The sequence below is a fragment of the Gorilla gorilla genome, chromosome 19, assembly GCF_029281585.2.
Source record: "Gorilla gorilla gorilla isolate KB3781 chromosome 19, NHGRI_mGorGor1-v2.1_pri, whole genome shotgun sequence".
Lineage (NCBI taxonomy): Eukaryota > Metazoa > Chordata > Mammalia > Primates > Hominidae > Gorilla > Gorilla gorilla.
This window is the reverse complement of record NC_073243.2, coordinates 23,196,985-23,266,145: the sequence shown is the minus strand read 5'-3', so window position 1 is coordinate 23,266,145 and position 69,161 is coordinate 23,196,985. Positions and strand designations below refer to the sequence as shown.

At 51.6% G+C, this 69,161-nt stretch overlaps 3 protein-coding genes and 1 long non-coding RNA gene across 4 annotated transcripts in view; 3 read left to right on the top strand and 1 right to left on the bottom strand.

Annotated features, from left to right (window-relative positions):
* The window catches only part of ALOXE3 (arachidonate epidermal lipoxygenase 3), a 21,948-nt gene extending 2,167 nt beyond the window's left edge, over window positions 1–19,781 (top strand). Inside the window, exons 3-15 of the mRNA XM_055367431.2 lie at window positions 458–539; window positions 1,089–1,208; window positions 1,537–1,662; window positions 3,961–4,064; window positions 4,624–4,796; window positions 5,627–5,770; window positions 5,860–6,063; window positions 6,153–6,239; window positions 6,812–6,981; window positions 7,566–7,687; window positions 11,552–11,652; window positions 12,239–12,409; window positions 18,874–19,781. Coding sequence (XP_055223406.2) covers window positions 458–539; window positions 1,089–1,208; window positions 1,537–1,662; window positions 3,961–4,064; window positions 4,624–4,796; window positions 5,627–5,770; window positions 5,860–6,063; window positions 6,153–6,239; window positions 6,812–6,981; window positions 7,566–7,687; window positions 11,552–11,652; window positions 12,239–12,409; window positions 18,874–19,053 — 1,784 coding nt within the window. The 3' untranslated portion in view covers window positions 19,054–19,781. The remainder of the gene's footprint in view (window positions 1–457; window positions 540–1,088; window positions 1,209–1,536; window positions 1,663–3,960; window positions 4,065–4,623; window positions 4,797–5,626; window positions 5,771–5,859; window positions 6,064–6,152; window positions 6,240–6,811; window positions 6,982–7,565; window positions 7,688–11,551; window positions 11,653–12,238; window positions 12,410–18,873) is intronic.
* An 8,163-nt stretch (window positions 19,782–27,944) lies between these two features.
* On the top strand, window positions 27,945–44,059 carry ALOX12B (arachidonate 12-lipoxygenase, 12R type). The gene is made up of 15 exons (XM_004058536.5): window positions 27,945–28,415; window positions 29,502–29,706; window positions 34,539–34,620; window positions 34,750–34,842; window positions 34,946–35,068; window positions 35,390–35,493; window positions 35,787–35,959; window positions 36,189–36,332; window positions 38,514–38,717; window positions 38,964–39,050; window positions 39,363–39,532; window positions 39,991–40,112; window positions 41,953–42,053; window positions 42,392–42,562; window positions 42,760–44,059. Exons 1-15 carry the CDS (start codon window positions 28,269–28,271, stop codon window positions 42,937–42,939), a joined length of 2,106 nt encoding a protein of 701 aa, XP_004058584.1. The 5' UTR covers window positions 27,945–28,268; the 3' UTR covers window positions 42,940–44,059.
* A 4,248-nt stretch (window positions 44,060–48,307) lies between these two features.
* On the top strand, window positions 48,308–59,410 carry LOC134757533 (uncharacterized). Its single transcript, XR_010131660.1, has 4 exons — window positions 48,308–48,520; window positions 50,656–50,757; window positions 58,098–58,148; window positions 59,029–59,410. It is a non-coding gene; the product is annotated as an uncharacterized lncRNA (long non-coding RNA).
* A 6,948-nt stretch (window positions 59,411–66,358) lies between these two features.
* ALOX15B (arachidonate 15-lipoxygenase type B) overlaps window positions 66,359–69,161 on the bottom strand; it is a 10,110-nt gene continuing 7,307 nt past the window's right edge. Inside the window, exons 9-14 of the mRNA XM_004058532.5 lie at window positions 68,755–68,841; window positions 68,419–68,588; window positions 68,116–68,237; window positions 67,843–67,943; window positions 67,592–67,762; window positions 66,359–67,121 (exon numbers count right to left, since the gene is read on the bottom strand). Of these exons, the coding sequence (XP_004058580.1) occupies window positions 66,942–67,121; window positions 67,592–67,762; window positions 67,843–67,943; window positions 68,116–68,237; window positions 68,419–68,588; window positions 68,755–68,841 (831 nt within the window). The 3' untranslated portion in view covers window positions 66,359–66,941. The remainder of the gene's footprint in view (window positions 67,122–67,591; window positions 67,763–67,842; window positions 67,944–68,115; window positions 68,238–68,418; window positions 68,589–68,754; window positions 68,842–69,161) is intronic.

Here is a 69,161-nt window from a genome sequence, read left to right as displayed (position 1 = left end):
ACCCCATGGTCCGTAATAAGTTTTCCATAGACCTCACTATAAACTCTCATCCATCTCCACAGCACATCCATCCATAGCTTCACAAAATATATTTGTTCATCAGTCATTTAAAGTGCATCTTATACACGTGGTGCCAGGCACCATGCTAGAAGCCGGGAATACAGAAGAAAAAAAAAAAAAGAAAAAGGAATACAAGATGACTTCTGCCCTCAGGGAGTTTATAGTCTGGAGGGGAGATAAACATGCCAACAATTGGGAAGATTGCTGTAATTTGGGGGTGAAGCTGTCTTGAATCCCTTCTACTGATGAATACACAAAGAACGTGGGGGCACTGCCACGTGTTCCACAGGGACGTGGCTGTCGGATTGGGTTCAAGGGTCAGGGGGTTCAGGCAAGGTTTGCAGAAGATGTTGTTGGAAAAGAGACTTATACCAAGAGTAATTTTCATTCCCCACAGCAAGAACTATTTGTCAGGACTCTCTTCCCCTCCTCCTGGATCACAGGACACGGGAGCTCCGGGCCCGACAAGAATGCTACCGGTGAGGGTGGCCTAATTTGACTTCTTTCCCCGTCTTTATCCTGACCTCAGCCTTAATCAGATTGTTCCTAACTCTAACCTCATTCTCAACCTTGGGTGCCTAGCTTGGATCAGGACTCTTATTTGGACCTAACCCCACTTTAATAGTGACCCTGAATCTGAACTGAGAACACCAATAGTAACAGTTGTCCCAACACCACCAATGAATCCACACTCAGCCCTCAACTGTCCCTGATGTAACCCAGATCCCAATATCAGAAGTGACCTGAAGTATCCACCAATCTCAGTCCTTTCTCAGCCTCCCCCACTAAACCGGCCATGATTTTAATCTCAACGCAAACCCATCTCTAACCCAGTGTGGGCATTAATGCCATCCTCAAATGCTACCCTATGTGAAGCCAGTGCTTTCATGGAGAAATGTCCAATTCCTTGTCACTCATCCAGAAAGTAGGTGGTTTTTGAAGTTTTAATCTGAAGCCATGTCTTTAAAGCTAAGACTTGTGTTTATCCCGAGCATGACCTGCCACCTCTGACCTCTTTCCCTCGGAAGCTGGAAGATCTATGCCCCTGGCTTCCCCTGCATGGTAGACGTCAACAGCTTTCAGGAGATGGAGTCAGACAAGAAATTTGCCTTGACAAAGACGACAACTTGTGTAGACCAGGGTGACAGGTGAAGATTAAAGCTTGGGAAGGAGGGGAAAGGAAGTCAAGCGGAAGGTCTGTCGGGAGGATGGGGTCCTGATAGCCAGGAAGGAGGGGTAGGGGTCTATGACAATGCAGTTTCATTCAAGCATCAGGGTGGGAGATGGCCCCAAAGGGTCTGGCACAGGGGACAAGAGTGAGGAGGTTATTTTAGCTCAGGAGCAGAAAGGGCAGGGGAGGAGCCGGGAGTAAGAGAGACCCGGGGACTTGGAAGGCAGGAAAGAGGGAAGGAGTTGAGCGGCTGGGCTTCAGGGCCCACTGACTGGTTTCTGTCTTTCTACTCCCCCGACCCCCAGCAGTGGGAATCGGTACCTGCCCGGCTTCCCCATGAAAATCGACATCCCATCCCTGATGTACATGGAGCCCAATATTCGATACTCAGCCACCAAGACGATCTCGCTGCTCTTCAATGCCATCCCTGCGTAAGGCCATTGCCCCTCTAATGAACATCTTACATCTCTGCCCATCCATCCCCCTCCCCGTGCTCCCAGACTGCCCCTTCTCCCTATTCCCAGTATCCCCTCTCCCTGCCCCAGTCCCTCCTCTCTGGACTCATTCCCTCTCCCTGCCCCACAGTCTTCCCTCTCTACATGCCCCCTGCCCCCTTCCTGCCCTTGTCTTCCCCTTGTGTTCCCCAGTTCCCCTCTCCCTGCCCCCAGACTCCTCAGCCTCTGCTTTCATGAACTCCTCATGGTTTTCCCACCCACTGGGTGTTAATTGGGCAGGCCCCCAGCAAGTGTGTGTGCAGTGAGTGAGCGAGTGCTTAGGAGCCCAGGTGACATCGTTCCTGGGCCTGTCCGATCATTCATCCCCCCTTGCCACCCTCCCTTCCCCAGGTGCCCACACTTTTCAGGGCACATCACTTTTTTTTTTTTTTTTTTTGAGACGGAGTTTCACTCCTGTCGCCCAGGCTGGAGTGCAGCGCCACGATCTCGGCTCACCGCAACCTCTGCCTCCCGGGTTCAAGCGATTCTCCTGCCTCAGCCTCCTGAGTAGCTGGGACTACAGGCAGGTGCCACCATGCCGGCTAATTTTGTATTTTTAGTAGAGATGGGGTTTCTTCATGTTGGTTAGCCTGGTCTCAAACTCCCGACCTCAGGTGATCCATCTGCCTTCGCCTCCCAAAGTGCTGGGATTACAGGCATGAGCCACCGTGCCCAGCCCACACATCTTTATGCATCCTATGTTATTGACCTATTGCCACATGCCTACTTGTTCCATGTTCCATTCCTTTTGTTGTTGTTGTTGTTGTTGTTGTTGTTTTGAGACGGAGTCTCACTCTGTTGCTCAGGCTGGAGTGCAGTGGCTCGATCTTGGCTCACTGCAGTCTCCACTTCCTGGGTTCAAGCAATTCTCCCACCTCAGCCTCCCGAGTAGCTGGGATTACAGAGATGCACCACCACGCCTGGCTAATTTTTGCATTTTTAGTAGAGACGGGGTTTCACCATTGTTGGCCAGGCTGGTATCGAACTCCTGACCTCAGGTGATCGGCCCACCTTGGCCTCCCAAAGTGCTGGGATTATAGGCGTGAGCCACCGCATCTGGCCTCCATTCCCTTTCCTTCGATTCAGCTTATTTAGTGAGTGCATATTATGAACTGGATATGGTGGGGCAGACATAGCCAAGTCCTTGCCCTGAGGAGCTCATAGTATAATGGGGATGATATATGTCCACTGGGCTTACAATACAATGTGGGAAATGATGAGTGTGAAAGATCCAAGGCATGTGTTCATGGAGGAGTTCATGTGTGCAAGGAGGAGTTCAGGCAATGCTCCATAAAGGACTTTGCTTCTGAGCCGTGCCTAGAAGAGATAGATTTTTATCATAGAGATGGAGTAGATGGCTTTCTACCAGAGGTGCAGCTTAAATGAAGACCTGGAAGTGGGGGAAAGCCGTTTTAATTTCAAGCATGCTTCTCCATATTATAAAATAATGTTGCAGGGCATGGTGGGGCACACCTGCTACTTGGGAGACACTACATGGTAGTGCCTGCTACTTGGGAGGTTGAGTCAGGAGGATTGCTTGAGCCCAGGAGTTTGAAGCTGCAGTGAGCTATGATTGTGTCTCTAAACAGCCACTGCACTCCAGCCTCGGTAACACAGGGAGATCCCATCTTAAAAAGAAGGAAAAAAAAAATAGTGCTCACTGTAAAAATTCAAACAGTACAGACATCCACAAAGTGAAGAGTATGCATCTCTCCATGTGCCAGCCCCTCTTCTACCGTCCAGTGTACAAAGCATGTCTCTGATCATGTTTGGAGAGCGGGTCTTGGTTGGCCCTGTCTAATGCCTAGGGTGGGAGAAAATACTGGAAAGGTTGGTAGAAGCTGGCTGGTGGGGATCTCCATGGGCTAGTCAGGCTTGGCAGCTGGGGCTCTGTCCTGTAGGCAGAGGGGAGCCAGTGGAGGTCTGTGACAAGAGGGCAGCTTGGAGAATACAGGCCAAAACACCAGTGAGGGTGGCTTGTCTGCACCATAGGGCCGTGTGTGCCAACTTTGTGTGCAAGTGCAATGACCTGTCTTAGGGATGGCTGCATATGAACCAGGGTCTTCCGAGGCCACAGAGCCTCCACCGGGCACTAGACTTTTTATCCCATGCGGATTGTTAGGCATCTCTACTCTGGGACGGACCCTGTCAGTTCCTCCAGGCAGAGGGGGACACAGTGATTCCCAGCAGACTCTAGCCCCCAGACCTCACCCTCATCTTTTCCTCTCCCATCAGGTCCTTGGGAATGAAGCTTCGAGGGCTGTTGGATCGCAAGGGCTCCTGGAAGAAGCTGGATGACATGCAGAACATCTTCTGGTGCCATAAGACCTTCACGACAAGTGAGCAGAGCCAGGCAGGAGATGTCTACCCCTCACCTTATCTCATGCTCAGACCCCTTCCTCTCCTTCCTGGGAAAGGGCCCTCTCCCAGCCCTCCCAGGGAGACTGCTGGATTTGAGTGGGAGGGGCTCCTGGCTTCACTGGTGGCATCTCCCAGATTCCTCTGGAGAACAAAGCACCTTCTCTGAGGAGGGGACAAAAACAGGGGATTCAGGAGAGAGAGACACTCTGCTTGCCTGGGAGAGGGTCACAGTCATTTAGGGAATCTTGATCCTCATCAGGGACACACGACTCTCTTCCCCTACTCCAACCACCAAGTGCTCTGGGCTTTGGTTCCAGAAAGGCTTAGGTTCAAATCCCTGCTCTGCCACTCAGCTGTGCAAGTCACTCCATCTCTCTGACCCTTAGTGTCTAGTATTAAATTGAAGATATAATGATTCCTACCTCATAGAGTTTTTGGGAAGAAAACCTAAACCACAATGATAAACAAAGGACTTGGCAGGACTAGGATCTAGGGAAGTAGTTTCTAGACCAACTGGTCCCTTCTCTTGTATCCCAGAGTATGTCACAGAGCACTGGTGTGAAGATCACTTCTTTGGGTACCAGTACCTGAATGGTGTCAATCCCGTCATGCTCCACTGCATCTCTAGCTTGCCCAGCAAGCTGCCTGTCACCAATGACATGGTGGCCCCCTTGCTGGGACAGGACACATGCCTGCAGACAGAGCTAGAGGTGGGTAAGGATCTGGGCAGTGGGCCTGATAGGTGGGAGGTGGGTGTGTCACCATTATGGACAAGGGATGTGTGTGGAGGGTATGGAAATGGCCTGGGCTATATTTCACCTGTGGGCCTCATCCTCTGGGCAGCCATGGTCCTGCACACTTTAAGTAGAGCAGATACGGATGAGGGTCAGACTGGGGTTGGGAGGCTTTGAGGCCTGAAATGGGGCCTGGTGAAATGGTGTGAACGCGCAGGGTGGCTGCAGGGACATCTTTGAGGAAGGCTTGCCCTTGTTTTGAGGCCTCCTGAAGAGGTGCTGAGGCCTAGAGGAAAGCTGTTTTAGGACAGGCCAATGGTAGGGCCACCAGATGCATCAGGGAAAATCACGGAGAACTAGGAGCTCTGAGGTTGTCGGAGACGAGGCTAACCCAGTCTTTTTGGGGCAGTCAAGCCCTCAGGCATTCTCCTCCAGAAAGCTAGAGACATGGTTGGTCAGTTCTCATGTGTTCATTTAGCTGTTGCTGGATACATAGTGCTCAGATGTCAGAAGGGGATTCCATCTGAGTTGAGAGTGGGAAGGACTAGGTATGAGGTGAGGAGGAGAGGACGCTGGCTTGTCCCAGCAGGCGAGCTGTTGCACAAGGAGGGACTCAGCTGGACCTCATTCCGGACATTTTGGGAAGGGCGGGGAACCCCACTTTGGCCATTAATTCAGGCACCAAGAATTTCTGAGACCTCAGCTGGGGGCCTCAGCTCCTCTCTGGGGCGGAAGTGGGCAGGGAAATGGGAGGGAAGTGGAGCGCGAGTAGGGAGGGACACTCAGCCTCTGTGTGCCTTCTGCAGAGGGGGAACATCTTCCTAGCGGACTACTGGATCCTGGCGGAGGCCCCCACCCACTGCCTAAACGGCCGCCAGCAGTACGTGGCCGCCCCACTGTGCCTGCTGTGGCTCAGCCCCCAGGGGGCGCTGGTGCCCTTGGCCATCCAGGTGAGCCCGGCGCCGCCGCCCCGGGATGGGGGCTCAGGTGCTAACCGCCAGCCCGGAGCCCCATCATCCCTCGTTCCTTTCGGACGCAGCTCAGCCAGACCCCCGGGCCTGACAGCCCCATCTTCCTGCCCACTGACTCCGAATGGGACTGGCTGCTGGCCAAGACGTGGGTGCGCAACTCTGAGTTCCTGGTGCACGAAAACAACACGCACTTTCTGTGCACGCATTTGCTGTGCGAGGCCTTCGCCATGGCCACGCTGCGCCAGCTGCCGCTCTGCCACCCCATCTACAAGGTCCGCGACCCCGGGTGGGGGCCCAGCGGGGCAGGGGCCGGGCGGCCTTGTCCCCGGCCTTCAGCTCACGTGATCCGCTCCGCTCGCAGCTCCTACTCCCCCACACTCGATACACGCTGCAGGTGAACACCATCGCGAGGGCCACGCTGCTCAACCCCGAGGGCCTCGTGGACCAGGTGCGGCCTCCCTGCCGGGTCACTGATCTCCGCCCCCGAAGACGCTTTGCCCCGCTACCCGCCCCCAAGCCCTGTTCTGCGCCCAAGCCCCTTGTGAGGACACCTGGGGTGTGAGAACACCTGTACAATCACTGCCTCTTCCACCAGCCCCGCCCACTCCGCCGGTCTCCGGTCTCCTACCGGCCCCCTTCACAGACCCTGTCTCCCCCGCCCCCGCAGCCCCACCGCCCCCGCCCACAGCCCCCAGCCCCGCCGGGCCACGGGTCCACAGGCAGGGCAGCCTCATCCTGAGCCCCAGCACTACCCTCAGCTGACCCTGAGCCCAGCCAGGCTCCCCGGCTTTCAGTTCATTCTTTTAGTTACCAAATACCTAAGGATCTCCTCCCACGCACGTAATGGGGCGTCAAGCTGCGCAGCCTGCGTCAGGCAGGCCCTCGTGGGTATTTGATCCGTGGATTGCTTGGTGAACCGAAGAAGGCCCTCCTTGGGCCGAGTCCCCAGCCTCATCTCGTGCCCAGACACTAGGGTGGGGATTGGGCCGGCCCAGGAGCCGAGCTGTGCTGTGTCCTCAGGTCACGTCCATCGGGAGGCAAGGCCTCATCTACCTCATGAGCACGGGCCTGGCCCACTTCACCTACACCAATTTCTGCCTTCCGGACAGCCTGCGGGCCCGCGGCGTCCTGGCTATCCCCAACTACCACTACCGAGACGACGGCCTGAAGATCTGGGCGGCCATTGAGAGGTGCGAGGTGCGGGGCGAGACCAGCAGTCCCACCAGGGTCTCCTGGCCTGGGACACTGTGGTCTCTGCGCTCATGGCGCCTGGGGATTTCAGGTGTTTTCACACCCTAGCATAGGGAATTCTTGAGGGTATGAATTGAGTTTGGGGTCCCTTCTGAAATGGCAGGTAGCTGCGGTCCAGAGAGGGGCTTGGGGGTGTGTGGATGCAGGGGAAGGAGGGGGTGTCCAGTGGAGTCAGAGTATCAGGGCTGGTGCATCATTTGAGCATGGGCTGGGGCCTGTGGCAGGCAGGTCTTCCTTCCTCCTGGGTGGGGAGTGGGGTGGCAGCATGAATCAGACTCTTCGTGCACTCCCCTGCCCACCCCCCAGGCCCCTGTGCAGGAAGGAAGTGTGGAGCACCCATGGCTCAGGAGTGAGTGGGACTTAAGGGAAGCCCGGCCACTCAGATTCCAGCCGCACCTGGGGGTCCCCACCGAACCCCCATGGCTATCTGTCTCTCTGCCGCCTGAGCAGCAGTGGGCCTCGGTTTCCTGGCCAGGACTGAGCCCGTGGTTACTCCAGTGGTACCAGCATCTCTTTCCTGCAGCTTTGTCTCAGAAATCGTGGGCTACTATTATCCCAGTGACGCATCTGTGCAGCAGGATTCGGAGCTGCAGGCCTGGATTGGCGAGATTTTTGCTCAGGCGTTCCTGGGCCGGGAAAACTCAGGTATCCCGTCTCTATCCCACTTTCCGTGTAGCTCTGATGAGCTAGCACTTGCTTGGCCACACCCTACTCCCATCAGTTATTTATTGACCAGCCTTTGAAGTAGATACTATTAATATCCCCAATTAGCAGATTTGGAAAGAGGCACAAAGAAGGCTGCGCAAGGCGGGTTCCGAGCCAGCTCCGACTGTCTCCAAAGCCATTGCTGCATCCACTGCTCTGTGCCCCTCTGGTCCCTTGACCTTTCCACAAGCCCACCCATTCATTTCAGCTTCCTGAGCTCTGTCAATATTCTGCAACGTGCAGTGGGAGCCATCTCTGACTTCAGAGGATTCTGGGAACTTTCTCTCAAACCCCCCTTCCTGTCCTGCCACGTGGCCCCTCCAGCCACCAGCCTCTCTTCATTTCTTTCTTTCTTTGTTTCTTTCTTTTTTTTTTTTTTTTTTTTTTGAGAGGGAGTCTCCCTCTGTCGCCCAGGCTGGAGTGCAGTGGCGCGATCTCTGCTCACTGCAAGCTCCGCCTCCCGGGTTCACGCCATTCTCCTGCCTCAACCTCTGGAGTAGCTGGGACTACAGGCACGCGCCACCACGCCCAGCTAATTTTTTGTGTTTTTAGTAGAGACAGGATTTCACCATGTTAGCCAGGATGGTCTCGATCTCCTGACTTCATGATCCGCCCGCCTCAGCCTCCCAAAGTGCTGGGATTACAGACGTGAGCCACCGCGCCTGGTGCGAGACAAGAGTCTTACTTTGTTGCCCAGGCTGCAGTGTGGAGGCACGATCTCGGCTTACTGCAACCTCCACCTCCTGGGTTCAAGAGATTCTGCTGCCTCAGTCTCCCGAGTAGCTGGGATTACAGGCGTCTGCCACCACATCTGGCTAATTTTTGTATTTTTAGTAGAGATGCAGTTTCACCATGTTGGACAGGCTGGTCTTGAACTCCTGACCTCAGGTGATCTGCCCACCTCGGCCTCCCGAAGTACTGGGATTACAGGTGTGAGCCACCGCACCTGGCCTTGGAGTTTTTAAAGGGTGACCCTTCCCTGTGTTTTGCAAACCTGCTATTAATCATGATCAGTGCTGATCCTGACAGCCCCTCCCTCCTTGGGCAGTTGTTTCATATTTGGGGTGTCTGTTTCCTACTTAAGACCTAAAGGGGGAATCTAATTACTGTTAATTCAACTCTCCTATCTTACTTTATTTCATTTTTCTCTGATTTAATGCATCAGAACACTCTTCAGATTGACAACAGCTCTTCCAACAAGTATAAACCTATTATAGATTCATATACAGTATTTAAAAAGGGAAAACACACTAGTTAACCTCCACCTCCCGGTTCAAGCGATTCTCCTGTCTCAGCCTCCCGAGTAGCTGGGACTACAGTCGCACACTACCACGCCCAGATAATTTTTGTATTTTTAGTAGAGATGGGGTTTCTTTCACCATTTCGGTCAGGTTCCATATTCCAATGGGGGAAAAATAGGCAATATGAACTACAGAAAAGTTCCTATAGATGGTCTGTCCCCTTCTTTGTTTTTATTTTTTGTTTTTGCTCATGTTTTGTTTTTTTGAGGCAGGGTCTTGCTCTGTTGCTTAGGCTGGTCTCAAACTCCTGGGCTCTATTGATTCTCCTTTCTCAGCCTTCCAAGTAGCTGACACTACAGGTGTGTCTGCCTGCTTTACTTTTTTGTTCTCAGCCTCTGAGTTTAGAGACTCAACCAGGAACAGAACCTTCAGAAAACTCCCACACACTCCCAGGCGGATGTCTGGTCTTGCCTCCCAACCTCTCTGTTCTGTTGCATCAGCCTCCGTCCAGTCAGCCTGACTCCAAACCTTAGTTCTCTTTGACTCATGTTTCCCTCTCTGTCTTCCTAAATCCAGTTAGGTGGCTGATCCCTACTGTCACCACCCTAGTTGTAGTCTTCCTCATAGTGCTCTGGAATTGTGGCAGCTGCTTCTCAACCAGTCCCACCTCTCTCCCAGCCTCTCGCTGCTTGCCCGCCAAGCCTGCAGGGCCACCACCCTGCTAATCCTCTGAAATACTGCCCAGAAACCACATGGCCCTGCATGCCGCTGCAGCCTCACCTCCAATTAGGTCCCCTCCCTGTTCCCTCACCCTGTTAATACCCCATGACTTCCCACTCTGGCTTTTTTTTTTTTTTTTTTTGAGGCAGGGTCTCACTTTGATGTTCAGACTGGAGTGCAGTGGCGTGATCACAGCTCACTACAGCCTTGACCTCCCAGGCTCAAGTGATCCTCATGCCTCAGCCTCCCTGGTAGCTGGGACTACAGGCATGCACCACCACATCACTGCATCCAGTTACCTTTTTAAAAAATGTTTTTTAGAGGCAAGGTCTTGCTATGTTGCCCAGGCTGGTCTCAAACTCCTGGGCTTGAGCAATCCTCCCACCTCTGCCTCCCATGCTCTGGCTTCTTACCCTCTCATGCATTCCTTCATTCAACCAATAATTACCGGGCTCTTGCTATTTATTAAGTATTGTTCTAGGTGCTGAGGTTTAGTAGTGAAAAAGACAAAAATTCTGGCCTTAGTGGAGCTTAACATTCTTTTGGAGAGAGAAAGAGAGAATCAACAAACATATGTCAGGTGGTTATGAATGCTAAGAGGAAAACTGAAACAGCATCGGGGATACAGTGTGTCAAGGTAAAGAGATCATTTCAGGGAGGTGGCCAGGGCAGGCCTCTCAGGAGCTGATGCATTAGTAGAGGCCTGAAGGAAGTACAGGTGCTAGTTCTGAAGATAATTGGGGCAAGAGTAGCAGGCAGAGGTATGGTAAGTGTGCAGGCCCTGAATTCTGAATGTGCTGGTGTGTTTGAGAACTATCAGGAAGGCCTGCACAGCTGGAGTCGAATAAGTGAACAGCCAGGAAGGAAATGAAGTGGGAGAAGGGGCTGGGGCCCGATCAAGTCGGGCCATGACAAGGTGAGTGAGACGGGAAGCCCTCCGAGGGTTTTAGCGAAGGGTGACGTAATCTGACGGGCATTTGTCCTTGCCAGTGTGCAGTGTGAGGTGGTGTAGATGCTTAGGTGGGGACGTCAGGTAAGCTGCCTGCAGGGTAATGCCCACGGCTGAGTCTGGAGCTCAGAAGCCAGGCACAGCCAGAGATGGGAATTTGGGAGTTGTTGGCAAGTGGGAGGTGGTTAGAGCCATGGACTTGGATGAGATGAGTGAGGCACAGCATGAATGGACCAAGGGCTGAGCCTTGGAGCTCTCCCCTCTCCAATCCTGAAATGCTTTTCTCTGTTGTCTTTTTTCCATTCGAGGCTCATCCATCTTTCAACTCACAAGGCGCCTCTTGTCCTCCAGGAGGCCTCCACTAACCACTCTGCTCCTGGTGCCCCTTTCTGCCCTGCTTGCCCTCTCCTCAAAGAGCCAAGCTCTGGTCTTAGAAGCTTCCTTCTGCTTCTGTTACTGTGAGCTTTTGAGTAACACGCCCTCTGCGTGGGTCTCTGCTGCTAAGCCCAGCAGAGGATGGTTGGATACTGGGTGTTGAACAAATCTTGGTGAACTGGGTAGGATTAAATCATTACATCCTAATAGGGGCTGCAGATCGAAGTGCCTTGGAAGTCAGGGAGAGGCAGCTGGGCACTTGGGCTTGAAGCTGCCTCTGTCATTGGCCCTGCCTGCCGGGGATTTTCTGGCCAGATCCCAGCCCCCATCTCCTATTCTGACCCACTTCAGAGACCACAAATCTTGGTGATGGCCATCCCTAACCAGCCCGACAAGACAGTCGTGGCTCGGTGTTCCCTACTTCCTCACTTTCCCCCTGTGGTGAGCCCCAGTCCTGAGCTGGCCCTAGGAATCCAGTACCTTCCATCCACACCCTCTACCCTTCCTCCCCACACCCAGGTTTCCCAAGCCGGCTGTGCACCCCAGGAGAGATGGTGAAGTTCCTCACTGCAATCATCTTCAATTGCTCTGCCCAGCACGCTGCTGTCAACAGTGGGCAGGTGAGGCTACAAAGGGCAGGCCTGGGGACATCAGGTCTCAGCAATGGACTTGAGGCCTGAATTCGGGTTGAGAGCTTGGGTGGGTCAGCATTGGGGTGGGTTTATGATTAGACTTGGGGTTGGAGTGGCAGCTGAGTGGGGTGAAGGGTTGGCATTGGGTGATGACTGGGTGGAGCTGGGTCCAAGGTTATAATGGTGACTCAAGTTGATGTTAATTTGGGAGAAGAACTTAGGGGCTCCTCTCATGGTTAGAACCCAGCCAGGTGGAGTAGCAGCGTGCTCTGTGTGGCATGGCAACCCAAGGCCCTTTTCTAGGATTACCTCCACTCTGGGGCCACCTCCTTCCCTAGTGACTCACCCCACCGAGTCCTGGAACACTGGGCGGGGAGTGACAAGGAGTAAGCTGGCTTCCTGCCCCACTTCTGGGACTTTCCACTCCCTACCCTTTCCTCTCTTGCCTTTCCGTGATCCCCTCATTTCCCAACTATTACCTCTAGGACGGTAGAGGTGGAATCAGGGATGGTGAAGAGGGAGGTGACACTCCCCTTCTGGCCAACTGACCCAACTGGGATGGGGGTCTCCACAGCATGACTTTGGGGCCTGGATGCCCAATGCTCCATCATCCATGAGGCAGCCCCCACCCCAGACCAAGGGGACCACCACCCTGAAGACTTACCTAGACACCCTCCCTGAAGTGAACATCAGCTGTAACAACCTCCTCCTCTTCTGGTTGGTTAGCCAAGAACCCAAGGACCAGGTGTGTATACGGGATGTTGAGGGGAGTAGGGTTCTTTAGGGCCACCAGTAGGGGTGGTGGTGGCTTCGTCTGGGGGCTTGAGGACTGATCGACGGGATTTATGTTCACTGCAGAACTGCCTTGGGTTCTTCAATTTCTTCAGAAAATGATAATCCCAAAAGACATAGACTGAAGCAAATACCAGTTTAGTTACCAATCTGTCCGTCCATCCATTTATCCGACTGTTCATTCATCAACTACTCATGTGTTAATGTAAACATGCAATAAACATTTGTTGGATACTTCCTATGTGTCCACACAGCACTGGGCACCAGGCCTATAACGTTGGATGAGACCTTCCTGCCTTCAAGAAGCCTGTGGTCTAGTTGAGGAGACATACAGGTCAATGAAAAAGGGCACCACCGTGTTGTAGGAGTTACTTATATGTTAATTTCTCCATTCAACACACACTTCCTGAGTACCAGTGGTGACCCAGACACTGTTATGGGCAGCTATGAAACTTGTCCATGTGAGCTTACAGTCCAGTGATAGGGGTAAGGACAGGGCCCTGAGGAACCTAAATGGGTCTGGGGGAACCCAGGAAGGCTTCTTGGAGAAAGTGACATCTAAGCTGAAATCTGCAGGACAAGTAGGAGTTGGACAGAGAGGAAGAGCAGGGCTCTTTTTTAGGGAGGGGGAAGAACAGGACCAAGGAGCGAAGGCGAGAAATCACTGGTGTGTTTGTAGGATCACAAATGGAAATAGCAGAGCGGAGAGGAAGGTAGGGCTTTGTCTGCACAGTGTTCGTTTAGAAGACAAAGGGGAGCCAATCAAGGCTTCCCCCACCCCCCCACATGGAGTCTTGCTCTGTCACCCAGGCTGGAGTGCAATGGTGCGATATCAGCTGACTGCAACCTCCGCCTCCCAGGTTTAAGCGATTCTCCTGCCTCAGCCTCCCGAGTAGCTGGGATTACAGGCACCCACCACTGTGCCCAGCTAATTTTTGTATTTTTAGTAGAGATGGGGTTTCACCATGTTGGCCAGGCTGGTCTCAAATTCCTGACCTTGTGATCCACCCATCTTGGCCTCCCAAAGTGCTGGAATTACAGCTGTGAGCCACTGCGCACGGCTGCCAATCAAGACTTTTAAGCCTGAGGCCCAATGGTTAAATCTGCTTTAGCTAGGGTGCTCCTGTGGCTGCGTGAATGGATGCAAAGGGCAACTTTGGAGGCAGGAGGCTAGAGAGGGGCCAATATCTGAGTTTAGGCCAGGCAAGTAGCCCTTTATCACTGGTTCCCATCATCTTTGTTTCCACCCAGCCGTCTTGCACACAAGCTCTCTAACAGGTGAATATTCTTATTTCTCATGCTCGACTCCCTTTGGTGCTAGAAAGATTCCAGATGTTGCTGGGCACAGTGGCTCGTGCCTGCAATCCCAGCACTTTGGGAGGCTGAGGCCGGTGGATTGCTTGAGCCTAGGAATTCAAGAGCAGCCTAGGAAACATGGTGAAACCCTGTCTCTACCCAAAACACAAAAATTAGTCGGGCGTATTAGTGTGTGCCTGTGGTCCCAGCTGCTTGGAGGGGGGCTAAAGTGGGAGGATCACTTGAGCCCAGGAAGTAAAAAATGCAGTGAGCCATGTTCACGCCACTGCGCGCCAGCCTGGGTGACACAAAAACAAAAAACAAAAAAAAAACAAAAAAAGAAAGATCCCACATATTTGATCTTCCTGGCACGTTTTAACTTGCTACCTTATATCCTGGGAATGGCAGGACTCTGGGTCCTGTCCCTATCTGGTCCCAGAGGGATGACGGATAAGTAGACAACAGCATGAGGGTGGAGGGCTCTCTCCTATAAACTATAGAAAGTTTAACTTGGAAATTTATAACAACAATAATAATGGCAGCTGTCACTGAGGAGCCATCATGTCTCAGTTATTAAATCAGATCCTTTGTGTACATGATTTTAAAATGTGAAACAAATACATAGCTCTATTTAAAATGCTTGGCAGCCGGGCGTGGTGGCTCACGCCTGTAATCCCAGCACATTGGGAGGCCGAGGTGGGTGGATCACCTGAGGTCAGGAGTTCGAGATCAGCCTGGCCAACATGGTGAAACCCCCATCTCTACTAAAAATACAAAAAATTAGGTGGGCATGATGATGCATGCCTGTAACCCCAGCTACTCAGAAAGCTGAGGTAAGAGAATCACTTAAACCCGGGAGGCAGAGGTTGCAGTGAGCTGAGATGGTACCACTGAACTCCAGCCTGGGCAACAAGAGTGAAGTTCCATCTCAAAAAAAAAAAAAAAAAAAAAAAAGCAGCTTGGCACTGTGCTGGCATATAAATGTTCAATAAATGGTAGTTCCACTTCACAGGGGAGAAAACTGAGGTTCAGGGAGATTCAGCAATTTGTTCAACAGCACAGAGCTAGTAAGTAGGCTTTGAATCCAGTGTCATATTTCTGTCTTCTGTGTTTTCTTTTTCTTTCTCTGGTGTGTGTGTGTGTTCTGTTTTTTTGATGGCTATACTACAGTTTTAGAAATCAAGTATTAAGCCAGGTGCAATGGCACAGGCCTGTAGTCCCAGCTACTCAGGAGGCCGCAGAGAGAGGATTTCTAGAGGCTAGGAGTTCAAGGCTGCAGTGTGCCATGACCATGCCTGTGAATAGCCACTGCACTTCAGCCTGGGCCACAAAACAAGGCCCCATCTTTAAGAAAGAAAAGACAAAAAGAAATTAGATGTCAATCTGATTTTAAAAACATAAAACTTGTTATTTCAAAAAAAAAAATACAATAAAGAAACTATAGACATATTTCTTTTTTCTTAAGATTCTCTGGATCAGAAATTTGGGCAGGGCTAGGCTGGGCAGTCCAGAGAGTATTGGCTAGGGTGAAACACTTGCATGCAATCAGCTGGTGACTGGGCTGTGCTGGAAGCTCCCAGAAGGCTTTGCTCACATGTCTGGGGCCTCAGTGCACCTGTGTGGTTTTTCTCTCTCTCCATATGCTGTCTTATCCCCCAGGACTCTCCAAGGGGTCTCTCTCCAGCAGGATAGCTGGACTTCCTCATAGCACGGTGGCTGGCTTCCAAGACTGAAAACAAGCTTTCAGATTTCTTCAAGTCTAGGCCCAGAAGTGGCAGACTGTCACTTACAGCACTGTTTTTTTTGCTTCCCTCCCTCCCTCCCCTCTCTCCCTCCCTCCCTCCCCTCTCTCCCTCCCTCCCTTTCTTTCTCTCTCTTTCTCTCTTTTGACAGGGTCAGGTTGTCTGAAAAAAAGCCTGGTCAACTCCAGACAGGGTCACCCAGGCTGGAGTGCAGTGACATGATCATGGCTCACTGCATCCTCAAACTCCTGGGCTCAAGAAATTCTCTCACCCCAGCCTCTCCTGTAGCTGAGGCCACAGGCACCACCACGCCTGGCTAATTTTTTGATTTTTGGTAGAGACAGGGTCTTGTTATATTGCCCAGGCTGGTCTTGAACTCCTGGGCTAAAGTGATCCTCCTGCCTTAGCCTCGCAATGTGCTGGGATTATAGGTGTGAGCCACTGCATCTGGCCTAGACAATTCTAATCAAGGAGGAAAATAAAAAAGAGAAAGAAAGGGAACATAAATACACAGCATTAGGAATGGGAAAGGCATATAACCACAAATGCAGAGAAGATTTTTTACTTTTTTTTTTTTTTTGAGACAGAGTCTCACTCCGTCACCCAGGCTAGAGTGCAGTGGCGCGGTCTCGGCTCAGTGCAACCTCTGCCTCCCGGGTTCAAGCAATTCTCCTGCCTCAGACTCCTGAGTAGCTGGGATTACAGGCATGCACCATCACACCTGGCTAATTTTGTACTTTTAGTAGAGATGGGGTTTCTCCATGTTAGTCAGGCTGGTCTCGAACTCCTGACCTCAGGTGATCCACCCGTCTCGGGCTTCCAAAGTGCTGGGATTACAGGCGTGAGCCTCCGCGCCCGGCTGGTAGTACTCTTAAGAAGGGCAGTGGGTCTCATTGGAAGGCTCTAGTCCCAGATCCACACCTACCACCCATATGACTTTAGTTATGTAATGGCCTCTCTAAGCCTCATTTCCTTATCTTTAAAGTGAGAATAATAAGAATACCTGTCTTCAGGGTTGATGTATGGTTGCGATGGTTCACGTAAAGTGCTTACGTGTTAGCTGTTATTACGAAAATGAAATTATAAGGCCGGGTGCAGTGGCTCATGCCTGTAATCCCAGCACTTTGGGAAGCAGAGGCAAGAGGACCGCTTGGGCCCAGGATTTAAGACCAGCCTGAGTAATATAGTGAGACCTTGTCTCTCCAAAAAAAAAAAAAAAAAGAAAACTAGCCGGGCATATGGCGTATGGCTGTGATCCCAGCTACTCGGGAGGCTGAGGTGGGAAGATTGCTTAAATTTGGGAGTTCAAGGCTGTGGTAAGCTGTGATCCCATCGCTACACTTCTGCCTGGGTGACAGAGTGAGACCCTGTTTAAAAAAAAAAAAGAAAAAATATATATATATACTTATTCCACTTAGCTACAACAATCTTAAAAATATATCAGCCAATGAAGGCCAATAGTGAATAATAAAACAATAATACACCATGATAAAGTCTAATTTATTCTAGGAATGAAAGGAATGAAAGGTTGGTTCAACCTTATGAAATCTAGCAATATAATTCATTACGTCAATAAAGATGCATAACATATAATTATCTCAATATGTGCTGAAAAAGCATTTGATAAATGTGAGCAGCCATTACTAATAAAAACTCAGTGTAAAATGAAACCCCCTTAAGGAGTTTTGATTAGAAGTATATTTCAGGCTGGGTGTAGTGGCTCACGCCTGTAATCTCAGCACTTTGGGAGGCTGAGGCAGGTAGATCACCTGAGTTTGGGAGTTCAAGACCAGCCTGGCCAACATGGTAAAACCTCATCTCTCCTAAAAATAAGAAAATTAGCCAGGCATGGTGGTGGCTACCTGTAATCCCAGCTACTCTGGAGGCTGAGGCAGGAGAATCACTTGATCCCGGGAGACGGAGGTTGCAGCGAGCCAAGATCGTGCCACTGCACTCCAGCCTGGGTGACAGAGCGAGACTCCGTCTCAAAAAAACAAAAACAAAAACAAAAAGTATATTTCAGAAAACACTGTATTTATGGTGAGACCATAGATGTCTATTCATTAAAGTCAGAGATAAGAAAATAATGCCCAATGCCTACTATTACTGCTGCTATTTAACATTGATCTGGAGGGCTTCGCCAATGCAACAAAACGAGAAAAAGAATTTGTTAAAGATCAGTAGTATTGGCTGGGCGCGGTGGCTCACATCTGTAATCCCAGCACTTTGGGAGGCCGAGGCGGGCAGATCACGAGGTCAGGAGATCGAGACCATCCTGGCTAATACAGTGAAACCCCATCTCTACTAAAAATACAAAAAATTAGCCAGGCATGGTGTCAGGCACCTGTAGTCCCAGCTACTCAGGAGGCTGAGGCAGGAGAATAGCGTGAACCCGGGAGGTAGAGCTTGCAGTGAGCCGAGATCGCGCCACTGCACTCCAACCTGGGCGACAGTGCGAGACTCTGTCTCAAAAAAAAAAAAAAGATCAGCAGTATTGGCAACAATTATATGAAGGTTCTAGTAAATGGGAAGTGTGTGCTGGTTAGGAGGCTGGACCTCTGCATTGTCGTGATGAGCTGGTTGTGTGATATGATCATGAGGGAGGGACAGTCCTGTACACAGGATGGCAGTGACTGGAGCTCATTGTGATATTTCTCGATAGTGGTTGGCTGTGCTGTAAAGTGTGGCAGTGGAGGATGATGGTGACTGTGTTGGCAAAAGTTCCATCATGATGGCTGATTGTGAAGGCACCTTAGAACCAGGATGCTGGTTGTTTTTAGGAGTTGAATTTTGTGAAATTATGAAGTAATAGTTATATTCTTGGGTATATTTCCTGGGCAGTGCTTATGTTGATCTTGGTTGTATGAAAGGTGTGGTTCGTTCTTTTAGTTCACAGAGCAGTTGGATCAGGTATGAAAGGGACCTTTGAAGGTCTAGGCCAGGCACGGTGGCTCACACCTGTAATTCTAGTGCTTTGGGAGGCCAAGGTGGGAGGATCACTTGAGCCCAGGAGTTTGAGGCTGCAGTGGGCTATGATCACACCACTGTACTCCAGCCTGGGCAACAGAGTGAGACCTTGCCTCAAAAATTTTTTTTTCTACTTCAACCCATCCATTTTCAGATGCAGGAATTGAGTCTCAAAGAGTCAAAGTAACAGGCAGAGGCTTGTCAGCAGAGGCAGTACTGAATTTGGGTTGGCTGGCTCCTACATCACATTCTGTCCCCTACTCTGTTTGGGGTTTGGGTGCTGGGGGGCCTCGTGTCAGGATCATGTGCTACTAGAAGCCATCTTGACTGGATTTGCTGTTACATGTAGTCCTTCGTTATTCCCCATCCCATCCTGAATGTCATCCTGACCTCTTACCTGATGTCCTCCCAGAGGCCCCTGGGCACCTACCCAGATGAGCACTTCACAGAGGAGGCCCCGAGGCGGAGCATTGCTGCCTTCCAGAGCCGCCTGGCCCAGATCTCAAGGGACATCCAGGAGCGGAACCAGGGTCTGGCACTGCCCTACACCTACCTGGACCCTCCCCTCATTGAGAACAGCGTCTCCATCTAACCACCCCCAAATACCACCCAAGAAGAAAGAAAGTTCCAAGCATGAGGAGGACCAGTTCCTCAGGGTCCTCCAGACCCTTCCATCCTCCCTGTTCTCAGTTCACCTGAACCTTCTCTTCTGCACATGGAGACCCTTGCAGCCAAGATGGCTCTGACATCATACAAACTGGGCCCTGAGCTGTGAGAGACCAGCACAGCAGCGTCCAGGTTAAAAGCCGCTGACCAAAGTCCAATGCACAATAGCCCCTCCGAAAGGAAGGAACCGCTTCACTTCTCGCCCTACTTGGGGCAGCCTCTTGTTCCAGCCTCTTGGAATGCCCAGCTTGGGTTTCTGAGCTTTTCTCCCTCATCCTCCCCCATCCCCAAACTCCTTCTCCTACCATGCCTTTCTACGTTCTCTTTCTTCCAAGCCTAGAGCCACCAGCCCAGCTTCCTTCTCTGGAAAAGCCTGGAAACTGGGCACAGAAGGACTGTGTGCCTGGGTCTAACATGTGGTCCCCTTTGTCCCTAGCACCTTTAAGGGGAGGGGAAGAATTGGAGGGCAGCTTGCCTGGACCCCTAACTGCTGTTCTCAGGAACAGGTTCCCAGGCCTGGGGTGTTTGTGGAGATCTGTCTTTCTCCAAAGCTTTCATCCAACCCCCCTTTCATCCCACTCCCTTTCATCCCATTTTTTTCTTTTTGTCCTTGAGCCCAGTGAGTTCAATAAAAACCAAAATATTTGGCTCTCATTTTGTTTTGCTGCTTTGATGTGTGTGTGTGTAGGGGTGGGTGAGGGTGGGGGTGCCAGGGGATTGCAGTGAGGGGCAGCAGTGGATCCGTGGATCATCTATTCTGGAGACAGAAGTGTCCCGGCTCAACCCACTATCCAGCCAAGCCATATATTCCTGCCCTCACCTCCCAGAGTGCATCATCAGGAGGTGAGGGAATGTCTGGATTCAGGGGACTGAGAAGTGGAATAGTGAGTATTTTGTGAAGCCTCAGAGTCTGGGTAATTGTTAACGTTGCCACCGAAATCCAGTTCTCCTCCTGGACACACGGAAGGCTCAGCCTCTGGCCGTCTTGTGGATGGGTACAGTCACAGGATGAGTTTTGGTTGAGTTGGGAGCAGAAGGGATAAGGATCATCTCCAGGCCACACGGAGACCCCCGATTTCCTTCTCTCTGCCTCTCCCTTCCGGAAGCACATGTTGAGATGGCACTTGCTTGTGTGTCCAAGGGACTGTAGAATAGGCCCCCGCTGACTGAGCCAGACATGGACTGAGTGAGAAATAAACTTGTCAGGTGAAGCCACTGGAATTTGGGGGTTGTTACTGTGGTATAGTCTAGTTGATCCTGGCCACATGGCTGGTAATATGGGGAGTCTGATTTTCTCCCTTCCAGCCCCACAGCCCTTAAACATAGAGATCTGTGCAGCCTCAAGTCAGTCTCCCCGGTCTTCTCAATCCACAGCCGCCCAACACCCTGGTTTTCTGCTTCCCCAGACCTCAGATCCACCCCACCTTCCTTCCTTCCTCTGCCACCTGAGTCAAATTCTGTGCCTGACCCAACCCTGGTCATGGCCTCTCTCTGGCGAGATCACAGTGTCTTTGGACAATGACAGGGTAACTGCTCCCCCATCCCTGTGGTGCCCGTGGTAGGGGGATCAGATGGTTTTAGTGTCAACGTAACCAGCGACCCACCCAGAGCTTCACGTGGCTGGGGGCTTTGTGGGCTGCAGTGTGTCTCAGCCCCAGTGCAGACCATGGTCAGTGTTCGTTCCTGGAGTTAGTAGGGATCCACAGGCTGCCTTGGCTGGGGCTGCCATCATCTAAGAAAACAAAGAAATCATCTAAGAATCTAAGAAATATCTTAAATCATCTAAGAAATATACAGCCAGGCGCGGTGGCACACGCCTGTAATCCCAGCACTTTGGGAGGCTGAGGCGGGTGGATCATGAGGTCAAGAGAGCGAGACCATCCTGGCCAACATGGTGAAACCCTGTCTCTACTAGAAATACAAAAATTAGCTGGGTGTGGTGGTATGCGCCTGTAGTTCCAGCTACTCCGGACGCTGAGGCAGGAGAATTGCCTGAACCTGGGAAGCGAAGGTTGCAGTGAGCCGAGATCGTGCCACTGCACTCCAGCCTGGTGACAGAGTGAGACTCCATCTCAAAAAAAAAAAAAAAAAGAAAAGAAAAGAAAAGAAAACAACATGTGTTTTCAGTACAACCGCAGCTCCACGAAGAGCTCCACACCTAACCACATTTCCTCCCTAACTAAATTGCTATCCCAAAGCCCTGGCATATTGAAATTCTGGGGCGGCCAACTGTCCCATTACATCCCAGCCCAAGAATCTTCTCTGTTGTCAACCAAACCCCTTCTCCCTTTGCTCGTGTGTGTGTGTGTGTGTGTGTGTGTGTGTGTCTGTGTGTGTGGTGGGGAAGGCTGTCTTTGGCTGTTGAATTTTCACTTTCTGCATCTGTGATCCTTGGAGAAGAGGATCCTCATACCACTGTGCATAAAGAGGTGTGTTTGCAGATATCTCACATGCAGATTGCAACCTAAGGACTTATCCCAAATCACCAGTTTTGTTCACTGTAGAACAATCGAAGGACTAAGAAATACTCAGGGGCGCCCCCTTGTGGCCACCAGGGGTGAGGGTGAGGCTGAGGCTAGGTGCGCAGTGCAGGCCCCTTTAGCCTTGCGCCCGGCTGCCAAGCATTTTAAATAGAGCTATGTATTTGTTTTATTTATTTATTTATTTATTTATTTATTTATTTATTTATTTATTTATTTATTTATTTGAGACGGATTTTCGCTCTTGTTGCCCAGACTGGAGTACAATGGCACGATCTCGACTCACCGCAACCTCCGCCTTCCGGGTTCAAGTGATTCTCCTGCCTCAGCCTCCCGAGTAGCTGGGATTACAGGTATGCACCACCACACCACCCCGGCTAATTTTGTATTTTTAGTAGAGACGGGGTTTCTCCATGTTGGTCAGGCTGGTCTCAAACTCCCGACCTCAGGCGATCCACCCACCTCGGCCTCCCAAAGTGCTGGGATTATAGGCGTGAGCCACCGCGCCTGGCCTGTTTCATATTTTAAAATGGTGTATGCAAAGGATCTGATTCAATGACAGAGACGTGATAGCTCCTCAGTAAGTGACAGCTGCCAGTATTATTGTTGGGTGCGCAGTGCAGGCCCCTTTGACCCTGGGGTTGGAAGCAGCAGCGAAAAGGGCATGGGCATGCTCAGGCACCCTGTCCCCCAAGAGGATGAACACTCCTTGGGCCTCCACAAAGGCAGCATTAGTAGGCATGCCTATCCTGAAAAATGCCCCTGAGCCGGAGAGGGAGGGACCAGGGCGGGTCACTGGAATCTGGTTTTCCAGAAAGGCAGCTTGGAAAGAGATTTATTGGGCAGACACACCTGGTACGCTTAGGATGTCCTGCCCTGACTCTGGGGACAGGACATGGGGAGGAGGCTCACATCAAGTTTCTGGAGCCCTGTGAGGTCAGGAGCTCCCCTCAGCTTACACTCTGCCCTCCACTGTTTTTTGGTCAGTCTAAAAGGTCAACTGGTATAATGGGAAGCACACCAGCCTCCTTCCCCAGCTGATCTTGAGCAAGTCCCTCTGCCTCAGTGGTCCCAACCTGTCAGATACATGAGTGGGATGAGAAGACCTGAAAAGCCCTTTCCAGCATTGACATCCTAGCATCGCTTTGCTTCGTGCCTCTCGTCTGCCTAGACGCTGTTCTAGATTTTGGGGGAGCAGCTGTGAGCTCCCCAGGCACAACCCCTTCTTTCACAGTTTATGGGTGCTGGAGAGGCAGACAATAAACGCATCAATAAACAGATAAAGATCCTTTTGGGCGGTGGCAAGTGCAGTTGGAGATACAACCAGGTGGCAGGGTAGCATGATGGAGGGCGGAGGGCGGGGAAACATGAGGGACGGTGGTCAGGGAGGGACTCTGAGGAGGTGACACTGGAGTTGAGACCTGGATGACATGAACAACACACGCTTAGGGTCGGGTGCGGTGGCTCACTCCTGTAATCCCAGCACTTTGGGAGGCTGAGACAGGCGAATCGCTTGAGCTCAGGAGTTTGAGACCAGTCCCGGCCACGTGGCAAAATCCCATCTCTACCAAAAGATACAAAAAATTAGCCAGGTGGACTACGCCTGTGGTCCCAGCTACTCGGGAGACCAAGGTGGGAGGATCGCTTGAGCCTGAGAGGTGGAGGTTGCAGTGAGCTGAGATTGCGCCACTGCACTCCAGCCTAGGTGACAGAGTGAGACACCGTCTCAAAACAAACAAACAAACAAACAAACAAACAAACAAACAAAACCACTCTTGAAACAGCTTGAACAGCTTGGTTGAAACAGCTTGAACAGCTTGGGGGAAGGGTATTACAAACCCAGGAATGGCAAATGCAAGGGTCCTGAAGGACACATGTTCTGGGTACAGCAAGAAGGCCAGAGTGGCTGGAAAAAGGTGTCCGGAAGGCATGGTCTTGTAGACTTGATAAGTCCTTGGATTCGTTTCTTTTCTTTCTTTCTTTTTTTTTTTTTTTTTTTTTTGAGATGGAGTCTCTCTCTATTGCCCAGGCTGGAGTGCAGTGGTGCTATCTCAGCTTACTGCAATCTCCACCTCCCCTGTTCAAGCGATTCTCCCGTCTCAGCCTCCTGAGTAGCTGGGATTACAGGCACGTGCCACAACGCCCAGCTAATTTTTGTATTTTTAGTAGAGACGGAGTTTTACCATGTTGGTCAGGCTGGTCTTGAACTCCCGACCTCATGATCTGCCTGCGTTGGCCTCCCAAAGTGCTGGGATTATGGGCGTGAGCCACCGCGCCTGGCCCTTGGATTCATTTCTACGGACAACCCCATTTTAAGCTCTGGTGAACTTTAAGCAGGGGAGTGGCATGATTTGATTTTTCTTTCTCTGTGTCTTAGGAGAGTGGGTCCCCAGGAGTTAGTTGCTCCTTGCCTTGCAGGGCTTGGGGTGGGGTCAGGCACGGGGGATACCCCAGCAGTGAGAACTCAGCTTCCTGTGTGGATGGCCCCTAGTTAGCAACCCCAGTGAGTGTGAATCCTTCCCAGGAACCTCTCCTCCTCACCGGCTCCCGCCCCTGGTCCAGGAGAACCAGTTCTTCAGCCCAATGAGCACCTATCAAGAGTCACGCGTCTACGTTTTGGTCATAGCTGGGGAGTGCCCCATCTACATCCTCATGCCTGATCCCGTCCCTGTCCCTGCCCCAGCCACATTCACATCCTCAGCATCCCTGCCTCCATCTCTGTCTCCCTCAGGAACCTAATTCCCACTCCAGACTGGAGCCCTGAGCAAACCCAGGGCCACCCTGGGATTTGGGTTGGAGGAGACCTATTGGTAGCAGGCTATGACTCAGTTTGCCCAGTCCACTGCCCTGCTTCTCACCAAGCCTCAGCAGCCCCCTGGGGACACAGGGCAAAGGGGAGAGATTAGAAAGAGGAAGCTGGGAGAATTTGCATGGAATTTGCATCTTAAGATTTGCATCTTCAGGCTCCCAGCATCCTCCAAGAGTCATCGAGGTGGTTGAGGAGGGAGATCCCAGGAGGGAGATCCAGCTGGACGGCTTCTGTCTGCAGCCCAGGACAGCCAGCCCTGCCACCCAGAGCTGGGCACAACCCTCATCCTCAGCCTTCTCCCCTCTCCTCCCTCCCTCCCCACCCAACCCCTTTCCCTCCCCTACACCACGCCTTGCCCCTTCTCTCACCCTGAGCCCAAGTCAGCTCTCTTCAGATCTTCACCATAACTCTAAAGCCATCATCGATTCAATCCCCAGCCCTGACCTTGTCCTTGTCATTAACCCATTCAGTTATGTTTTTGGTGTCTCCCAGGTACCAAGTATGACACCAGGAGATGGGGACAAAACCAAAAAAAATTATGGACTAATTTATTAGAGAAAACAGACATCAATCAAAGATGTTAGCTATAGTGCTGTGAGAGCCATGTATAGTGAAATTTGGCCTTCCTGGAAAAAGCAATTATTGAGCTAAGATCAGGAGGAAGAGGAAACGTGACCTCAGTTCGAGAGGTAGAGAGGGAACAGCATGTGCCAAGGCCCTGGGATGGCGACGAGCTGACTTCACTTCCTTCAGGTCTTTACTCAAAAGTCTTCTTCCCAAGGAGCCCTCCTTGGCCACTCTGTATCTAAAATATCCTCCTTTTCTTTTTTCTGAGATGGATTTTAGCTTTTGTTGCCCAGGCTTGATAGCAATGGCATGACCTTGGCTCACTGCAACCTCTGCTTCCTGGGTTCAAGCTATTCTCCTGCCTCAGCCTCCCGAGTAGCTGGGATTACAGGCATGCGCCACCATACCTGGCTAATTTTGTATTTTTAGTAGAAACGGGGTTTCTCCATGTTGGTCAGGCTGGTCCCGAACTCCTGACCTCAGGTGATCCACCCGCCTCAGCCTCCCAAAGTGCTGGGATTACAGGCATGAGCCACCACGCCCGGCACTCCTCTATCTTTTATATTATCCTTCCCTGTTCTCTCTTTTCTCTTCAGCACTTATCACTATTTAACATACTATTTAATGTATTTGGTTACTGGGTAATATTGTCTGCTTCCCTCACTCGAAGGCAAGCTCCATGGGTGCAGGGGTTTGCTTTGATCGCATTGTATTTTCAGGACCTGACACAGCGCTGAACACACAGTAGGGGTTCGGCCAGTGTCTGTTGATGAATGAATGAAAGGCACATGGTCCCAGACAGAAGAGAGCAAAGGGGAATGTGAGGGGTGAAGCCAATCAGGCAGGCCGTGGGGGCCACGGGAGGGGATGGTGTCACTGTCCCAAAGGTAAAGAGGAGCCACTGCCAGGCTTGATCAGGGTTGGGAGGAGGGAACATAGAGAGTGATGTGAACAGATTTGGGTCTGGAAAAGATCATTTCAATCCTCAACTCCAGCCACATCTGTGTCCCTAACCTAAACCTGAATTGCAGTTTCGACCCCATTCCACATCCAATCTGGAACCTACTGGAACCTTCTCTTCATCTCACAATCTCTGACCCTCTGACCCTAACTTGGCCTGGGCACTGAATGACCTTCCTTCGATGGTGATGGAAGCGTGCCATCAGGGAGGAAAGCAGGGCTGTGCTTCCTGGTTGACAGGAGCTGCTCCTGGGAGGCGAAAGGAAAGAAGACAGGTCCAGAAAAAGGGAATAGGAACGTGCCTGCCTCCTCACTCTCCCTGGGTCCCAAATCCTATCTTTGGAGAGTCTATCTCTGACTCTCTCATAATGCTCTTCACCTTACTCCTAACACCTTCTCCCTATCCTGCGGCTCTGACTTCTGTGATTCTATCGGCAACTAGTTCCCAATCCCAACCTCCCACGCTTATTTTCTTCAGAGCACTTAGTATCCAAAATTATAGTGAACAAATTCTTGTTTACTGTTTCTTTCACTTCTTTCCCAGCTATTCCGTAAGCTCCATGTATGTTTCATTTCTTCTCTGCCTCTGCAGTGCCCAGAACGCCGTGCACCGTGCTCACTACATATCTGAGGGAGGGAGGGAGGAACGACCTGGTTCCCAACAAACACAGTTCCACTGGAGCTCAGCCCTGCCTCCAGCCCTCTTCCTAGCTTCATTCTTTTTTGGGAGGGAAGTGAGGGTATGTACTTTATGAAATTAAAGGATAACACATATTGAAATAAATGAAGTACCCTAGACGCCCCTCAGATCAAGATAAGAACACCTCCAGCAGCCCATATGGCCTCCCTCTACCAGGGATACTCACCAGTAGGGGTTGTCAGAATTGCTCAGTTTTGCTGGTTCTGGAAGTTCCTATCAATGGATAACAGAACGTATCCACTTTAATGTCTGGCTCTTTTTGCTCAATATCATCTTTGTGAGACTCATCCGCATTGCAGTTCATTCTTTCTTTTTATTCCTGGGTAGAATTCTATTTTATGATTATACCACAAAATATTGATCATATTAATCCATTATTTAACTTAATTCTTTTGTCTTTTTTTTTTGGAGATGGAGTCTTGCTCTGTTGCCCAGGCTGGAGTGCGGTGGCATGATCTCAACTCACTGCAACTTCCGCCTCCTGAGTTCAAGCGATTCTCCTGCCTCAGCCTCCCAAGTAGCAGGGACTACAGGCGCATGCCACCACGCCTGGCTAATTTTTGTATTTTTAGTAGAGACAAGGTTTCACCATGTTGGCCAGGCTGGTCTCGAACTCCTGAGCTCAGGAGACCCACCTGCCTTGGCTTTCTAAAGTGCTGGGATTACAGGCGTGAGCCACCCCGCCCAGCTATTTAACTTAATTCTTATGCCCCAGATTTCACTCTGTCTTCTAATTTAGTTTTTTTTTTTTTTTTGGTCTTCTGATTTTATATCCAACTCCAATCCCTCACCAGTGGATCCTGGCCCCACAGGAAGCAACAGATCCCTTTCTCTTACCCTGATCGTTCCTCCCCGCAGCATCTTCAGGCCTTTCTGCACCCATGTGGTCCCCGAGCCCTAGCTTCAACACCTCCCACCCTTCCAGTCACAGACTCCGGGCCCTGGGGCAGAAGGACAGGCCAGCTTTCTCACTGTGGCCACTACCTGTCCCATTTCCCAGAGAGGAATGGCCTGGAGGCTGGCCAGCTGCACTGCAACTTAGTGCCCCTCCCCCTCCCCTCCCCCGCCCACCAGTGGCCTCAGAACCAATGCAAGTCACTCACTGCCCATGGCCCTGCTTAGTAGTGGTGCCTGGCACTGTAGCCAATGGGGACTGGCAGGAGGAAGGAGCTTATTAGTCTGATAAAGATCTGGGGACCCCACCCTGCCCCCTCCCTCAACTTCCCTAGGGCCCTGGCTCAGGCTGGACTGGCTCCCCCACCCTGAAGGCGCCTTCATCCACGGCATCTTCCATCCGCCCTTTCAGAGGCAGGCCCAGTGCCCTGCCTGCTCTTCCTCCCCGCCAGCTCCCAGAAGGCTTGGAGCCCAGACACCTGCTCACCCGCCACCACCTGGGCTCCGCCTGGGCCTGCCCGGCACGCACCCCGGCCACCAAGGGCAGCAGCTTTTCCAGAATTTGGCTGGCAGGCCCAGTCACCCCACCTCGCCACCTCACCACTGCACCTCAGAGGCCAGCCCTGTCCACTCCACTCTGTGCCTGGCTTCTCTTGCCTGCCTTGGGCCTTCGTGTGGCCCCTCCACGGTGTCTGGGACTGAGTGCCCCTCTTGCCTCCTGAAGAGCAGCCATGGCCACCTACAAAGTCAGGGTGGCCACAGGCACCGACCTCTTGTCGGGAACACGGGACTCCATCTCACTGACCATTGTGGGGACGCAAGGAGAGAGCCATAAGCAGCTGCTGAACCACTTTGGGAGAGACTTTGCAACTGGGGCGGTAAGAGTGTGTGTGTGTGTGTGTGTGTGTGTGTGTCTGTCTGTCTGTCTGTCTGTGTGTCTGTGTGTGTCTATGTGTGTCTGTGTGTGTCTGTGTGTCTTTGTGGCCCCGGGAGGGGTGAAGGTGCGCAGGGGGAGCCAGGTGAGCCGAGCTTGGCGAGGAGAGGCTGGAGAGCCAAGGCACAGCTCTGAAGGCAGTGGGCTCCCCGGTGGCTCTACACGCCTTGTCCAGAGCTGGCTTCCAGCCCTCGCCCATGTCCCAGATCTCTGGGCCATCCTTCTCCATCCTGCTCCTTCATCTCTAACCCTTTCAGGCGTTCCTCATCTCCCTCCCCATCCTTTTCTTCTCTCTCCCTCTTCCTCAGCCCTCTCTCCCTGTCTCTGCCTATCCTGCATCTCTCTTTTCTCAATCCTTTCCACCTGCTTTCCTTCCCCTTTGCTCTCCTCCCCTTTCTGTCTTACCCCCTCTCCCGCATCCCTCTCTCTTCCATTCTCAGTCACTCTTCCTAATTCAGCTGCCTCCTAACTGTCTCACATTTGCACTGGATTCTCTGTGACTTAAAATGGCATCAGACCAGCCTGTCCAGTGGAAGGCACGCTTTGCGGGCCCTCAGACCTGATTTTGAGTCAGACCCAGCCACCTGCTGCTAGGCGACCTTAATAGGTCACTCTGTCTATGTGGCCATTCTGAATATCTGCATCTTCATTGATGAATGGGAGAAGGGGCTGGCTGGGCCTCTCCCCACTCGAAAACTGTAGAGTGCTACCCAAGTCCCCAGGGGTCTGAAGGTTTCCTGCAACCTCAGGTGCCTGGAGAGGGGAGTGGGAGAAGACAGGAGCTGGGGATGGAGAGAAGGAGGGGCTGGAGTCCTACACAGCCCTGGGTAGAGGAATCCAGTAGGAGACCCCCAAGCTGGAGAAGTCAGAAGGAAGCTCAATGATCAGGTCAATATCCTGTCCCTCCGTCAGTCCAGGGAGGTGAGCAATGCGCAGCATGAGCAGGGCCTGGGTGAGGGGCCAGAGGGGTGGGCGGCCTGGGAGCCAGGGTGAAGTCCTGCCCGCTCAGCCAGGCTTGCATCCTGCCTAGGTGGACCAGTACACCGTGCAGTGTCCTCAGGACCTGGGTGAGCTCATCATCATCCGCCTGCACAAAGAGCGGTACTCCTTCTTCCCCAAGGACCCTTGGTACTGCAACTATGTGCAGATCTGTGCCCCCAACGGCCGTATCTACCACTTCCCCGCCTACCAGTGGATGGATGGCTACGAGACCCTGGCACTCCGGGAGGCCACAGGTAAGCCCTCATCACCCTGCTCCATCCTATGGCCGTGAGGCCTCTAGCTCCAGCCTGCTACCCTGGCATGGCACCCAGGCTCCCATCAAGCCAGAGCGGGGCCCAGCCCCACCAGGGACTCCTGGGCTCTCCTGCCACTGTCAAACATTTCCCTCAGTCAGTGCTGCTGCCCTGAGCTCAGCATGGGGCTGCACACTGGAGGAAGAGAGGTGCCTGAGGCCTAGCGGCTACCCTCAGCATCCCCATCTGGCAGCAGACAGCATTCCCAGAGTGCGCTCCCCGCTACATCTCCAGTCCTCCCTGACTCCTAAAAGATGCCCGGCCACGTTAAAAAGACCCCTTGTGATGCTAAGTACAGGCTCAGGACTCTCACAGGAGGCCTATTTATGATGCCAATCATATGCGCTCCAGAAAGACGCCCTGTTACTCCAGCAGGATTCTGTTACTATAACAGGATGCCCCATTATTCCAACCAGCACCTTGCTATCCCATTTAGAAGCCCTTTGAGTTCAACAGGTCTCCATGGTGCTGTAGTCTTATAATTATGACGCCCTGGCTTTCTTTTTTTGAGACGGAGTTTCCCTCTTGTTGCCCAGGCTGGAGTGCAATGGCACGATCTCGGCTCACTGCAACCTCCACCTCCCAGATTCAAGCGATTCTCCTGCCTCAGCCTCCTGATGCTAATTTTTGCATTTTTAGTAGAGATGGGGTTTCACCTTGTTGGCCAGGCTGGTCTCAAACTCCTGAACTCCGGTGATCTGCCTGCCTCAGCCTCCCAAAATGCTGGCATTACAGGCAGGAGCCCCAGTTTTCTAATTGAGCATTTTTTAGACTGATGGGATGTTCTATTGCTCCAAAGGACTCCCTATTTTCCCAACAGGACACCATATTTCTCTAACAGGATGCACTGTTACTCCAAAAGGCCCCCCTTAATCCACTAAGGATCTGTCTAGTAGAGGCCCTGTTATTCAGATAGACTGTCAGGGTTTCTCCAAGGTTAAGGCTGGCTAAGGTTGCCCAGTGGCTTTTCCAGTTGCTTGGTTACTCCCATGGGAGAGACATAGGACCTGAGTGGCTGAGCTCCTTGCACCCACCCCTGCCAGAGCCCCTTGTGTGGTGGGCTGGGGTCAGCTTCCTAATTTGTGGTGCTACATGAGGACTGGGGGCCTGTCCTCTCTTATCCCCCAGTTCCACCACCTGAGTGTCTGTTGGCTTCCCTTGAGGCGAATGGGAGGGAAAGGCTGAGCTGAGGACACCCAGGGCCCGAAGCCCCATCCTCCCTTCAGCTGACTACCTCTCTTCCGTTTCTCATTGCCCTGTGCTGGAATCTTCCCCCAGGATTGGGGAACAGGGCCTGAGCCGGGGAAAGGAGAGGCGAGGAAAGCCTGGGAGATGGTGAGCATGCCAAGGGGAGGGTCTCACTGGGGACACAGAGCATCTTCCTGCAGTGACAGGTCTGGGTGACATGGAAGCAGGGGACAGGCAGGGTGACGCTGGTGGCCAGGCAGGAATGGGGTTGGGTGGGGCCGCTGCCACGCAACAGGACAGGGAGACTTGAGTCACCCATAGGGCCCTCAAAGGAGTGAGGCTTCCGCCTTGGGGATGAAAACGAGCTGGGTCTCTGGGTTGCACAACTCCAGGGAGCACTGTTCATCCAGAATACAACATGAGCTGAGGCAGGTGGAGGAGGGAGAGGGTGGTGAGGTAAGGGACTTGAGGGGAAATGATGGGCTGCAGCGGTAGGCACAGGCCAGCCTGGGGACCACCAGCCAGGGTGCTGTAGAAAGACGGACCTGGACTTAGGTCTCAGTTCTTCCGCTGACTAGCTGGACATTTGGGCATATTTCCAAATTCTTTTTTTTTGAGATGGAGTCTCGCTCTGTCGCCCTGGAGTGCAGTGGTGCAATCTTGGCTCACTGCAACCTCCACCTTCCAGGTTCAAGTGATTCTCCTGCCTCAGCCTCCTGAGTAGCTGGGACTACAGGCGTGTGCCACCACGCCCGGCTAATTTTTTGTATTTTTAGTACAGACGGGGTTTCACCGTGTTATCCAGGATGGTTTCGATCTCCTGACCTTGTGATCTGCCTGCCTTGGCCTCCCAAAGTGCTGGGATTACAGGTGTGAGCCACCGCACCCGGCCACATTTCCAAATTCTTCTAAGCCTTGGTGCCCTCATCTGTAAAATGGAGATAACAACAGAACCTACTTCACAGGATGGATGTGAGAATCCAATAAGATGACATCTGAATGGAGTTGGTTTTTTTTGTTTTGTTTTTGTTTTTGTTTTTTTTTGAGACAGAGTCTCGCTCCGTCACCCAGGCTGGAGTGCAGTGGCATGATCTCAGCTCATTGTAACCTCTGCTTCCTGGGTTCAAGCGATTTTCCTGCTTCAGCCTCCAGAGTAGCTGGGATTACAGGCGTGCAACACCATACCCAGCTAATTTTTGTATTTTTAGTGGAGATGGGGTTTCATCATGTTGGTCAGGCTGGTCTTGAATTCCTGACCTCATGATCCACCTGCCTTGGCCGCCCAAAGTGCTGGGATTACAGGCGTGAACCACCGCACCTGGCCTGAACAGAATTTTAAAAGGCTTAACAACTGTTGGTGGTCAGAAGCAGCCCGCTACGGGGCAAATCCAGCCTTGTCCCCACGTAATACATAATAGCGACTGTTTCTCCTTGTAAAATGGGCATGGGGATACAGTCCTTTAGCTGAAACTGTTGATTCCAGGGGTGTTTTGAAATTTGGATTTTATTGAGAAGCTACATACACATGTATCTGTACACATGTGTGTATGTTTATATAAAATATGTATATGTATACATACATATCTTCATCTATAAATCTATATCACACACATACCCCATATATTATGTGCTATATCTACCACAGGGCACCCCAATCAAATATACTAACACTTCCCAGTAAAAACTATGAATAGTTAGACCCAGTGAGTTAAATAAAGATTGTATATATCCTCAGGGAGATTCACAGCAGGCTTTGTCAACCAATGAATTTGTTGTGGAACAAACAGACAAACTTGATTTCCACAGCTTTCTGTACTTTGCAGTTGTGAAGAAGGGGTCACCAGCCTATAGTAATAGTCACCTGCCTCATAGGGTGCTTCTTAGGCTTAGATTAATAAAAATAAAGTGTCTACAAAGTGCCTGGTGTTGGGGACCAGCCTCAACACCACCTGTAGGGTACCCAAAGTCCAGTGGTGACGAAGGAATGAGAAGAGACAGGTTAAGAGTGCAAAAAGAGTGGGGGCCAGGGAGGCAGTTGCAAAATGGAGGCTGCAAAAGGCCCAGAGTTCTGGTCTCCACACTATTTATTGAGTACAGTCACTTAGATCTAAGAAGCAGATGTTCAGGGCGAAACACTGAAAGGGAGGCAGTGCATCACAGGTGTAATCTATAGCAATAGCGGTTTAAACGAATCTCCTTTGTGCTCAAACAGCACATCTTTAACTTATCGGAGAGCAGCTAGTGGGAACAGGCTTAACTAGGAGCCTGCGCGTCTGTCCACATTCCAGGTTTCAAAGGAGTGTCTTTCTCCTTGAACACAGTGTTTATAGATAAGACAGCAGGTTAACGCTCAGAGCATGGGAACATAATGGCGATAAGAACGCTTTCCTCCTCAGAGGCCTTTTGTGACTTTCCACAGCTTACTGTCACATATGTTTATGGCCAGTTTATACAGGCACCGCACAAGCCCTTTTCCCAATACCTGGGACCTAGTAAGTGCTAAACAACTGTCAGTTACTAATATTTCAGTGGTATATACCCAAAGGAAAAGAAATCAACATATAAAAAGATGCCTTATTTATTGTGGCACTATTCACACTAGCAAAGATATGGAATCACCCTAAGTGCCCTAATGGATGACTGGATAAAGAAAATGTGGTATATATACACAGTGGAATACTATTCAGTCATGAAAAAAATGAAATCATGTCATTTGCAGCAACATGGATGGAACTGGAAGTCATTATCTTAAGTGAAACAAGCCAGACCAGAAAGTCAAATACCAAATGTTCTCACCCATAAATGGGTGTTAAAAAATGTGTACACATGGGCCAGGTGTGGTGGCTCACACCTATAATCCCAGCACTTTGGGAGGCAGAGGCGGGCAGATGACCTGAGGTCAGGAGTTCGAGACCACCCTGGACAACATGGCGAAACCACGTGTCTACTAAAAATACAAAAAGTAGCCGGGCATGGTGGCAGGCACCTGTAATCCCAGCTACTGCGGACACTGAGGCAGCAGAATCGCTTGAACCCAGGAGGCAGAGGTTGCAGTGAGCCGCCATCATGCCATTGCATTCCAGGCTGGGTGACAAGAACGAGACTCCATTAAAAAAAAAATGTGTACACATGGACATAGCAAAACAATAGACAATGGAGACTCTCAAGGGTGAGAGGATGGGAGGGGGTGGATGATGAGAAATTACTTAATGGGTACAATATACTTTATTTGGGTGATGGGTAACCTAAAGCCCTAACTTGGCCACTATGCATGTAACAACATTGCTCTTATACTCCATGAATTTATAGAAATAAAAAATATTTCAGTGGGTCTAGAGGAGGGACTTTTTGCAGCAGCAGAGCTTAGCTTGACAGTAGAGCAAGAGGAAAGAGGGTGGGTCCGTGATTCTTTTATCTGATATTTCCGGACAGGACGCACCTTCACTCTCCCAAGGTGAGCCTTCCCACTCCTTGGTCATGGGCCCCCCCAGAGCCGACCTGGGGCACAGAAGCTGAACTCCTGCTTCCTGAAGTGGGCAGGGGCAAGGGTCAGCCCTTGAGTCCGCTCCTTGGTCTCCCTACAGGAAAGACAACAGCAGATGACTCGCTCCCCGTCCTCCTGGAGCACAGAAAAGAGGAGATCAGAGCCAAGCAGGACTTCTACCAGTGAGGGGGCGGGTGGCAGAGTCTGGGCGCCCGGCAGGGGTCCAGGGAGGTGGGAGGCAGTGATGGCTCTGGCCCTTTGCCCTGGGGTGGTGCACGGGCATGAGGGTGACATCTCGGTTTCCCTTGCAGCTGGCGAGTCTTTCTTCCTGGCCTGCCCAGCTATGTGCACATTCCCAGTTACCGCCCTCCGGGGCGGAGGCATCGCAACCCCAACCGGCCTGAGTAAGGACCCGAAGCTGCGCTGCGCCCCTCCCATGGTTTTCCCCTGGGCGCCTGCCTCCTCCGCGCTCCCTGGATCCCAGTTGCCCTGCGCTTCTCCCCACAGGTGGAATGGCTATATTCCGGGATTCCCAATTCTCATCAACTTTAAGGCCACCAAGTTCCTGAACTTAAATCTCCGCTACTCCTTCCTCAAGACGGCCTCCTTCTTCGTCCGCCTGGGGCCCATGTGAGTGCGTGTGAGTGACGGGAGAACGAGGGCTCCTGCAAGGACTTTCCCTCTCCCCCAACCTTGGCGGCCTCCAAGACAGCCCCAGAGGTTGGAATGGCCAGGAAGGCAGAGAGGGAGCTGAAGCGCAGACCCAGAAAACCTGAGACATGATCCCAGAGACCTAGAGATGCAAAGATCTTGAGACATGGGACCCAGAGACTTTGCGACGCACAGACCCTGAGACCCAGAGACCTAAGTGGATGGGGCGGCCCCGCCACCTGCCCCAGCCGGCGCTTGGCAGCCCCTCTGAAGGCCTCTTCCTGGAATCCCATCTCCTAGGGCACTGGCTTTCAAAGTCCGCGGCCTGTTGGACTGCAAACATTCGTGGAAGAGGCTGAAGGACATTAGGAAAATTTTCCCTGGCAAGAAATCTGTCGTCTCCGGTATGGAATGGGGCGTCCCGGATCGAGAAGGGGGAGCCAGGCGGTCTCCGGCGTGCTAGGCGGGCCCCTCACTTCGGGGCAGTGGGACTGGAGAGGCAGCGAGGCGCGCGCGCGCCCTCTGGCGGCTTCTTGGGAAATGTCGCCCCGGGCTCCTCCGGCCGCTCAGCGCGAGGCTGGGGGCTTCGTTTTCCTCCCCGACTCCTCTCGGTGCCCATAGTCTTCTTCTGTCCCATGCTTCTCCGTCCCCGAGGGGGACCGGGCCGCCTTGTGACGCCCTCGCGCCGTCCTCGCAGAGTACGTGGCCGAGCACTGGGCAGAGGACACCTTCTTTGGGTACCAGTACCTCAACGGCGTCAACCCCGGCCTGATCCGCCGCTGCACGCGGATCCCAGACAAGTTCCCCGTCACAGACGACATGGTGGCTCCGTTCCTGGGCGAGGGAACGTGCTTGCAAGCGGAGCTGGAGGTGAGGCCCGCTCCGGCGGAGACCCCGGCCCTCCTCCCGGCCTCCCTCGCGGGCATCCCCGTCTCTCCCCACCTCCGGCGCCCGCGCCAGTCCCAGGCAAACCTGCACCCCGCGTCCCTGTCCCCGTCCCACCCCTGCCCCTAGTCGCCAGCGCCCTGTGCACCTGTGGCGCGGGTCACGGGCTTCCCGTGTGGGTGCCTACTTGCCACCCATCGCGGCTCCCCTCCAGAAGGGGAACATTTACCTGGCCGACTACCGCATCATGGAGGGCATCCCCACCGTGGAGCTCAGCGGCCGGAAGCAGCACCACTGTGCCCCCCTCTGCCTGCTGCACTTCGGACCCGAGGGCAAGATGATGCCCATCGCCATCCAGGTGCCTGGGCTGCAGGCGGCGCTGCCGCTGAGCCTCTGTGTGCGCGAATGTTCCTCCGAGTGTGCGCGCGCTTATGTGAGCGTGTGGACCTGCGTGTATTCAGCCGTCTCTCGGTATCCTTGAGAGATTGGTTCCAGGACCTCCCCGGGGTGCCAAAATCTGCAGATGCTCAAGTTTCTTATATAAAATGTCCCAGTATTGCCGGACGCGGTGGCTCACGCCTGTAATCCCAGCACTTTGGGAGGCCGAGGCGGGCGGATCACGAAGTCAGGAGATCGAGACCATCCTGGCTAACACGGTGAAACCCCGTCTCTACTAAAAATACAAAAATTTAGCCGGGCGTGGTGGCGGGCGCCTGTAGTCCCAGCTACTCGGGAGGCTGAGGCAGGAGAATGGCGTGAACCCAGGAAGCGGAGCTTGCAGTGAGCCTAGATCATGCCACTGCATGTCGCTCTGGGCGACAGAGCGAGACTCAATCTCAAAAAAAAAAAAAAAAAAGTCCCAGTATTTACATATAACTTACACACATCTTCTTGTGTGTTGGGATCACAGGCGTGAGCCACCGCGTCCAGCCTGGGCACATTTTTCTAGTTCATATAAAAGCCCGGTATGGGCTGGGAGCAGCTCAGGTTTGTATGCCCGAATAGGCTTAGGTGGAGATGCACCTTGCAAGGCTCAAGGACCGCCTTGGCAGTTCCCCGCCTCTCAGCTGCTTGCTGTCTTGGTGCCCTGAGGTACAGAAGTACAAAGTGCGCTGCTCAGCGGAGCTGGGTGAGCTCTTGCTGCTGCGTGTACACAAGGAGCGCTACGCTTTCTTCCATGTTGCACTCCTGGCCTCAAGCGATTCTCCCGCCTCAGCCTCCCAAAGTGCTGGGACTACAGGCGTGAGCCACCTCGCCCGGCCCTCTTGTGTATTTTCAATCCTCTCTAGGCCCGCTCTCTAGGCCCGGTGTGGTGGCTCACGCCTGTAATCCCAGCACTTTGGGAGGCCGACGAGGGCAGATTACCTGAGGTCAGGAGCTCAAGACCAGCTTGGCCAACATGGGGAAAGCCCATCTTTACTAAAACTACAAAAATTAGCTGGGCATGGTGGGGGGCGGCGCCTGTAGTCCCAGATATTCAGGAGGCTGAGGCAGGAGAATCTCTTGAGCCCAGGAGGCAGAGGTTGCCATGAGCAGAGATCGTGCCACTGCACTCCAGCCTGGTGACAGAGCAAGACTCCTTCTCAAAAAAAAAAATAAATAAATAAATAAATAAAATGAAATAAAATAGATCCTTTCTGGATTTCTTATAGTACCCAATACAATACAATGTAAACGCTATGTAGATAGTTGTTACACTGTATTGTTTAGGGAACGACAAGGAAAAAAAGTCTGTACACGTTCAGTAGAGACACTTTTTTTTCCCAGAATATTTTCCATCTGTTGCTGGTGGAATCCACTGGTGTGGAACCCATGGATACGGAGGGCCAGCTGTACTTGTATGCCCCTATGTGTGTGCATCTGTGAGTGTGTGCATGTATATGTGTCTGTGGGGTGTGCTTGTCTCTTTGACTTCATCCATCCATCCACCTGGAAAACCAGTCCCTGAAGGGGGTCAGGTCCCTACTGGAAATACTGAGATAATTAGACTTAGCCTCTGCCTTGGGAATCTGGTCTGGCAGAGGAAGGAACTGGGTGTTTCCTTCCCAGAGGTCCCCCCAAGGGTCATGTGCAAGTTAGAAAGAGGCTCCCTCTGGGGGGATGGGCCAGAGCCCCAGAGCCTGATGCTCCTGGCTCCTTAATGGAATAGCGTAGGCTGATTTCAGTGATCTGCCTGCCCCCTGAGGGGCTAGGAATCCTTGTGCAGTGCACAACCTGCACACCTGAATGTGGTGGAGGTGTGGCTGAAGTAAGGAAGTCTTGCCAGAGGAGGCAGCTTGTGAGATGGTTCTTGAAGAATAAGTGGGAGCTGCCAGGTAGAGACAGGGGCAAGAGGAAGGTACTGCAGTTGAGCAGAGGGAACAGCAAGATCAAATGTGGGGAGGGAGGAAAGGCCCAGGGGTGCTCAGGGGACCAGTGGGACCGGAGCTTAGGAGTGTTTTCACCTTCTCATACTCCCTTCTGCCTCCTTCCTGCGGTGGGGACTTTATGTGTGTGGGTCTCTACCCTAACCTAACCCTTTCTCTTTCACCACCCCTAGCTCAGCCAGACCCCTGGGCCAGATTGCCCCATCTTCCTGCCCAGTGATTCTGAGTGGGACTGGCTGCTAGCCAAGACGTGGGTACGCTATGCGGAGTTCTACAGCCACGAGGCCATCGCCCACCTGCTGGAGACCCACCTCATTGCCGAGGCCTTCTGCCTGGCCTTGCTGAGGAACCTGCCCATGTGCCACCCCCTCTACAAGGTATGGGCTTGGGAGAAGGGGCCTCCCCCAGGCATCATGGCCGTCACCTGGCCTCCGAAAGCCCCCAGGCCCACTGAGCAGTCAGAGAGACTCCAGTCAGCCTGGGGGGCATCTGGGGACCACAAGAGAGGGCTTGGCATAGGGACTTCCCAGAGTGAGCAGATCTGATGTTACAGAAATGGGGAGCTGAGCTCCTTTGGGGGCCACTTCAGCCCTCTCTCTTCATCCTCCTTGCTCTCCCCACAGCTTCTCATCCCCCATACCCGATACACAGTCCAGATCAACAGCATTGGCCGGGCCGTTCTCCTCAATGAGGGGGGGCTCTCTGCCAAGGTAAGACTTCTGCCCCCAACCCCAACGAGACATTTGTTTTCCTCTGGCCTTTGCAGTTAGATGAAGAGGAGGACTTCCCATTTGCCTTTGGGTCATCATGAGGGGGCATGAAGGGAGGGAGCTGGATGCAGTTGGTTCTCCTGTCTAGAAAGGAGCAGAGGCAGGGCTGGTGTGCTGGCCCGGAGCAGGATTGTTCCTGGAGGTGGGGTGGGCTGGGTCAGGGGTTACAGGGGCACTTAATGGGATCCTAGAGGACCTGAAGGGGTGCCAGGGATGCCTGTCCGGCTCCAGGATCTGCCTCCTCCCTCACAGGGCATGTCCCTGGGCGTGGAAGGCTTTGCTGGGGTGATGGTACGGGCTCTGTCGGAGCTCACCTATGACAGCCTCTACCTCCCCAATGACTTTGTGGAGCGTGGGGTCCAGGACCTGCCTGGATATTACTACCGCGATGACAGCTTGGCGGTGTGGAATGCACTGGAGAAGTGAGCTCAGGACAGCAGTGGGTGGCTCTCAGGGTGGACACCCTGGGATGTTGGAGAGGGTGTGCGGAGCTTCTAGAGAACTGAGTGTGGGTCTGGTGTCATCCAGGGGCTTGGCCTTGGGGAAGGGGCCTGCGGTCTGTGTGTCCACCACACCTACACCCTCAGCCCAGCAGGCCCCTTCCTTGCTTGGGTCCCCAGCCCACCTCTGCTGGCCAAATCGCTTCTGGGATCTGAGATGCCTGTAGGCCTTGCCCATCCCTTATAAGAGAGTCCTCTGGGTGTGTTCTGACCTTGCCAAGCCATCCTCTCCACTTCTGCCCCACAGGACTTGCCCTCCCACAGGCCTGGGGCAGCTCTGGGGCCAACTGAGGTCAGGGCACCCTGGGGGAGGTGGGAGAAGCCTGGCTGAGGAGTGGGAGGGGAGGAGGATCCAAACTGAGGCCCTGTCCCCTGGTCAGGTATGTGACGGAGATCATCACCTATTATTACCCGAGTGACGCAGCCGTGGAGGGTGACCCGGAATTGCAGTCCTGGGTGCAGGAAATATTTAAAGAGTGCCTCCTGGGGCGGGAGAGCTCAGGTATGGGCCTGGACACCTGGGCAATCAGGGGGAGCTGGGACTGAGGGGCAGCCCCCAGGCAGGTCTGCTAGGGCCCTCCTGGGCTGGATCAGAACATATTTTATTGTAGACTGAAGGAGACCAAATTGCTGCCCTAGGATTTTGACAGGCTCTTCTCTGGCCCCTGGAGCAGTGGCATCTCAGAGAGGTTGGGGAAGAAAACATGGCTGGCAATGGGTCCCTGTCTGAGATTAGGGGCTGTGAGTCATCTCTGCAGAGACCTGGAGGGGTCCCAGCCCCACCCCAGAAACAAATCTTTGTGGACTGTGAAATGGGGTATGAGTTCCAACAGGAAAGGGCAGGAGGCCAGGGAGCTGGCAGCTCCAGGAGAGGGGTGAAAGCGCCCTGAGGTCCCACCACCTGGGTACACACTCAACAAATATCCAGTGAGCATCCACAATGCAACACTGTGCTGGTTATTGAGGAGGCAAAAGGGAAAAAGACAGGTGATGAAGGTGCCTGCCTTCAAGGAGTTCACAGTCTGGGGTGGCAGGTAGTTCCCTAAAGTAAGTTGTGGGGAAGCCCAGGGAAGGCGCCTAACCCACTTTGGGAAGGGGTAGTGGAGAGAAGACAGGGCAGGAGCAGCAAGCTAAGATCTAGCTGAAATCTAACTTCTTGGCTAACATCTAGCTAAGATCTGCAGGATGGAGAGGTTAGCCTCGAGATGACTGAGGATGGGGACGGAGAGTTCTGCATGGGAGCAGTATGTGGAAAGTCGAGAAAGCCAGAGAGAGCATAGGGAGTTCCAGGAGCTGCTTACTGTAATCACGTTCTCTGCAACTGGAGCTTAGGGTGGGATGTGGGGAGGTTCCCAATGGGCTGAGGCTGAGGCCGTGAGCCACGGCCAGGCTGCACAGCCTGGTTAAGGGCCAGAGGGATCCAGGGAGGGTTTTGCAAGATCAGACTTGTATGCTAGAATATCAGGCTGCACTGGCAGTCAGGAGACAGTTAGGGAAGCTGTTGTGTCCAGGAGGGAAGACTGGGGACCTGACTAGGGTAAGGGCTGTGGGGATGCCACAGAGAATTCCAGAGCTAGAAATGACAGGACTGGGTGATGGTTTGAGTTTGGTGGTGAGGGGAGGGGGAGAGGAGGGAGGGGCCAAGGGCGACTCCACGTTTCAGACTTTTGCAACTGGATACGTGATGTACGTCATCCATTGATCTGGGGGCTAAAAGGAGGAGTGGTTAGGGAGGAAGATGATGGGTCTGGTTTGAATATGTGGGACTTTTGGAACCTGAGATCACCATGGCAACCAGGACACACCGGACAACAGGAAAGAGAAGCAACCTGAGGTTCACACGGGACAACAGGAAAGGGAAGCCAGCAGCTTGGTAGGGAAGATGTGTGGGACTGAGAAATCCATCTGGAGTGGGCACAGAGTCTGGAAGGAGGTGATGGGAGGGAGTGGAGGGGGGGCGCTGGGTTGAGTCGGGGCAGGACTCTTCCGAAGGAACCCAGGAAAGCCTCCTGCCTCTCCCAACTTCCCCAGGTCTGGGACCAGAGCGGCATCCCCAGGGAAACTGGAAGAGAGATCTGAGGGTCACTGGTTAGGCAGGGGCCAGGAGCAGCCCTGGAGGACTTCTGGCCAAGGCCTGCAGCCCTCCGTCCCCAGCCTTATGATCTGGGTTAGGGGAGATGGGGTTGCTGCCACAGGAGGGTCACGCAGGCAGGATGAGGGTACGGATGCGGCAGCTTGAAGCTTTTGCAAAACGGTGAGAGCGGGGCATGGTGGCGCCCTCTGCCGGGCAGCCAGTACCAGGGCACGACTGACGTCGCCTGGGCTTTTCCCCCGCCGGTCAGGCTTCCCTAGGTGCTTGCGGACCGTGCCTGAGCTGATCCGATATGTCACCATAGTCATCTACACCTGCTCTGCCAAGCACGCTGCTGTCAACACAGGCCAGGTACCGGTGGTCTCACCAGCCCAGGCCCAGCCCCAGGCTCAGACCTTCTAAATTTCGTCCATGCCCCAACCTCAAGCCCAGCCTCAGCCATAATCCCTGGTCCAGCCTCAACTTGTTCCAGCTTCAACTCCAGTCCCAACGGAAACCGAGCCTCAGCCCCAACTCTCAGCCCCAGCCCCACACCCAGCCCCACCCCCAGTCTAACCAACCCAGCCCAGCCTCAGCGCCAAGGGCGGGGAGTCCATCTCAGCGACTGGAGGGCGGGTGGTCAGCACCTGGTGGAAGGAAACTCCTGGGGTACTCTTCCACCCAGACCCGCCCCTCTATCCCACCTCCAGATGGAGTTCACCGCCTGGATGCCCAACTTCCCAGCGTCCATGCGGAATCCACCGATTCAGGCTAAGGGGCTGACCACTCTGGAGACCTTCATGGACACGTTGCCGGATGTGAAGACCACGTGCATCACGCTGCTGGTGCTCTGGACCCTCAGCCGAGAGCCTGACGACAGGGTGCGAGACGGGATGGGGGACTCTGAGCACAGGGAGGGGACCAGAAGCCGGGGATGGGGGAGGATAACTAGCGGCGTCAAGAGGGGAGCAGGGAGTGAGAGGCCACTGAAACCAAAGGGTGGAGGGGCCAGGGCCACCGGCAGGAGGAGGGGGTGCTGGCCGGCCCTGGTCCCAGCTGTCGAGCTCTCTGCCCGCAGCGGCCCCTGGGACACTTCCCGGACATTCACTTCGTGGAGGAGGCCCCGCGGAGGAGCATAGAGGCGTTCCGCCAGCGCCTGAACCAGATCTCACACGACATCCGCCAGCGCAACAAGTGCCTTCCCATCCCCTACTACTACCTGGACCCGGTGCTGATTGAGAACAGCATTTCTATTTAGGAGCGCGCTCCCCGTCTCTCCTCTCCCCATTCTGTGCCCTACTATTTTCAAACAAAACAAAACAAAACAAACAAGCAAAAAACACAAAAACCTCAGAGACCAAAACACCAAACAAACAAAAAAACAAAAAACCTTCCTCTCCCTGGGTCTGGCTGTGAATGCGCGCGGCAAGTTACTGGGGCGCTGGCGGCAGGGCTGGCGCCGCGGGGTGCAGGTGCAGGCTGTGCCGCGCGCTCTCACCGCGATTCCGTTCTCTGCGGCCGCGGGGTTCAGGTAGGAGTAGGGCAGCGCCAGGCCCCGGCTCCACTCCAGGACGTCCGCCGAGATCTGGGCCAGGCGGCTCTGCCGCGGGGCCTTCTCGGCGAAGTGCTCCTCTGGGTAGGTGTCCAGGAGGGGAGACGGAAAAGCTGGGACCTTGGCCGGCTGCATTTTCAGCCCACAACGATTCTGTTCCATCTTAAGTCTCCCTCCCAGGGGACTTAGTCCACCCAAGCCCAGCCCACGTAGGGGTCCTGGACCACTCCAGACCCATCCAACTTGAAACGTAAAACACCCGCCCACCTAGACAAAAGACTGCGGGCCACAAGAAACCCAGACCACCCCAAGCCCGGCTCACTCTGAAGCCCAGACCACTCTAAACTCCCCCTACTAGGAATCCACAACACCCTAAACCACACTCACCAGCAACCTAGTGGCTGCAAGCCCTGCCACCTAGGAGCCCAGCCTGCTAAGCTAAGTGCACCCTCCTAGTAGCCATTGTCCCCAGGATCCCTTCCTCAATGTTCCCACTCTCTAGAAGCTGAGACCCCAGCCATCCCCACCTGGGCCTTGCTTATGGTGGCCTTGGTTTCATTGCTGACCCCCCACAGGAGCACCAGGGTGTGGTGTGTGGCATCGACCGCAGGGAGTGAGGCTGCTTGTTCTGTCTGGCCCTTGGCGGTGGGCAGGGCAAGCCACAGGATGATAGGAATATTGGGGATCCAGGCACTGAATTCAGACCGACCCCTGCAAACTCAGTACAGAGCTTCCAGTGCTGCTAGGGCTGCTCCTCCCACGACCCTGCTTGTCCCCCAGGTCTGGCAGTGGCTCACCTGGCCGCTGTTGATGGCAGCATGTTGGGCTGAGCAGGTGACGATGATCATCGTGAAACACCGGATGAGCCCAGCACAATGGCCCAGGGTGGAGGGGACCCCCTAGATGGGAGTAAGGTAGAGAGAACAGAGCTGAGACTCAAGAGGCTGCTGCCCTGGGGCAGTGGACGCCACCTCTGAGAGCATTTGGCTTGGAAAACCCTCCTGGAAGATCTCCCTGACCCAGGCCTGGAGCTCTGAGTCCCTGCTCACTGCCGTATCGTCCGGGTAGTAGATGTTAACAATATTGGTCCCAAAGCTGGGGGGTCGGGAATACATGGTGACTAACAGCTGGGAGCCAACACTGCACAGGGGTGTGGGTTGGAAGGGGCCACTGAGACCTGCTGCCCACAAAGGGGGAAACTGAGGCCAAGGAAGGAAAACGGCCAACCACAGAGTGAACTGCAGAGCCAAGATCAAACCGGGAGGCTGTGCTCTTCACCATGCCATGCAAACAGAGGCCCGAGGGCCATGATTGATCTGCAGATGTGTTTTGATCAGCTGGCAAGGTTTTTCTGTTTGTTTTTCCAGTTGAATCACTTGCCAACATTTAAATATTAGAAGATGTCTGGTTTCTGCTGAAAAATCAGAAGATCTGGTCACAGTGATAGCTGGGTCACCACTGTCCCCATCAGACAAACATGAGTTTCCCACTGGCCACGGTCCCTGCCCACTCTTCTTCCTTAGCTTTTCTCTGCTCACTGGTCCTTGTAGGCATTTGGATTCCAAACCACAGGGAAGGATGAGACACCAGGTCCATCTGCCTTAGGACCGGCTGATTGGGTTCATTTCATCCACTGGTTCCCAAAGGGCCCTCCATCCCCAGCCATAGTAGGATGTGCAGACCCCTGCTGAGGAAGGAGCTCCTGCTGTGGATGTTCATATAGGGGAAGTCCCTGAGGACTTCAAGGGGGAGGTGGGACATGAGTTGGGCTTGAAGCAGGGGCATAATTTGAATTGGGAGAGAGGGAGAAATTAGGGTGCCTCGTCTCCCTAGGCCCAGTGTGTGCTGAGGTGGAAGAATGGAAGTAGGGACAGATTTCAGAGGGGCTGAGCTGCAGGGAACGCAGCATTGCATGTGGCGAGCCACTGGGCACCACTCGAGGCTAATGGGCAGCGGCACCGCCATCAATCTCGGTGCTGGAGGGAGGCCATTATGCAGGCTGGTGGCAGGAGCTGGGAACCCGCGGGAGGCCAGATGTTAAGAGGATCTGGCCATTGGGGTGGAGGCCACAGCTATACCCCAAGGCAGTCTCCTATGAGGAAGATTACAACGGAAAAACCTGGAGACACAGTGACTTTATCTATGGGGTGAATAGTAATCTTTTTTTTTTTTTTTTTTTGAGACGGAGTTTTGCTCTTGTTGCCCAGGCTGGAGTGCAATGGCACGATCTTGCTCACTGCAACCTCTGCCTCCTGGGTTCAAGTGATTCTCCCGCTTCAGCCTCCCCAGCAGCTGGGATTACAGGCGCCCACCACTACACCCAGCTAACTTTCGTATTTTTAGTAGAGATGGGGTTTTGCCATGTAGGCCAGGCTGGTCTCAAACTCCTGACTTCAAGTGATCCGCCCACCTCAGCCTCCCAAAGTGCTGGGATTACAGGTGTGAGCCGCTGCGCCCGGCATAATAATCTTAATAGCTAATCTCAGAGAGCACTTTCTGTGCACTGGGGTTTGTTCTTAGGGTTTTGGATTGAATAAGAATAATAAGCTATACCATAGGTGCTCTTATTACCCTCATTGTCAGATGAGGAAACAGGCACAGAGAGGTTAAATAACTTCCCAACACAGCTGGGAAGGATCAAGAGTAAACAGGAAGGGCTTGGAGACAGCAGTGTGTTTGGGCAGGAGGCTGGGGGAAGGTTGAATAAACCAACAGGGGTCTAGCCGAGGGTGAGAGGGTTGGAGCCCTCAGGCCCCAGGGGAGTGTCACCTCTCTATGGCTGCCCAGATCTGGAGTGTAGTAGCGGGCGAGGTCCTGGACCTTGAAGTCAGCCAGCTGGTGGGACAGGTAGAGGGCGTGGTAGGTGGCAGCTGCCAGCCCTTTGGTGATCAGCTCCAGGCAACCCATCTGTCCCAACAATGTTGACTGTAATGAGCAGAGAGCCCACTCCTGCTGCTAGGAGGGGCTCTGGACCAAATCTCAGGCCTCCCCAGGCCCTCTGTGCTCACCCCAAGATCCCAGGCCTCCAGGGCCTTGACCTGGTGGATGAGCTTTCCTGGTACAAAGAGCCCAGTGCGGGCTGGATGTTGATGTGGAAGGTGCAGAAGAAAGGGGAAGCCGGAGTCAGAGGTCAGATCAGGCAGCCCCGGGTCTCCCACAGCTGTGGGCACTGAGAGGAGGGCTCCTCCCTGCCTTGAAAATGGGTGGCTCATGGGCAGCTGCCACAGCATGGACAAAGCAAAAGCTCCACCACAAAGTGGGTTCGAAGTAGACGAGTGACCGTCTTGTGCACCAGGAACTTTGAGAGTCACACCCAGGTCTTGGCCAGGAACCAGTCTTCAGCTGGGTCACTGGGCAGGAAGATGGGGCTGTCTAGGCTGGGTGTCTGAGTGAGCTGGAGTGGGGGCACAGGAGAGGGCAGGCATTGGGCAGAAACTGGGGAAGGGCAGCCCATCACCACGTCCATGGGGCCAGAATAAGGGAGGAGACCACCCCTCATATTGTCTTATGCCCAATTTCTGCCTCCAAAGAAAGAAGAAGTAAAAACTAAGGCAGAAATGAAATCCACAGGCAGGCAGCCCTGCGCCACACCCTGGGCCTGGTAGTTAAAGATCAACCCCTAATCTAATCAGTTATGTTATCTATAGATTACAGACATTGTATAGAAAAGCGCTGTGAAAATCCCTGTCCTGTTCTGTTCCGTTCTAATTGCCAGTGCATGCAGCCCCCAGTCACATACCCCCTGCTTGCTCAATCGATCGCGACCCTCTCAAGCAGACCCCCTTAGAGTTGTAAGCCCTTAAGAGGGACAGGAATTGCTCACTCTGGGAGCTCGGTTTTTGAGACGTGAGTCTTGCCGATGGTCCCGGCTGAATAAAGCCCTTCCTTCTTTAACTTGATGTCTGAGGGGTTTTGTCTGCGGCTCGTCCTGCTACAAAATCACACGACTTTTGACCAGCTGTGTGAACTTGGGAAAGTTTATTAACCCCTCTGTGATTCAGTTTCCTCATTAGTAAGACAAGGTTGATGAGAATAATCTCCTTGAGAGGTGAAGTGACCCAAGGCATCGTGTTGGCTGACTTCCCTGTACCAGTCCAGTCATCCAGAGCCCCAGTTGTATGGGGCAGACTAGAAGGATGGGAAGGGATGGTATGGACACCTCCTGAAGGGGTTATGTTTTTAACTATTAGGAACACGGTTGAACTGCCAAAGGTGCGTGACTTAGTAGAATTGATTCTGACACCCTGTCAAGGGGCAATTTGTTCTCTTGAGTATCATAAACTTTCTATCAAGGTGGAAATCAGAGGACAAAACAGAAAGACAAACTTGAGAGGGGCTGAGTAAGATTGGAGAGGTGATGTCACCAGGCACAGTGGCATTGGGAGGAGGCAACCTTTCAGTCATCCCGAGGATGTAATAGACTTCCCCCACCCCACTCACCAGCCCACCGAGGCCCTGCCTGGCTGACCAGAATGACAAGGGATAGCAAGGGCCTGTTGCCGTTGGGACGCTGGTGCAGCAGGATCAGGGGTGCGGTCATGAACTAGGGCCTCCCATGAATGATGCTGGGGTAGGGGCCTGAGAGGATGGCATGGTCCACCAGGTACAGAGGGCCCCTTTAGGGGAGGAGTGGAGGAGGAGGAGGGCTGAGCAGGCTTGGGTGAGGAACGGGGAGTTATGAACCTGGGAGTATTTCACTTAAAGGAACTTCATTCTCTGGAGCCAGTGGGGTGTTCCAACTCAGAGCCACTTTGTGGTTCCAGAGAAAGAAGCCCCTCCCCTCTTCCCCCACCCAAGTATTGAAGGTGACTCTGCTGTGGCCAGGCCCAAGCATCAGTGAGAGACAGTGAGAGAAATGCGCCCCGCTGGAGGTCAGCATGAAATGCACCCTCCTGGGGTCGCAGCACACCCCATCCCAGTAGCCCAGGGAGGGGAGAGCAGCAGCTCTGGGGGACACTCAGATTAGCTGCAGAGCATCCTCGGAAACCATGGCAACCAACGCATCACTATAGTTTCTGTGCTGGGAGGGCCTGTCAATGCATGGCTCCTGGCAAAGTAGCAGGAGAGAGCACATTCCTCACTCAGCCCTGCCCCTCAGCCCTCACCATCTCAGAACAATGCCCTTCCCTCCACTGGCGCCCACTCAGCCTGCAGACTGGTCCCAGGGTCCAGCGCAGGGACCATCATGGCATCAGTGACCAGAAAATTCTTTGGGAGTCAGTGACAGCAGTGGATCAGGATGAAGTTGAGGTCATTCAGAAACTGGGAGGTGAAGGAGGCGAAAAAGGTGTCCTCATCCTCCTTCTAGTCTCAAATGCATACTCTGCAGAGGGTAGGCGTGGGGAGAGTCACCCTGGTCCTCTGCCTGCAGCATGGCCACCACTGTCAGACCCATCTCCAACTTCCCAGCATAGCCACTTCCTGATGCTGATGGCTGGGCTGGGCTTCCCTCCTCCCCACCACAACGGGTTGGATGACTTTACTTTTCCAAGTGGTTTTCTTAGAAAACAAAGGATCGCAGGTTTGGTTTCTGCCTGAGGAGTCATCTGAACTCCCTTGGCCCCACCCGTTTTGAGGGAAGACTAACATGCTCTGTGATGTGCACTAAGGCCTCACCTAGGATGAGTTGAATTTGAGAAAACTGGAATACTAAAGAATGCTGGATACCAGCACGGCCCGTCCTTCCGGGCTTCCGCTCCAGAGAGGCCCTTTTGATTCCCTGCCAAAACTCACCAGTCCCAGGTCCCATTCTCCTGCTACTTTGCCACAAGGCAGTGTGGATGATTTGTTAAACCAGAGTGATCATTTAATAAGAGGTTGCATTGCTTTGGGGCGTGGCACTGGTGCTAGGGTTTCTGAACCAAGAGTTTGACCTGTATAGTTTAAATGCATCGTGCACCCAGAGGCAACAAGGATATTGGAGAGTGAGCACTACTGAATCTTCCAGCTTGGTTTGCTTGTTTGTTTATTTATTTATTTATTCGGAGTTTCGCTCTTTCGCCCAGGCTGGAGTGAAGTGGCGCAATCTCGGCTCACTACAACCTCTGCCTCCCAGGTTCCAGCGACTCTCCTGCCTCAGACTCCTAAGTAGCTGAGATTACAGGTGCCTGCCACCATGCCTGGCTAATTTTTGTATTTTTAGTAGAGACGGGGTTTTGCCATGTTGGTCAGGCTGGTCTCAAACTCCTGACCTGAGGTGATCCACCTGCCTCGGCCTCCTAAGCTTAGTTTCCTTCCTTCCTTCCTTCCTTCCTTCCTTCCTTCCTTCCTTCCTTCCTTCCTTCCTTCCTTCCTTCCTTTCTACAGTCTCTGTCGCCCAGGCTGGAGTGCAGTGGTGCGATCTCCGCTCAGTGCTAGCTTCGCCTCCTGGGTTCATGCCATTCTCCTGCCTCAGCCTCCAGAGTAGCTGGGACTACAGGCACCCGCCACCACCCTGGCTAATTTTGTTTTTGTATTTTTAGTAGAGACAGGGTTTCACCGTGTTAGCCAGGATGGTCTCGATCTCCTGACCTCATGATCCTCCTCACCCTGCCTGGCCTGCCTCGGCCTTCCAAAGTGCTGGGATTACAGGCGGGAGCCACCACGCCCCACCCAAGCTTGATTTATTTTCAAGTCTGCATGCCTAGGCCCCCAAGCAAGCAGGCACAATTTTGGAAGGAAAAAGTCTTTCTGCTTCAGCCTTTTTTTCCCCTTAAATTGCTGAGGATATTCAAGGGACAGATGTTCCCAGTGTTGGGGACAGTTTGAAGAAGTAGGTATGAAGTGGGGTGTAGATCAGTACACAGACCCCAGTCCCCTGACTGAATTTCAGCTGCCTCAAGAGCTTGGCTTCCTGTGGGACCAAAGTCACGGGCATCCAGAGAGGGCAGAAAAGTAGCATTGGTGCTTGCCTTGGCAAAGAAGCAAAGTTGTTAGAACTTACTTTGGCCATTCTTTTGAAAGCCCTGATAGGTGAGAATGGCTGGGCAAACATGGGCAATTACCCCACGATGAGAGAGGACATGTTGGGTGGGGCATCCTCCCAGGGTCCTTCAGCCCTGACCTTCTTCCCACACAGAAGCCACTGCTGGGCTGGGCGTGGTGGCTCACCCTTGTAATCCCAACACTTTGAGAAGCTGAGGTGGGCGGATCAGGAGGTCAGGAGTTCGAGACCAGCCTGACCAACATGGTGAAACCCCGTCTCTCCTAAAATAAGCCAGGTGTGGTGGTGGGTGCCTGTAGTCCCAGCTACTCAGGAGGCTGAGGCAGGAGAATCGCTTGAACCCAGGAGGCAGAGGTTGCAGTGAGCCGAGCACAATGGCAGGACGTGCACATTCTCAGGGCAGAAGTGAGCTTCTTCAAAGGACAGGTAGGAACTGGTGGCAACACAAAACAAGTCCTGTGATTTCCAGAATGTTCTAATTTTGGCTTTCTGGTTCTCAGTCCCAGAAGGTGGCCACCGAGGACCCTCTGGCCCTGCCGCAGCCACCTCGCCCTTCCTCCCTCACCCTGTGGACCTGACACCTTGGTGTGGGGAAGATGAAGGTACACTGATCCCTTTTTCAGACCCCTGGCTGCCCAGCAGTCCTGCAGTTTCAGGGCAATGTTCCTGCAGAAACAAAGACAGAATGGCCCGGGCTGCGGTGGGGATCCAGGTGCAGAAAGGGAGATCTTAGCCCCCAGCCTCTCCCCTCCTCTCCCCAGACCTGGGGTGGGAGCATCTTTGAACCAGTGTTGGCCAGCCCCTGGCCTCTGCATCTGCTTTGCCTCTTCCCCCAGGGATGGAGAAGCCCTGCCCACTCCACCTTCCCCCCAGGGCAGACCCTGCTTCAGCACCTGTTTCAGCACCTGAGGTCGTCCCCATCCGTTCACTGAGCCCCAACTCAACAGCCCAGGCCAGAGGGGGCCAAAGAGTAAAGTCGGTGGGAAGAGGAAAGAGAAGACATAGCTACACCCACCACCCCCAATACTGGGCCACAATGTTCTGCCCCCAACCCCTCTGCTTCACAGGCCTGTTCTCTTTCCACCAGCTTCTCCCTCTTCCACTCACTGATCCACCACTCAACTTCCCCACCTAATCTTCTTGTCAGAGCCGGTGCTCCCCTCTCCCCCATTTATCTTCCACCCGCCCCTCCCTGAGTATGGTTCCTCCCAACCATCCCACCTCCTCCTTCCCGTGCCCCTCATGTCACCTTTCTGCCTTCCCCCTCCCCACTGTGTCCACACCAGCCCCCCTCCCCTGACCCATGACCACCCTGGCGCCCCTCGCTCCCTCCATGCCCCTCCTGCAGCCCCGGCCCTGCCCTTTGCCTGACCCCTCCAGCCACTGGTAGCAGGGGGAGCGGAGGGGGTCCCCAGCAGCCTCAGCTGGACCCAGCGGCAGACCCCGGAGTCTGGGCCGGACCTAGCGGGGGCGAGGCAGCGTGGCGGGGGGAGGGGGGCGGAGGGGGTAGGGGTGAGGTGGGGAGGGGGGGAGGCGGGGGGGAGGGGAGGCAGAGGGGAGGGGAGGCGGGGGACGCCTTGTGCAAACGCAGCAGCAGCACCTGGCCCGAGTCCTCAGGGAGCGTCACCTGGAGGTCTTCCTTTCGGGGGGCGGGGGAGTGGGCAGAGGGAGAAGGCATAGTAAAGAGTGGCTTATTACCTTTTGTTCCCCAGGACGCTTCCCCTTTCCACACTCTCATTCCGGAGGTCGCCATAAGCAACTTCCACAATTCTGGATGTTCCAGACCCACGACCGGACTAATTATTTTTGGTGGAGGGGGAGCAGTATCCTTATCTTCCCACTTTAATGGGTATATTGATTCACATCTTCTAACTAAAGTGGGGGGATTATATGGATCATTTCTATATTCGATCATAAAGGAGTCCCCAGCGCACCCAGCGTTTTGTCCGGTGCAATTTCTAGCAAAAGATTCCTTAGGAGCCCAGTCTATAATGACCCCATGAGAACCATTTCGCAAAACTACCGCATTATCTGCCACACAAACCTCCCAAGTAAGAATTTCTCATTTTTCTGACCATTCTGGATTCCTTTTAGGGCAAGCCAATCCCTTAGGCTTGTAATTTTGGACTTTTATATTTGACTGATAATAACTATCCCCTTAAGTTTTTACAGTCCTGATGGGTTGAAAAGACATTCCACTCACTACGTGATAACTAGGTTGAGATCGATTATGAGGAGGTACCTAGACCATCCAACTTTGTATTCGTAAGGGCAAACATCCAGGAGCAATTCCTAAACAAATTGGAGGGTATTTATACCCAATTATCCCATTCATTAACATGCCCTCCTCCTCAGGCTATGCAGGACAGCGATCATAAGGCATCCAGGCATCCAGATACTATCATTTGTATAAACTTCAGTAGGGGAGTCCATCCAAGTGACAGGTCTAATCAAAGGAGGAAATGGAACATAAGCCCAGTAGTAAAATTTTGCTTAGCTGAAACAGCAGAGAGACTTACCGCCGTGGTGATTACCATCAAGGCAGCCAAGATCATATTACCCGGTGTAATCGCTAGTTGTTTCTCCTTTAGGGTGTCCTCTGCCAATTGAGTCAGCTTCTTTATCTGTCCCCATGTCAGTGGTGTAGCCTAGCGAGTCTTCTCCGTCTTCTGTTTTTTCTCCGAGACCCTCAGCTTCACCATTTTCCTCAGCTCCCGAAAAGACAGGTCGAAGGGACCGGTCTTCTTTCTCTTTTGATTCTTTCCTTTCTTCTGACCGGTCGGTGTAGGGTTTATTGTAGAATTTTAAATGTCTATTGGGTATCCAAATGAGTGTTTGATTGTCTCCTGGTGAAACACAAGGAAAACCCCTCCCCCAAGTAATAATTTTTCTTAATTTCCAAGTTTTGGTTCTGGTATCCTTCCACCAGACCATTTTTCCTTTCTGTGGCACACCCATGACTGCAAAACAAGATAATAAATGTCGTTTTACGTGAGCTGTGCTTTCTCCAGTTTGGCATGTAGCCCAGATAAACCGAGAAAAAGTATTAACAGTAACATGTACGAAAGAAAGTTTTCCGAATGATGGGACATGAGTCATGTCCATTTGCCACACTGCATTTGGTTGAAGCCCCCTAGGGTTAACTTCAGGTTTTTGGGTGGGTAGCTGTAGCACTTGGAACTGAGGATGTTGTACTATATTTTTAGCTTGTTTCCAGGTCAATGAATATTTATATTTTAATCCAGCAGCATTTACATGAGTTAGGGAATGGAAGTTTTGAGCTTCTGTTCACGTCTGTGTGAAGAGACCACCAAACAGGCTTTGTGTGAGCAACAAGGCTGTTTATTTCACCTGGGTGCAGGTGGGCTGAGTCCGAAAAGAGAGTCAGCGAAGGCAGATAGGGGTGGGGCCCTTTTATAGGATTTGGGTAGGTGGTGGAAAATTACAGTCAAAGGGGGTTGTTCTCTGGCGGGCAGGGGCGGGGGTCGCAAGGTGCTCAGTAGGGGAGCTTCTGAGCCAGGAGAAGGAATTTCACAAGGTAATGTCATCAGTTAAGGCAGAAACCAGCCATTTTCACGTCTTTTGTGATTCTTCAGTTGCTTCAGGGCATCTGGATGTATACGTGCAGGTCTTAGGGGATATGATGGCTTAGCTTGGGCTCAGAGGCCGGATACTGTTAGAACAGGCGTCACTAATAAATTTGCTTGATTATTTAATTGGGTTAAAGGTCCTGGTAAGTTTGTGTGAGCCAAAATATGTGTAATATAAAAGGGAAAATTTTGAGTCCTAACTGCTTGTTGAAGTGAACTAAACAAGAAATTTAACTGATCATCAGAAATATGTTTTACTAAAGCTGTTTTTACCATTTTGGCAGCTTGGAATACGTAAGCAGAGTCAGAGATTATATTAACAGGTTGATTACAATCTTCCAATACAGATATAACTGCTTGTAGCTCAGCTCTTTGTGCAGAACGAAACTGAGTTTGAATAATCTTTTCTTCTGGTCCTGTATAAGCTGCTTTTCAATTCTGAGAGCCATCAGTAAAGATAGTTACAGCTCCCTCCAAAGGAATGGAACTAGTTATTTTGGGTAAAATTTAGGTAGTCAGTTTTTAGGAACTGAAACATTTTCGTTTTAGGGTAATGAATATCTATATTGCCAACAAAATAAGCCAGATTTGACTGCCATTCTGACGAATTAATAAAGGCTTGTCGAACCTGTGCTTTGTTTAAAGGAACTACATTTTTATCTGGATCAGTGCCAATGAGTCTGACTATTCTCAGTTGTACTTGGCCTATAAGAATAGCTATTTGATCTAAATAAATTGAGAAAGTTCTAGTCGTACTGTGCGTTAAAAAGGACAATTTAACTAAATCAACATTTTGAACAATCACTCCTATAGGGGAATGGAGAGTAGGGAACACCAAGAGCTGTAATGGAACACTAGGATCTCTTCTACTGACTTGAGCACTTTGAATTTTTTCCTCAATCATTTGTAACTCTTCAGCTGCAGCAGGCATCAGAGTTCTTTTGCTGCATGAATTTGGATCCCATCTCAGCAAAGCAAACAGTTTAGACATTGCTTAGGTGGGAATTCCTAAAGTAGGTCTTATCCAATTAACGTCCCCTAATAATTTTTGGAAATCATTTAAGGTTTTTAAGGACTCTTTACGAATTTCCACCTTTTGAGGCTTTACTATTTTCTCCTGTACCCTCATTCCCAGGTAATGATAGGGTGTAGTATGGATTTTATCTGGTGCTATAGCGAGACCTGTAAGTCCCACCACTTCTTGTAGACTAGCGAAACACTCAATCCGTCTGTCCCTGCTTGCAGCAGCACATAAAATGTCATCAACATAATGAATAATATAGCAATCAGGAAACTGATCCCTGACAAGCTGAATAACCTTTCCAACAAAAGTTTGACTATTTAACATTCCTTGGGGTACAACTTTCCATCGATATCTAGTAGCTGGTTCCTTGTTATCCATGGCAGGTATTGTAAATGCAAATTTCTCAAAATCCTGAGGAGCCAAAGGAATAGTAAAAAACACAATCTTTTAGATCAATTATTACCATCGGCCATTCTTTTGGGATCATGGCTGGAGATGGCAACCCTGGTTGGAGAGCTCCCATCGGTTGAATGGCTGCGTTAACCGCTCATAAGTCGGTCAATATGCGCCATCTAGCGGATTTTTTCTGAATTACAAAAACTGGGGCGTTCCATGGTGAAAAAGATGGTTCAATATGTCCTTTGTCTAATTGTTCTTTTGCCAGTGAATGTAATGCCTCCAGTTTTTGTTGAGGAAGCGGCCACTGATCAACCCAAACAGGTTTTGGAGTTTTCCATTTTAATGCAATGGGCTTTGGAGGCTCAACAGTGGCCGCACCTAAGAAGGATATCCAATTCCTTTTCGGTCAAATTTAACTGAGACCTCAATCGGCTGGGTTATTCCGTCCTCATTTTTTTCCTAATCCTTTCCCAGGAATATATCCCATTTTGGTCATCATTCTTTGGCTCTCAGGACTGTAAATTGCAGAGGGAATGGTGATTTCTGTACCCCATTGCTGTAACAAATCTCTCCCCTACAAATTAATGGGAATGAAAGTAATCATAGGTTGGATGGTGACTTCCTGCCCATCTGGTCTTAAACGATGTAAAATTGTAGCACTTTGATAGACTTCAGATGCTGTGCCTACTCCAGTCAAGCCCATAGAAGCCTTTTGTCGGGGCCGTGCTTTTGGCCACTGATTTAGAGCTATAATTGAAATATTAGCACCTGTGTCTACCAGTCCTTCAAACTGTTTTCCCTGAATCATTGTGCACACAGGTTTGTTTTTAGAAGCTTGATTTACTCAATAGGCTGCTTTTCCTTCACTGTCAGTACTGCCAAAACCACCTTCTCTTTTTACTGTACTTTTTTCTACTTTTACATAAGGTAATAACAACAGCTGAGCAATTCTATCTCCTGGGTTTGCACTCCAAGGAATACTGGAACTAATAACCAATTGAATTTCTCCCACAAAATCTGAATCAATCAGCCCAGTATGAATCTGAACTCCTTTTAAGTTTAGACTAGATGTTCCTAAAACAAGTCCAACTGTCCATCAGGTAAAGGGCCAAATACTCCAGTGGGGACTTTTTGAGGGGATTTCCCTGGAAGCAGAGAGATAGCTTTTGGGAAACATAAATCTAAGGCTGTACTCCCTGCTGTAGCTGGCGCCAATTGTGTTACTGTGGTGGTTGGGCAAGAGACAATGATGGTGGTTGGACTAGAGGCAATGACCGACTGAGGGACCAACTGCTGGAGTGAGAATGCCCCCGTTTGGAGCGGGGCCTGAGGCTGGCCCCTCTTCCTGTTTCCCGACTGCGGTTGTAATGGTTGGCCATTTTTATCAAATTTGAAGTGACACTGATTAGCCCAATGTTTACCCTTCTGGCACCTGGGACATAAGCCAGGTGGTTCTTTTGATTATATCTTGCGTTTTTGTTCGATTTGTTCTTACGTTCCTTTTTTGTGTCCAAATTGCCCACAATTGTAACAATTGCCTGAAAAGTTTTTAATTGGACCTCCCACTTTTAACTCTGTCGTGGCTTGAACCATTATCACAGCCTTATGCATGATTCCACCAACTCCATTACATGCCCTGATATATTCATTAATTACATCAACTCCCACCGGAATCTTTCCTTTCACTGGGTGAATAGCTGACTGGCATTCAGGGTTAGCATTCTCACAAGCCAATAATTCTACAATCACCTTCCTGGCACTTTCTTTTTTTTTTTTTTTTTTTTGAGGCGGAGTTTCGCTCTTGTTACCCAGGCTGGAGTGCAGTGGCGTGATCTCGGCTCACCGCAACCTCCGCCTCCTGGGTTCAAGCAATTCTCCTGCCTCAGCCTCCTGAGTAGCTGGGATTACAGACATGTGCCATCACGCCCGGCTAATTTTTATATTTTTAGTAGAGACGGGGTTTCTCCATGTTGGTCAGGCTGGTCTCCAACTCCCGACCTCAGGTGATCCGCCCACCTCGGTCTCCCAAAGTGCTGGGATTACAGGCATGAGCCACCGCACCCGGCCTTCCTGGCACTTTCATCAGTGAGAGCCTTCTGAGCTGTGTCTTGAAGGCGAGCAATGAAATCAGGATATGGTTCTTCTGAGCCTTGTCTAATAGAATTAAAAGACTGATAAGCAGTTCCCAGATCCTGAATTTTTTCCCATGCCCTCAAACAGCAATTGCGAATTTGTTCAATGGCATCATCTCGAAGTCCTAATTGTTGTTTACAGTTCCCCATTGACCCCCTATTCCTAGAAGTTGTTCAAATGTAATGGCAATAGCAGGATTAGCAGCACGGTTTTTTCGATCTTGATTTTGAGCCTCATCGGTCCACCAAGTCTTAAACTGAAGAAATTGGGAGGGCGAAAGTGTAACTTTCGTTAAAATCTCCCAATCACACGGAGTCAATCGCTTATTCTGAGCCACAGATTGCAATAGCGATCGGACGAAAGGCGAATTGGGACCATACTGACCAACAGCTGCTTTAAGATCTTTGAGCAGCTTAAAAGAAAATGGTTCCCATACCGCCTGATGGGCTCCACCTTGCTGTCGTGGGGGTTGCAAAACTACTGCAAACTGCCAGGCATCAAGATCTCCGGCTAATCTAGCCTGCCGAATAGTAAACTGTAATGGCGATTCATTAACATTAGATGGCAGTGCAGCCTTATGTTGTACTGGTGCTACAACATATGCGCTCGTGGTTCCTGAGGCCACAATTCATTCATTCGTGAAACAGGGCAAATTTGAGATTCAGACCTCCAAGGCTCCAAGCTACATTGCTTTATTGGAGGCGGCCACTCCGGATGATCCCAATGAGGAGCCGACTGCTCCTCAAGGCCCTTCCTTGTTTTAAACATCTTGGCATATATGGCTTCTCTATTTTAGGAGCAGCTGAAGGTCCCACGTGCTCCTCAAAAGAAATTAACTCATCTCCAGGTTTGTCTGTATTTTCCTCAAAATCTTCCTCACTATCCTCTCCTCCTTCAGCAGCATCACCACCTTCCTCTGCAGAAATTCTTTCTGCTGGAGGATAAGCCTCATTTTCCGATTGAAACGGTTCCGAGGCTGCTTTAACTATAGCCCAGTTTGACCAGGCTGTTAGAGGGATAAATTTTCCTTCCTTACAAACTTGTTTTAAGGCAATTCCCACCTGTTCCCAATCTTTGAAGTCCATGGTACCATGTTCAGGAAACCAAGGACAATATTGCTCTACTGTTGGAAACAGAGTAATCAAATTTTCTGTGCTAGCCTTAATTCCTGCCCTCTTTAAGAGGAGCTTAATAAAATGTAAATATGCAGAATGTTTACTTTTGGATTGTCCCGTGGTGTCCCTGGAATGCTCCGAGCGCACAAGCGTACCGCAAGGCCGACCACACGTTCTCGGGAGTTCCTGGACAGACTGTTCTTCACAATGACCACGCTCAGGTGTAACTTCACCTGGGTTCAAGGAGACCGTGTTGGGTGCCAAAGATGTAGGGGAACCGGCCTGATACACCACCCGCAGGCTCTCCCCTTCCCGGTGGAGACGAGGGAATGAGAAAAGAAATAAAGACAAAGACACAAAGTTTAAGAGTTAACAAAAGTGGGTCCAAGGGTCCATCGCAACGTGGAGATTGCAAAGGCCCGGAGCTCTGGGTTCCACTGATATTTATTGAGTACAGTTCCTTTGATCCTATAGGCTGAGGGTGGGCTGATGGTGAGGTGATCACTGGGTGAGCATAGGGAGAGGTGGCGGAGCCTGCTGTGTCCGTCATTAGCCAGTTAATACTATTCACTGTTCCACTACGTAAGCTAATACTCTATGTTTAACTTACAGATAATCATCAGAGTCCAACTAAGTGGCTAATAGAACAGAACAGGACGTGAAAGCAAACAGCCCTTCAAGCCCACAGGCCTGTACATCAAAGGAGTGGTCAACTCCTGAGCACAGTCAGCAGAGCAGCTGCTTTGCCTCTGGGAACATGCGGGAGATAGGAGGCTTCCTCCTTAACCCTACCGCAGAGGACTTCTCCTCTTTTACCAGCAGCCTCCTGCAGTACCCTCCCGGGTAATGGAGCAGGGGTCGCTTCCCTTCCCATGAGACCTTTGTTCAGGCACTCAAGTGGAAGGTTGAGCAATAAGCCAACTTTCTTGCTCAGAGGCTCCGCAGACTTCCTGTGGTTGTTTGTTCCACTCTGTGGTCAGTCGAGCAAGCTCACCGCCTGATTCTCTTATTGTTGGACTAAGCACAAGCTATTATACTTATGATTCATAATCATATTAGTAAAGCACTATTCTAAAGCATATACTATTAATCTTTAAATGGGCACAGTGTAGGCTGGTCCTCAACCACCTGGGCCCACATCCAAGCCCCCTATTTCAACCCACACATCCCTCTCCATTTCTGCCACTTTTGTCTCTGTCCCAGGCTTCAGCACCTTCTTAGGTCAGTGGGGGATGCGGGTGGGGACAGAAGAGTCTGTTTCTCATTCCCTGGGGTAGTGAGCAAAGGCACCCCTGGGATGTCCAACATGGATGGGGGTGCGGTGAGGGGAAGGTGGGCACAAAGATAAAGAGGAGGCTGGAAGAGGACCTGGCAGAGAGAAGAAGGGATTGGGGCTCTAGGCACTGTTCTGGGGTGGCACACGCAGCTCTCCCTCCAGCCTGGGAGGGATTTCAAACAAATTAAAAACATGGTTCATACAAATTAGAATGTTCACAAGTCAAATATTTTATTCGACTCCGCCAGATGGTCATGCTGGTTTCAAGAACAATTGAGGAGCCGGGCACTTACAGGCAATTTAATAAAGGAATGTTAGGATACGATTGTTGGGTTAGATATGAAACTAGTCAACATTCTACAGAGCAATGAACTATAATCTCTGGTTTATTTGCTTTTAAAAAAAGGAACAAATCATTTACATGAACTTCACATAAATCGAGGCCTTTATTAATAACACACAGCAAAGTCAAACAGTGGTATGCTGTGCTAGAAAATAAAACATCCCTCCCAGCACTTTGGGAGGCTGAGATGGGAGGATCACTTGAGGTCAGGAGTTCGAGACCAGCCTTGTCAACATGGCGAAACCCCGTCTCCACTAAAAATACAAAAATTAGCCGGGTGTGGTGGTGGGTGCCTGTAATCCCAGCTATTTGGAAGGCTGAGGCAGGAGAATCTCTTGAACCCGGGACGCGGAGGTTGCAGTGAGCTGAGATGGCACCATTGCACTCCAGTCTGGGTGACACAGTGAGACTCTGTCTCAAAAACCAGAACCCACCCCCCCCAAAAAAAAGAAAGAAAGAAAACCAAAAATTAAAGAAAAGAAAACATCTTTAAAAGGACAGGCAGTTGTCCTCTTGATTCTATTCATCAGTTTTGGATAATTTTTCTTAACAAGGCTGTTCCCTGTGAGTACCTCAAGCAATCAAATAGATCTCCTTTTCAGGGTTTCACCTCTCTCTCTTTCTCTCTCTCTCTCTCTTAGTTTAAGGCTCCCACTTCTTTACTCCTCACTGTGGCCCTGCTGTACAATCCCACTCTCCTTCTCGAGCAACAGCTAGGTGTGCATCCTTCTTTCCAGACCTTTCCTTGCCATTTCTATTGATTTACATACTTCACTTAAAAAAAACACACACAAGGGGGCCCGGCGCGGTGGCTCACGCCTGTAGTCCCAGCACTTTGGGAGGCCGAGGCGGGCGGATCACGAGGTCAGGAGATCGAGACCATCCTGGCTAACACGGTGAAACCCTGTCTCTACTCAAAATAAAAAAGATTAGCCAGGCATGGTGGCGGGCGCCTGTAGTCCAAGCTACTAGGGAGGCTGAGGCAGGAGAATGGCATGAACCCGGGAGGCGGAGGTTGCAGTGAGCTGAGATCATGCCACATGGTGGCATGTCTCGCTGGGTGACAGAGCAAGAATCCGTCTCAAAAAACAAAAAACAAAAGGGATCATGTGCTTCTCATGGTGTGACTTGTTTTCTACCTATATTATATAACACTTCATCATTAATGCAGTCAAGTGCCAACTTGACTGCGTTGAGGAATACTGAGAGAACTGGTAAAGCATTATTTCTGGTTGTGTCTGTGAGGGTGTTTCCAGGGGAGATTGCTGTGAGTCAGTGGGCTGAGTGGGAAACATCCACCCTCAATGTGGCAGGCATCATCCAATCATTGTGGGTCCTGGTGGAACGAAAAAAGGGAGAAAAGCATTTCCTCCCTTTCTCTCTGTCCTGGAGCTGGGACACTCTCCTCCTCCTGCTGTTGGTGATCAGAACCCTGGCTCTCTGGCTTTGGGACTCCAGGACCCATACCAGTGGCCCCCTGACCAGTGGAAGTATTCTCAGGCCTTTGGTCTTGGACTGAGAATTACACCATTGGCATCCGTGGTTCCAAAGCCTTCAGACTTGGACTGAGCCATGCTGCTACTGGCATCCCAGGGTCTCCAGCTTGCAGACAGCCTGTAGTGGGAACGGCCTGTAGTGGGACTTCTCCACCTCCATAATCACGTGAGCCAATTCCCCTAATTTCTCCTTATATATCTGTCTATAGTCATGCACCACATAATGACATTTTGATCAATGATGGACCACATGTACAATGGTGGTCCCATAAAATTATAATGAAGCTGAAAAAGTCCTAATGCCTAGTGACATCATAGCTGTCATAATGTCATAGCACAATGCATGACTCACATGTTTGCGGTGATGCTGGTCTAAGTAAAATTTTGTGCTGCCAGTCACATAAAAGTGTACAGTAACGGCCTAGGCCCTCACATTCACTCACCATGCACTCACTGACACACCCACAGCGACTTCCGGTCCCGCAGCTCCATTCATTACACCATCGGCATCCCTGGTTCCAAGGCCTTCAGTAAATGCCTTACTTAGGTGTACCACTTTTTACCTTTAACACCATATTTTAATTGTACCTTTTCAATGTGTAGATATGTTTATACACACAGATACTTACCATTGTGTTACAACTGCTTATAGTATTCGGCATGGTAACATGTTGCACAGGTTTGCAGCCTGGGAGCGACAGGCTAGACCATATAGCCTAGGTGTGTGGTACGCGCTACCATTTAAAATTGTGTTAGCAGACTCCGCGGTGTTCACACAATGATGAAATCACCTAACACATTTCTCAGAACATATCCCCATCGTTGAGTAATGCATGGCTATATGTCTATTATCTATTTACTACCTATCTTCTATCTGCCTATCTTCTATCTGCTATATTCTATCTATTTATCTATCGATCTTCTATCTACTATCTATCATCTATCTATCTACTATCATCTATCTATCTTCTACTATCTATCTATTATCTTCCATCTATCTATCTACCTATCTTCTATCTACTATATTCTATCTATTTATCTATCGATCTTCTATCTACTGTCTATCTATCATCTATCTATCAATCTATCTACTATCATCTATCCATCTTCTACTATCTACTATCTATCTATCTATCTGCTATCTACTGTCTTCTATCTATCTATCTATCTTCTATCTACTGTCTGTCATCTATCCATCTATCTACTATCATCTATCTTCTATCTACTATCTGTCTACTATCTATCTACTATCTATCATCTATCTTCTATCTACTATCTATCTTCTATCTATTTACTATCCATCATAGCCCAAGGAGACCACCATTCTGGAGCATTAACTGGATATCCCTAGAGGTGAATGTTCTCTGTAGAGAATGTTCTCTGTAGAGGTGAATGTTCTCTGTAGAAGAGAAGAACCTTCTCTTCTCAAGGCGGGGAGGCCAGCTGAGAGCTCTAGGGCTAGGGTTGTGTGGTGTGTGTGGCGGGGGGACCTCACAGGCTCACAAGCTCACAGGCCCTGGGCAGAGGAGGTGGTGGTGGCTTCTCCAAGGGTGGTTAGAGACTGACTGCTTGGATTTTCACGGCTATGCTGCCTTGGACGCTGCAGTTTCTCCTGGAAATTATAGTTGATCCCAAAAGATATATACTGAAACAAACACCAGTTTATTGACTGGGGTGCAACTGCCCTCCAACTCACCAGTACATCCACGCATGCAACCATCCAATCACTTTCCCTTCATCCAACATTAAACAAACATTTGTTGGGTATCACTCTGTGTCAATGCAGCGCTGGGCACGAGGCCTGGCAAGTTGAGTGAGACCCAGCTCCTGCATTCAAGAAGCTCACGGTCTGGTTGGGGAGACACAGGTAAGTGATGGGCACCACAGGGTTTTAGGAATTATTTGTGCATTAATTCCTCCATTCAGCACGTACTTACCAAGCACCTGCAGTGTGCCGGCGCTGTGATGGGCAGTTGTGAACCTTGTCCTCCTGAACTGGAAGTCCAGCAATAGAGGTCAGGGTGGCTAGGTCAGCTGGAAATGCCTCCGAGGGATAGGCAATGGGGCAATAGAAGGATGAAGGAGGCACACCAGCTCGTAACTGTCCCATCTTGGAAAGGACACACATCACTCCTCTGCGAATTAGTGTTCTGGCCAGAATTAGTCACATGGCCTCAATCTAACTTTAAGGCAGGCTGGGAAATGTTGGGAAGTACATGAGGTATTGGGTGAACATAAACTCTCTCTGTTCCAGGAACCAGTGGTCTCTGCTGCTCCGTGTTAAGTCAAACAGCCTCTCTCACGGAACTGAATATGGAGGCAAATAACTCAAGGATGAAAAATGGTAGGCGCTTCATTATTCCCATGGCAGTGCCTGAGGACAGCATCCATCAGTTCTTGTCCCTTGTCCCCCAGATGCCTGGAGCTTCCTGGGTTTCAGTTTCTTTCCTGAAACTGCATGATTAACTTTTATTTATTTTTTTTTTTTGAGATGGAGTTTCGCTCTTGTTGCCCAGGCTGGAGTGCAGTGGTGCAATCTCGGCTCACTGCAACCTCTGCCTCCCGGGTTCAAGTGATTCTCCTGCCTCGGCCTCCCAAGTAGCTGGGATTACAGGCATGCACCACCATGCCAGGCTATTTTGTAGTTTTAGTAGAGACGGGGTTTCACCATGTTGGTCAGGCTGGTCTTGAACTCCTGACTTCAGGTAATGCACCCGCCTCGGCCTCCCAAAGTGCTGGAATTATGGGTGTGGGCCACCGCGCCTGGCCTTTTTTTTTTTTTTTTAGACAAGATCTCGCTCTGTTGCCCAGTCTGGAATACTAGAATGCAGTGGTGTGATCACTGCAACCTCTTCCTCCATGGATCAAGCAGTCCTCCCTCCTCAGCCTCCCGAATAGCCGGGGCTATAGACGTGAGCCACCACGCTCTGCTACTTTTTAATTTTTTTTGCAGAGATGGGGTCTCACTATACTGCCCAAGCTGTCTTGAAGTCCTGGGCTCAAACAATCCTCCTGCCTTGGACTTTCAGTGCTGGGATCACAGGCGTGAGTCCCTGCGCCTGGCCTGCATAGTCAGCTCTTTAACTTCTCAAGGAACTCCATTTCTTTTCCATTAACTCCTTTATTGCTTAAGTTAGCAGGAATTGATGGAAAGAAGTTTGACAGATACATATATCTCTAAATCACTTTTGGTATACTCAGTCTCAACGAGGAATGAGCATGTCAAATGCCACTTGCCAGTCAGCCCTACCCTTTCTGAGGCACTGTTCTGTTTTTTTCCAATGGTAATGTTTATGCAGTTATAGTATATAAATTGCATTTTTGTCCACATTGTTTTATAAAAATCAGTGAAACTGAAAAACAAAAGCACTCATGCCTGCAATGTGTAGTAGTGATGGAAATCATTAGATGAATTGTAAAGGATGCATTTTGTTTTTACACCAAAAAAGCAAAGGCAATTTTAAAATTTGGAAAGTGCTGGTCAAGTATTTTGTAGAATGTCCCTCAATTTGGGTTTGTCTGTATTTTTCTCATCACTAGACTGTAGTTATGAGTTTCTAGAAGAAACCACAGAGATGAGGTGCTCTTCTTACAACATTAGAGCAAAGCAACATGGTATCAGCAAGTTCACCTGGATTTTTTTTTTTTTTTTTTTTTGACACAGAGTCTCTCCCTGTCACTCAGGCTGGAATACAGCAGCATGATCTCGGCTCACTGCAACCTCTGCCTCCTGGGTTCAAGCGATTCTCCTGCTGCAGCCTCCTAAATAGCTGGGATTACAGGCGCCTGCTACCAAGCCCGGCTAGTTTTTGTACTTTTAGTAGAGATGGGGTTTTGCCATGTTGGCCAGGCTGGTCTTTAACACCTGGCCTCAAGTTATTCGCCCGCCTCAGCCTCCCAAAGTGCTGGGATTACAGGTGTGAGCCACCACGCCCGAACTCACCTGGATTATTTGATTAAGGTGATGTCTACCAGGTGTCGCCACGGGAGTTTTTTTTTTTTTTAAAGGACACTTTTTTACCTTAATGGATGCTCACTGAATATGAGCCAGAAAAAAAAGAAAAACAGAATGAAAGAATGTGTATGAAATGTAATTCCATCAGTGAAGATGAAATCTAGCAGCAAAGTATGATTAGAGATATGATAATGTTTTCTGATTCTCTGGAAACGGAACCTGCCTTATAACGTACAAGTCTTTAACTGTAGGGGACGTTTTTAAGAAAGTATACATAAGCACTGCCTGTGCCGACTGGGTGTTCTCATTCTGCCTGGCTCCCAGTGACCCTTTTTCAGTGTTTTGTTCACTTCAAAGCTGAGACAGTAGGTCACAGTCAACCTCTTGGGCATTTTTTGTTTTCATTTTTGTTTTTCTGCGGCGGAGTCTCACTCTGTCACCCAGGCTGGAGTGCGGTGGCATGATCTGGGCTCACTGCAACCTCCGCCTCCCAGGTTCAAGTGATTCTCCTATCTCAGCCTTCCAAGTTGCTGGGATTATAGGTGTGTGCCACCACGCCTAGCTAATTTTTGTATTTTGGGTAGCGACCGGGTTTCACCACGTTGGCCAGGCTGGTCTTGAACTCCTGACCTCAGTTGATCCACCTACCGTGACCTTCCAAGGTGCTGGGATTATAGGTGTGAGCCACCGCGCCCGGCCTTGTTTTTTTTTTTTCTTTTTTCTTTTTTTCTTTTTTTAATAGAAACGGGGTCTTGCTCTGTTACCTGGGCTGGAGTGCCGTGGCACAATCATAGCTCACTGCAGCCTCAAACTTCTGGGCTCAAGCAGTCCTCCCACCTCAGCCTCTCAAGTAGTTAGGACCACAGCCACACACCACCAGGCCCAATTTGTTTTTTAATTTTTATTTTTTGGTAGAGGTGGAGTCTCGCTATGTCGTCCAGGCTGGCCTTGAACTTGTGACCTCAAATGATTCTCCCGCCTCCATCTCCCAAAGTGCTGGGATTACGGGCATGAGCCACTGTGCCCAGTCTCTTTGGCAGCCACTTCTTGGTGGCTGTCCTTGAGTTGGGTGACCATAAGGTCCAATCAGTGGATGCTAGTGGGCCCTGGGGCAGGATTATGCGCTTCCCCCCACGGCTGTAAAACGCAAAACAAAACCAACTAGCAAAACCCTCAAGGTGGGCTCTGCAGGCACTTTGAGGCTTGGAGCCTCCAAAAGGCTCAGTGGTTCTGTCCTGAGACTCTGTTCTTGGTAGATTTTCTGCTTTCTCTGTTTGGATTTTGTTTCTGTTTTTGTGTGTGTGTATGGTGGTGGGGGTGAGTTGCAGAGTCTGGTTGTCCCAGGAAAGGCACATGGGGGCCTGTTTTTTCTGAGGAGTCCTTTTCTCTGGGTGCCAGTTATCCTAGAGCGATGTGGTCAAAGGGATGTCATCTGGGCCTGTGTTCCCCTGGGATTCAGATGGAGACGCTGTTCTCGATGAGGGGAGGATCTAGGTAGGTGTAGGGCAGCACCAGGCCCCGGTTCCGCTCCTGGATGCCCCTCGAGATCTGGGCCAGGCGGCTCTGGAAGGTGGCGATGCTCCGCCGAGGGGCCTCCTCTGTGAAGTGCTCATCCGGATAGGTGCCCAGGGGCCTCTGAGGACCCACCACAAGGTTGGGTGAGGCGGCTGCTGAGGTCCTGCATCCCAGACTCCTGGTCCCCACTATCTGAGCAGCTGCAACTTGCCTTAGCCAGCTCTGGCCCTAGCCCCCAAGTGTGGGACCTGAAGTAGCCCTCGATGGGGCCTGATCCATGTCCCTCCTCTTAAACAGATATCCACGTAAAGCTTATCTGCAGGAAGCTTTCGGGGAATGAAAGCTCAATTCGGAATTTCCAAGGAGCATAATTACACGTTCCCCTTGCTACTGAGAGTGGCTCCGCATCACCGCATTTGGCCATTTGAACCTCACTGTGAAATGTCCAAGGCTCATGTGTCCCACTGGAGGGTCAGTGGGGCAAAGGGACCCGCTACCTGATGGCAGGGTTGGGTCTGGGCCAGCAGGGTAAACATCACACCCTCTCTTACCCCAATTTGGCCCAGCCTGGCCCCCAGCCCCACACTCACTCGGTCTCCAGGCTCCTTGCTCAGCAACCAGAGAGCAAGGATGATATCACATGTGGCATTGACAGGTGGGAGGGTGGCTATGAAGCCCTCGCATGTTGCCAGGCCTTTGGAGGTGGGTGGTGGCAGCTGCATGCTGGGAGGCAGGTTGGGCATCCAAGCACAGGAGTCAAACTGAAGGCCGAGAGGGCAGAATGAGGCTGAGGAGCTGGGTCACCTCCAGCCTGCCACCCCGGGCTCTGGCCTTTCCTCACCTGCCCTGCACTGACAGCCGCATGCTTGGCTGAGCAGGTGAATATCACCATGGTGACATACTGCACCAGGGCTTCCCGGGTCTCCAGTGAGGAGGGTATACCTGCAAGGAGAACTGGGCTGGGATGGGGCTTCCAGGGACCTGAGGACCCTGCTGCGGAGGCTTGAGGGTGAGCCTTGAGGGGACACGGGGACGGGGTCACTCAAGTGTGTGCTCTGCAGGGGGTGGGGGACATGGGCTCACTCAAATGTGCCTGAGTGTGAGGTCCCTGTACCTGAGCTCTCCTGGTTTAGGAAGCCCTTGGAGAAGATCTCTCTGACCCAGGCCTGGAGCTCTCTGTCATCTTGGACAGACTCATCACTTGGGTAGTAGATACCGATGATTTCAGAGACAAAGCTGCAATGCATCCAGGTTCAGGTCCAGCCTCCAACCCCGACCCGCTCTGAGGAATGCCTCTGCTTAGCGCCGTGAATGTCTGGCCCTCCTCCTCAACATGAGCCTCCCTGGGGCCTCAGTCTCCTTTCCTGTCTTCCCACGTCCCCGACCAGACCTCGGCTCTCCAGGGACGGCCCCTCACCGTTCCACTGCACCCCAGATCTGCATCCCATCATCACGGTAGTAGTAGCCTGGGATGTCTTCAACTCCTCGGGTCCGGATATCCTCAGGCAGACACAGGAGAGAATAGTTCAGCTGCTTCATGTTCCTCCGTATCAACTCAGAGAAGCCTTCAATGCCGATGCCTGTGGACTGAGAGACAGGACTCTTGGGTCCTACAGACCTTGCTCCAGAAGCAGGAGGTAGCAGAAGAAGGCTCCAGAAGAAGTCAGGGAGATGGGCCACGCCTACCCCAGGACCTCAAATCCCTCACATTGAAGGAGTGGCCTGCCCACTCCCTCCCCAACACAGCTCTCACCCTGTCCACCACCTGCCCTGGCACGATAAGCAGCTCCCGGGCGAGTGTGTTGATATGCAGGGTGTATCGGGTGTGCGGGATCAGCAGCTGCATGGCAGGAAAATGGCAGAGCTGGGGGAGGCCTGGGTTGTTCTGGCCCCAGACCTTCCCCCACACAGGCACCAGCCCTGCAAGTCACTTGGAAAGAGGCAACAGGAATGAGAGGAGGCAGCCTGGGACAGGGGTCTGAGCCCTGGAGTTCCTGCTGGGCTCCACCAGCAGCTTGTTCTGGGAGATCAGGTGTGCTCCTTCCTCTCCCTGAGCCTCAGGTTGTTTTGTCAAATGTGGGTGCTGATGTGGCTGAGCCCTGTGTCTTCCGGCTCTGGCATCCTGTGATTTCCTAGCCCCTAGGCAGGGAAGGCACTAGG

Bases quoted from the DNA above. Each gene is read 5' to 3' on its own strand.
- ALOX12B (XM_004058536.5), top strand. From the start codon at position 28,269: ATGGCCACCTACAAAGTCAGGGTGGCCACAGGCACCGACCTCTTGTCG. The intron at 34,843-34,945 runs GTAAGGACCCGA...TTCTCCCCACAG, and splicing joins CGCAACCCCAACCGGCCTGA to GTGGAATGGCTATATTCCGG. The intron at 39,533-39,990 runs GTGAGCTCAGGA...TCCCCTGGTCAG, and splicing joins GTGTGGAATGCACTGGAGAA to GTATGTGACGGAGATCATCA.